The sequence below is a fragment of the Mercenaria mercenaria genome, chromosome 12, assembly GCF_021730395.1.
Source record: "Mercenaria mercenaria strain notata chromosome 12, MADL_Memer_1, whole genome shotgun sequence".
Taxonomy (NCBI): domain Eukaryota; kingdom Metazoa; phylum Mollusca; class Bivalvia; order Venerida; family Veneridae; genus Mercenaria; species Mercenaria mercenaria.
Genome location: NC_069372.1, coordinates 6,990,732 through 7,062,820, shown reverse-complemented (window position 1 = coordinate 7,062,820; position 72,089 = coordinate 6,990,732). Strand labels below are relative to the sequence as shown.

At 33.9% G+C, this 72,089-nt stretch overlaps 1 protein-coding gene across 1 annotated transcript; it reads left to right on the top strand.

The window, feature by feature from the left end:
* The first annotated feature begins 13,359 nt into the window (after positions 1-13,359).
* On the top strand, positions 13,360-70,587 carry LOC123534680 (sodium-dependent serotonin transporter-like). The gene is made up of 13 exons (XM_053519076.1): positions 13,360-14,156; positions 38,372-38,506; positions 39,257-39,515; positions 40,309-40,447; positions 43,032-43,166; positions 44,042-44,145; positions 45,579-45,703; positions 48,885-48,997; positions 53,206-53,334; positions 55,294-55,393; positions 62,100-62,209; positions 67,441-67,608; positions 69,224-70,587. The coding sequence occupies exons 1-13, from the start codon at positions 13,970-13,972 to the stop codon at positions 69,290-69,292; spliced, it is 1,773 nt and encodes a 590-aa protein (XP_053375051.1). The 5' UTR covers positions 13,360-13,969; the 3' UTR covers positions 69,293-70,587.
* The last annotated feature ends 1,502 nt before the right edge of the window (positions 70,588-72,089 follow it).

Below are 72,089 nucleotides of genomic sequence, written 5' to 3'. Positions count from 1 at the left end.
TTATAAATTTCCTAATGTTTTTTACATTCTACTAGTTGTTAGAATTTCATTCTACTAGATGTTAAGAGTTTATAAATCCATGAAGGACAAAACTAAATAACATCGTTTTTAGAAGCGATGTATACTGGGTTTAGACATATTTTAGAATCATGTGTGTCTAAATTTCCGAACATTTTTACGCTCTGCAAGTGAGGAAAAAAACAGTAAAATAACAAATACACTAAAGTAGTTTTTTTGTTACAATGTAAGGGACCTGCCATCTTTTAATATGGCCTTTTTCTATTGGACGAGTATTTTTGTTTTAAAAGAAACTAATTTATTGCACACATTTATAAAACGTATAAATGGCAACACACTGTAAGACAGTTTTTATGTCGACTGACGTCAAAATACACTCCTATGTAACGCAGTTGAACTCAAAATAGATTTAGTATAGGAGATCATACAATGTGTGAGCTTAATTCAGAATACATAGACTATAATATTTAACTTTACAGTTATGAATATCCATTCGGTTTGAGTGCTTTTAAGTAGAACATATTCTGTTACAGTCTTTCTTTATCATTTCAGGTTTGCTTTGAACATTTTATTTAGAAAAAAAAGAACGATGATAAATATATATACAAGATTTATATTCACCACGTTTTATTCCTTCATGACCAATGTGAATAATAGTAATGGTAATAATACAATTATTGATAAATGAAATATTACTGAAATGACAAGGATTTTCAGGTTTTTAATTAAATACAGGGGTTTGGATTGGTTTCTGAAATACAAGGGGAGAATAAAAAATGCCTTTACCTGCCCACATGCCATTTATCACATATAAGCTTTTATTTGATTGACATATGATAATTGTATGTATATTTTACAAGTTGAAATGTATCTTGATACATATATATGTTTAAGCAAAATATAGTATGTATTTCAGATGGTATGTAATAAATGTTAATATATTTTTATTTTTGTTCCTTATCTCATTGACCATGTTTATGCTAAAACATAATAAATGATTTATACTGTGTGTAATTAGAACTTTATGTATATTCTCATACCTTCCTTATCTGTTTTAGTTCAAAATTTATCGCCTTACGTTAACATGGTTACTATTTTCGTAGGCCTCGGATAATTATCAATTTTCAGGTGCTGATGTTTGTTTTGCAGAGAAACAACACTCCTGGACTGAGAGGACAACACTTACTTACAGATTTATTGTAAACAAGCTAAAATAATATTTAACTTGAAAAGGGACAAAACAGGTGAAGTGAAAAACAACACATACCTTTGCTTATACTCTGTAAACTATTAAACATCATATCAGCTAGATGTTTGATAGCCGTTTGCTAATGATATATTCTGATTTGGCAAACCCAATGCAAATTCGTAATGTTCTTCGGTGGTACATTTTTAATTTCATTTTTTTTTCAATATTAGAATACCCGAAGGTATCATTATGTTAGGAAAAGCGTACCAGGTTCTGTACACTTGGACTTGCCAAAATGAAACGAGTGAAATTGTCCAGCACAAATTGAAATGATCGTAAACGATATTCAGATGTAACGTAGTATCCATTTAAGGTTAACTACTTCTGTACATTCCCACAAATTATTTTTGTTTTATGTCTTTTATGTCTCATGAACAGGCTCAATCAACCGAGCCTGCTATTTTATATGCTTTGTTGCATTCTATGCTTCCAAAGGATCTATTTACAGATTTTATTAATAATTTGTTAAGTTATCCCATGACAGAAAATATTTAATGACCACTTTATGATTGATAGCAATTATTTGATTTTTTTGCTGAAAACAATTATGAAATGCACGTTAAGCAATCATTTTTTATGTTCTGATGAGATGAAATTCAAATGGTTTGAATTCACAGAACATTTCATTACAGGATGTAATTCACTATGTACTGTAGGCATAGGAAATAGAGGTCAATATAAATGCACCATTACTAATCCTACCTGTTCTGTATTATTACAAAAGTGCTTCTTTTGTGACATTTTGATACAAACAAAACTGTATTATCTGCACTATAAAATACCTACTGCTATTTCATTTTATTATCGGTTTGTTAAAAGTTATTTTTTTACCATAAATAAGCTGAGCAAATCACATGTAGCAGGTTTAAAGGGTATATCATACACATATGAATAAATCCTAAAGTTTTTGTTGTGCAAAAAGGTATGATATGGTGTCTTAAACCGTTTTCATTTTCCACTCGATTGTGTAATTGCAAGGGAAGTGAACTAATAGATATCTCTGCTTATAAGTACTGGCCTTAGGCAAGAGTTGCCATTCTTTGCTGGTCACAGCTTTAAATTAAATATAAAAACTTCTGTTATTGATATTAATATAACCATCATAAATTTCACGTTTGGTTATTTCAAGGACTTAGAAAGCAATTTCTAGACTTTATTTAATGTATTTCTATCGCTGAAAATTTATCTATCTCTATGTACTGTTAAAATTATGTCATTTGAAAAACTTAAAAATTACTTCGTAAAAAGTTGTCCCTTGGATGACAGTGTAAATTAAAATAGAAAAAGTGGAAACTCCACAGGTCGCTCAACACAACAAAAACGAAAATGTTGCAGGCTCAGTTTGATTGAGCCTGTTCATGGACGGTAGTTAAAATGCATGCTACCGTCCACGCCCTCTAGCCCAACCAATAATATGCTGTTAATGCTTTCTCAGTTTAGACTAGAGGGAGAAGTGGTGAGAGGTGTTGCATATTTCATTAGCTTCCATGAACCGAGTCTGCTATTTATTCTGTTACGTTGCGTTCTACGCTTCCAAAATAAATATCATCTTATAAACTTTATCGTCTATCACAACACCAGTTAGTAAGTGCATTGTAGCGACTGTATAGCGACTTTAAAAAAGGTGCTCAGTGCTTGGACTCGTTGTAGGTATATTTTCTGTGGCGGCTACGGCTTAACTAAAGTATTAACGCTAGCAAATGGTTCACTATAATAGCATAGATATTAAAACATAGATGAATTCCATTCTTTAAAAAGCTAGAGACGTGGATTTTGCATTAACATATGCATTGTTACCCTACTTTTGTAGACCTGATTTCAATAGAATATCGTTTGTGAGTTGCACAAAACCATGAATAATTGAGTGATTATTCATAGATAAGCAAAGCAGTGGATTTGTTGCATTTTCTTGTCAAAGTCCTTCATTTTGTTTGTTATTCATATGATCGAGCCTATCAGGTATTTCATTTCAAGTTAAGCAATGATTGAGTGTAAGCTTATTATTCTCTTTATAAAATGAAAACTCAAATATTACTAGTATTAACGAAAATAAATATTCTGCATTTCGAAGGAAGTATGCAAGCGTTATGTAAACCATAAAAAGAAAGACTACATTTTTATGACTTTTATTTTTATGTAGTTTATAAAATTCGGAAAATTAAACATAATGCTTATTTTAATAACATATTTGTAAAATGTGTTTAAAAAGTTTATCAAAAGAGGATACAATGCGAAAATCGTTACGCACAGTACTTGTTTGTGACTGACGCCTCTACAGTTCCTATTTGATGGTGCGATGACTGATAAAGTATTAGTCTCCGTGATGCTTTTCTCCGAAATCCTACAAAAACGGACGGAGGGAGTAAAATATTGTCTTGCAGCTTGCTTATTTGTGCTTTTTAAAGTTAGCTGTTTGTGCTCTGACTTCAGACATGTTGTTGAGTACATTGGTGTAATTATACCTTCGTTTGATCCTATTTATATGTTTTACATTATATGATCTTGTAGTTTGTCACTAATGTGAGAGGCTTTTTCAGCGGGGAGTTATTTTATTTACACTGTTCTGTCTAACTTGTTGAAAATACGGTAAGTGCAAGGCTGGCATGCCCTAAACGTATTTATACCCCAAATTTCCTTTATATAGGTTACTGACCACTCCAAGGCGGTGTCCCTATTTTCAACTTGTTTTTTTTTTGTCTGTTTCGTATTTAGTATATGTTGTCTTGTTTATTGTTGGTATTTCTTTCCTCACCCACCCACTCGCCCCTTCCAATAGCCCCCTTGTATTTGCACCGCTCTACTACTACCATGTGAAGTGCTGAATTATTTACTATGGCCTTTGAAGGAGGCATCATGTTAAACGTCTGGCCTGTTTCTCATTGCAACTTTTGATGGACTTTCTTTTAAATAAAAATTATAGACCCTTCCCATACAAAGTGAACTTTTGTTAAGCGTTAATGATTTCAAGATTAAATCCTTTAATCTTTTTCAATACCTTTCCATCAATTTTCAGATTTTAATAAAAATGTTTCTTTAATATTCAAACAAACCAAAAACAAAATTAAGTTTGTTGCTACAGATAAAACATTCTTTGAATTTAATGAAGAGTTGTATACTCGTTAAGCGTAATACAATTTTGATTTTGCATGGCAAAGAATATACTAAACATGATGTGTAGCATAAATGTATTCAGGTGTAGCATATTATGAAAACAATTTTGATTATTTTTGTACTATCCAACAACAGGGTTATACTGCGTATATTGTTCTTATCATTTCATATGCTTTCCCAGTATTTTAAAACTGTGATACCTTAATTAGTAATAAAATCTGTAAGAAGATCCTTTGGAAGCATACAAAATAGTAGCGGACTCGTTTTGACTGCATCTGTTCATGAGAGGTAGTGGAAAAAGCAACACCTCTCACGCTTCCTAGCACCTAGTGATATTACACGCCAGTTAAATTTTTCAATATTTTGATGTATACTGTGATGCATTTTACGAAAGAGTTTTGTAGAATAAAATAATGCAAGCAACAAATCAGTACTTCAGTATATTAATGCCATGTCCCTTAAATCCCATCCGTTTTGCAGTTTTTTACACAACGTATATAGTTAGAAGTTGGTCTTGTTATTTTTCTCATTACAAATTGCGTAATTATACAAAAGATTGATTTTGATAAATACTGGTATTACAAAAGGTATTATTGTATATAGAAAAATTATTATTATACACTCAAACTCTGCCAAACTACAAATGAATTCTCTGATACAACAATCTGATAAATAATAGACAGGAATTGCAACAATCGCTATGGTTTTTTGTTATTATGTAGGACTTTGCTGAGAAACGGAAACAAATCCAGCGATTTGCTTCCCTATGAATAATTATTCAGTTATTCATGCATTTATTCAAGATACAAAAGAATTCATCGTAGACTCTGATCTAGAAATATTGGTCAAATAATGTAAATGAAATCGTAAACTACTATTGCTTAGATGTTGAAATATAATCCGCAGATTTAGGCAACGTTTTAAAGTTTGGCTTCTTGTTAGGTCGTGGATGCAATAAAAATGTCACCGTACATTGTCAAAACTGCATCTCAAGATTAGCTACAATTACTGTTTTACTCAGCATCGTAGACCAGACAGTCTAAGTATCGGTCAATATTATATCTCTAGACTAGAGTTTAACTCTTCAATATGGACAAAGAAGTCAAGGTCCCGGTCTAGACCATATCTTCAGATTAGTCACAAAGCTCTGGTTTACTCCTTCACATTAACTAAGCAGCGGCAAATCATGTATTTTCGCGATATATAGTCGGATCCACATTTGGAAATTTGTGGTAAATACTGATAAAGGAAGAAACAAACCACAAGAAAACAATCGCTAACTTATTTGGAACAGATCACAATAGAAAATCATAACAAATTAGAAATTTGTAGATTTTTACTTGCTGCACACGTGGCCGGCGTATGCCTAATAGTTTGTTTTGCGTTTATTCTTAAGCCGGCGAGAATTATTTTCTTGCAACTCACATGACCGGCCTATCCCTGGTAGGGTGAAACGAATTGGTCTAAAGCGGCTTAGTGTTATGCTTTCAATACTGATGAGTACGTTTTACTAGGTGGCAGTCACGATTTGCGGCATTTTACCAAGGTTCAGTGTGTTTTCACAAGGGATTACTAGGTAGGGTAAAAAAACAAAAACGTAATAAAACCTAGCTTCTCGCAGTAATACAAATGTTAAACAAAGTGATACCAAGCAATAGCTACCTAAGAAAACTACAGAATCCCTTTAAAAATTAGATTAAGACGTCGCAAGACGTAGTTAAGACGTATCAAAACTGTCGATATAAGGATTTATCGACCTGGAAAAAAGTGATATCGACCGAGGGCGTAGCCTGAGGTTGATATCACTTTTTTCAAGTTAGATGTATCCTTATATTGATTGAACATAAAATGCAACAATTGTTTTTGGTCATTTGTTCCCGACATCATGTTTTAGTATGTTTCAAGTTCGTTTTCATACGCTTTGGTATATCGAAATCCCTGTCTGGAGAAATCATTGCAACGTGTATAGTCGTATCAAATACATGTACTTTTTATATGTATATGGTCGTTATACTACGTTTTTAAAACGTTGTAATATGTAACTCTTGATGCCTCACAGTGTGACTGGAGCTTCAGTCATACGAAATAAAACATTAGTATCGGGGTCTATTTTGTTAACCAAATTTGGACTGAAACGCAGATAGAATGTAACACCAACAAGATTCTGTTGAAGGCTACAGTAAGGAAGAGCGGTGTCGGTGGATGCAAATAACTGCTAATTAATACAATTGTGCTGAAACCTGAATTCTTTGTTTTTCTTAAACTGCTAATTACAGGATCACAATGTAATGTATACTCCGTCGCCTGTTGTGGGTATTACGTGTAGGTGTCCCACCCTTATATATAAATAGTTCGTCCGTCCTCATAGTTACGTCGTACTGTCATATTTACTTGTAAACTGTCATTCAAAACAGTATATCTGGAAATAAAAACGATCAATTTTATTATTCATAATATAATTCAGCGTTTAAGTTATTACAATTGCAGGTGCGTTTCAATAAATTTGTACATATGAATTTATTGCAAATGTTTTTGTCGCCCTTGATACCAACTTTAACATAACTTGACAAAAGCACAACAAAACCATTATATAAAAATAACCTTAGTAGTATTTTTAAAAAATCTTGAAAAAAGCATAGCTCCTAAACGTCGATAAACAGTAAAATTATTGTTAAAATCGTGTTTGTGTTAAATATTAAATAATATTAAAAATAGTAGTAATAATTTCATTGTCTATGCTTTGAACTCTTTTGCAATAATGAGATCACAATCTGCCAATCTGCCACTATTACTATATATATATATATATATATATATATATATATATATATATATATATATATATATATATTTCATCAATGTCGTCTGCGGTAATATACTTTACTTGTGTTTTCAGATGGTCCAAGACGTATTTACAATAAAATTTCTCAAGAACTTCATAATTAAATTTGTCAATCAATATATAAAGCATATGGCAATCGGTCTTGCATCATTTTGAAAAAAAATAAAATCATTTCTATGCAAAGACTTTTCCATCATCAGAATTCGTGATGGACCTTTATCGCTCACCTAAGTAAAAGGACATATGTCGCTCACCTGAGTAAAAGTAAGTGAATTCTGTGTAAGAAAGTAAATCATACACCATTGTTTTCTGAGTCAATGGTATAAACAAAATTGTCCTTATTGTACTTGTCTGTAATCGTGTTGGTATATGCGTTCTTTCAAGTTCAAACATTATTTTCTATCCAACAGACACTCTTATTTGCTGATTTTATGATTATAAGCCCGTAATCGAGAATCGATCCGCCTAATCATCAAAATTAAACCAGTCCTCTGGTGATTCCAAGTATTTCGAGTTTTTTCTTATTTATTTTTGTTGTAGGTGTTTCCTTGTTCTGTTTTAAGACATAAATATTCTGTTTTGAAGACAGTGGCAATATTCATTATCATTTTTTATGTATTTATTCTAGTTCCAGAATATTAAAGAAATTGCCACTCTACCAAAAATCAAATACTGCATGTATTTACTTTTGATCCCAGGCAGATCAAAGGACTAGAAATAAACTAAATGTGAAATAAAAATCTTTACAACCTGAGAAAGGAGTTAAACTTCAGCATGTTCACAATAATTCAGTATGATTACAAGCAACATGTAAAAAATGTTTATAGACACATACAAAATGGCATCACTTATTTTTGGGCACCCTGTGCACTAGGTACATATCGCCATCAATTCGTCAATGAGGTGTAAACATGTTTACATGTCAGTCAGAGGAACAAGGTAGCAGACTGTGGAAAAAGTGGGGATGGGTTGGGGGGGGGGGGGGGGGGGCGATTTGAGTGATGATGGGTGGGGGCGTTTTGAATATAACACAATCATATATCACTTATTGTCTATCTTCACTCCGCTACATTCCGTTACAGCATTACCTGATTTCATTAGAAGTCTAATAAGTGAATTTTAACCTTTACATATTGGTTTCGTGGTGATTGCAAAAGTTAAGCTGATAAGAAATAAAACTCCATGCGAGCTTTAAGTCCATCAAAAAACACATGTTGTGTTGGGTGTGACAGGGACTAAAGATGAAAAATCGATAATGAAGTAGTTTAAGTCGATTTACATATATCTCCGGACGTAATATACTGTTCGCCTTAACCTAGATTTATTTCGTGCGGCAGGTAGAGATCATGTTTTAAACATAAGTCAAAGAACAACAATTTATCCAGGCGACAAAAGATACAATAAATTTTCAAAACTTTCCAAACCTATCTTTAACTGATATATTGCATCTCTCTCAGGCAGGTTTCAACAAATATTAGTGTAGACCTTGTTTCATCGATGGCAAAGAAACTTTTCATAAGCACACAATCAATACATAAAATCTACGAAACAAAAGATAAGAGATGTAAAGCAATATAAAAATGTTTAATCTGTTCATTTGCACTCTAAACAAATAACTTTTTCGTGACATTTTATGACAGAAACTTGTCAGCAATAAGCGAGCCATTTAAATTCAGCGGATTTATTTATGGAATTAAAATGGCTCTTTTTCTCCGACAGATCAAAAGTCCCAGTATTAGTCATAAGATATTTACATGGAACCGCTTTAATTACTTTACTGGCTATAGAAACAAGTTATTCAAAGACAGTATTTAGAATACCATTGTTGTATAAGTATGTACAAGGCTACTCTTTAGCATACGTGTCATTTTGATTATCCGATCCACAAATAGGTAACTTTTCGATGCCTGGTGACCCCATGTTTTTGGTATCATTTGAAAGAGCTGTGTCTGCTGAACAAGAATTAGTAAGTAAGATGACCATAAGTATTATGCACTAATGACTATAAGTACCGCACAATATTATGGCGTTTCTATTTTTAGCACTAAGTAAATAAACAAAGAGTAGGCTAGCAGTCTCGTTTAAAACAAAAATTATGATTATAAGAATATTAAACAATAGCTGGCTTGTTGGCACAGGGGATGAATGGATGGAACTGTGGTCATTTTGTAATGATCATTTTGACGGTTCGAATCTTATATCAGTCCAAAGAGATTTTTTTTATATTATTTAGCAATTCATACTTTACGTAGATTTGTTCTAGATTTTACGGTTTCTTATTCATTGTTTTGTCCTCATTTTCGTTTTTTAAGATTGTCATAAAATTTATAAAACCATCCCGCTGTGCTTTAAAATGTCACAGGTGACCTTCGAAAACATTATAATTATCATTATCATATTATTTAAAGCGAAGTGTATTTAAACATAATTACATAGTATATTATAATGACATATTTCAGTTAACCAAATTTGCTAACTTGAGAGGTCTTCGTTGAATTATATTGAACAATAAGAAATTTTACACACTTTTCTTTAAAATTAAAAAAATATACGGGTCCGGGAATCGAACTCACGACGGAAAAGTACGAGACGGAACGCGTTACCGCTCGGCTAACGAGGATTTAGTGTTTATATTGGAAACGTTACGTATAGACTCAAACTTATGCTATTCTTTTGTTTGTCCACATTTCAAAACGCCATATTACTGTGCGATACCTATAGAGTCATGTTTTTGACTGCTAAATGATAAATCTTACACTGTAATAACTGGATTTCTGTTGAAGTATTGTTGAAGACTATAAAGTAAAACAATATTTTTGTAATGTAATTTATATTTTCCTTTTCAATGTAGGGATAATACACGTTTTTTGTGTATTAACGTCTGCAGAAGCCCGCGGGATTGTTTGTGACCAAGGGCTTCTGCAGACGTTAATACACAAAACAAACGTGTATTGTCGCTGTTCTTGCATAAAAAAATATTTCACGACGATTTATGTATTGTTTTCACATGTGATGACTTGACGATTCCGATACATTTTTATTTACCATTCCTGTTGTTATTGGAAACGGTAAACATGTTTTAAATATCCGTATCCAGGGCCCGGAAATAAACAACACTATCAAAAGCACATCCTGAAGGTTTTTAACCGATTTGTTTTATCTCTCATTATTACAAACATAAACTTACCAATAACTGTTCATATCATTTCACAATTTGGTGGACTCGATCATAATGTCAAGAATAATAATTTTACATTCGAGTTACATTGAGTACGGACACGCAGTTGGAGTACGGATGAGTACGAGCGTAGTGTCAAGTTTCCAAGCTGTTTATATAAATTCTTCGAGAAATTAGATAAGAACATACCGGCTGATACTTACCAAAATCATAAATATGATACCTAAAAACAAAGAATCGCACAGGTAAACACGCGACTTTTTAACATTCACGGTTGTCTACAAAATCTGAATTGACGCAGAGTTCTAAAAGAGGAGTAAACAAGGGAAGAAACGAGTACGAACAATGTTGGGGGCAGCGCATTTGGCGTTAGTTACTGATACAGTAAAACATTCTATGGTTTAGATGGCATCTTTAATGCTTCAAGAAGAGGTTTTTATGAATGAAACAAGACGCAGATACCAGATGTCAATCTGGGCAGAATTACATATACGTCCCTGGGAAAGCATTTCAAAAATAAAAATCGGGTATTAACAGCACATGAATTGCCTTGTTTGCACACGATTTTTCTCCTGTTAATACATGGGCGGATCCAGTGAAAAAAGTAGTTTTTATGCAAGAATAGACAATACAATACAGTTTCAAATGATACCAAAATTATATGAGCTTACCAGGCATCAATATTTGATATATTTTAATAGCACAGTTATATAGAACTTGCTTATTTATGGATCGGATTCCTTAATGCTGTTTGAATGCACTTTTTTTATGGAATAGATATAGATTTAAGCAGATGGGAGGTAATCATTAAATATCTTCATCATTTTTGGACTGATTTTTTCTGTCTGATAGGAGAGGGGTTTTAAAGGTTGGATTAGTTCAAATTATTTAATGTTTCGAGGTTACATCTTTCAAAAACGTTTTAATTATTATTATCATCATTATTTTATACGTTACTACACAAAGTACTTCTTTTCATCAAATAGTATTATCACTACGTACGATGTGAACATGATAATATACGTTTCTTCTATTCTAGAGTAAAAGTTCTTCTTTTTAAAATATATTTCATGGCTAAGAAAAACGGTGAATTTGTATTTCAGAATTCGATTATGTCCTAGAGATAAGTTTGTCCCAATGAGAAACTAAAAATTCTGATTTACCATAACAAATCTCCCTGACTTGTCTCTTTTTTCTCTTCATTTTACTCTTTCAACGTCAGCGTTATTAAGGCATCGATTGAAAACTGGCTATCCCCAGTAATGAGGCAATCAAAATGTATACAATGCATAAAATATGCCAGATACAATATCCCTTCAGATAGCAAGGATCAGGCCGTTACAGACGGGATAGAGCGGTGACAAACAATTTAATGAAAAACTCGAACATGATTGGCTGATTCCCAGATATTGATCCGCTCATATAAAACCATGGCTTTTCTTTAAATCGTTACTAAGCAATACCTATTAGAAACAATAATTTATTCTACGCTATTTTGCCCTGCGTATATTTTAATCTGTTTGACTTGCATTGCGGTAATATTGTTGTCTTGAAGTATGAATATAAAATTACTGTTTTCTTTTCTTTTTACTTTTTTTATTTATCCACACGATGTGTTACGCAGTTAAAAGAAATTAAACCAAACAGCGAAAATGACAAACGTTATAAAACCAGCTTAGTGTACAAAACAACTATTACACTTATATAACTAATGGCCAAAGGCAAGTAATTTGCTGATTTGCCAATAAAATTTGAACTTGAACTAATAACTATGAAATAAATATATGTATTTCATGAAATAAACTAAAGAAATTTCAATATAATACAATTTTATTTTATTAGATTTTTCAAATTTATGACTAAGTATTGTATGACAGCATTTTTGCGCGCGGAAATTGAAGAAAATATCAGGAATACCCGAGATTAAGTTAGGCAGTGCTTGACAACAAAGACGTATTGTGTAGAGGTATTTTGCATGGCACCCGGATCAGTTACTACGCCGGTTTTGGACGAGAAATCACAAGTGATTGAAAAGCCTAAAGACGAACATGAGCGCGAGACTTGGGGTACAAAGATAGAATTTCTCCTGTTGGCTGTCGGATTTGCTGTCGCCACCCTTATTGTCTTTGCCATGTTTCAAATATTACTGAATAAGATAGAGTTTTGATAAATAAATATGTCAACAACAAAATGTAAAATTTTGAAAATCTGCTATATGTGTATCAAGCGCTAACCATTAAAAGGATCGTCTAGGACTGGCCAGCCCGATGTCAGTGTAATGTGACTTTGTCGGGTACCATGTCTGATGACTACACGCGTGATATTCTGGCGAGGCAGCTTTACACTCACAAGTAGACACCGTTGTAACAAGACGGAATAATTATTGAAAAAGACGCCAAAGCCGACCATACACATAGAATTTCATAAAGCTTTCTACTTCACCTTAAATAGCTGACATGCTAACACTGCTCGAGTTAACATTAATTAGTATATATCGAACGACTTTTGATAAAATCGCCGTATCTCAATTATGCCAGGTCAAATAGGGACAAGATATTCTGCGAGGCAATTTATTTATAAATGTCTTCAAAAATCGGATTTAAGACTTGTAAGTTGTTCAGATAAAAGTCAATTAACGAAGAAAGAGAGGTGAAAGAAAATATAATAATTTTGTGATTTATTTCAGATTCTAGAGAATTGTTTTGATATTCATCATAAAGTCCATAATGAACAGGCAGTTTCATTTACAAAACATCTGAAATTATTGATGTTGCAATTCAATCAGAGTATCAATGACCTACCTGCTAAAATGTTTTAGCTAAAGGAAAGGTGCTAACGAAACAATATGTACTTCAGTATCTTTCCAATAGGGAACGTTACACAGTAGCTTGGCGTCCATTATTGACCAGGGAAACTTACAATACAAATGCTGGTTACATCAGAAGGAGCGCGTGTGTTTGTCTTACCGTTTGAACCATCTAGGGACACTGATATCGTAAACGCGGACGTACGACAAGAAAATGTATTGCCATTTTATTGGCAACAAAGTTGACGAAAAAGCACGACACGAATATAGGAATATTAAATAACATGTGCTTTAAATACGAATTTTGAAAACACGTGTTAAAATTTTGATTCACATGAAATACATGAAAAGGATACAGTTGTAACAAATTTTAATTTTTTTCTTAGAAAAGTGTTATACGTGTATTATGCAATAAACAACACAATTAAATGCAAATTTGCTTCGCAGACTTTACGTCTAAAGCATTTTATAATGTAGATTTAATATGTAAATTAGCGACGACGTATTTTAAGTGAATTATTATGCATTGTTTCTACATAGAAACTAAATAAGTAGAGACATCCGGATGGGACTAAAATATTCATAATTCTGAAGATTTTTACTTTTAAAAAAGATGTTTGAAGATAAATTAGATTTTTCAAATTTATGACTAAGTATTGTATGACAGCATTTTTGCGCGCGGAAATTGAAGAAAATATCAGGAATACTCGAGATTAATTTAGGCAGTGCTTGACAACAAAGACTTATTGTGTAGAGGTATTAAGTATGGCACCCGGATCAGTTACCACGCCGGTTTTGGACGAGAAATCACAAGTGATAGAAAAGCCTAAAGAAGAACATGAGCGTGAGACTTGGGATACAAAAATAGAATTTCTCTTGTCGGTTGTCGGATTTGCTGTCGATCTTGGCAATGTTTGGCGGTTCCCATACATCTGCTATAGGAATGGAGGAGGTGAGATATTACCAATTTTGCTAAATGCTTAATATGCATTTTAAATAATTCAAAGGGTGTTTACATACTTCTATGACTGCAAAATGGGCATTAGTGCTACAGAATAAAGAAATAACTAATAGTTTTGCTTTCACACATAGAAACAGTTGCTTTTATATATTTTAAAAAGGATTTATATGTACATAATTTAAAAAGAGAATTACACATATACACGCACGAAATTTTGACCTGGCTTTCCTACTTTAAAAACAAAAATGGTAGAAGAAATTATATTATCAAACAAACCTTAGACTTGTTTTTTGTCGTTAAGGGTTCTAGCCCATGCACATTTTTAATTTAAATACATATCGAAACTTTCTGCATCAGATATGTTGTCATTCAATTTAACGAATATTAAGAAAGTCATTTTTAGATGCAATAGAGCATTACTTTTAAAAGTGAATTCATAACTCGAGCTTCACACAAAGTACAAAAGTGTGAAAAGTAATTAGCTCTTTTTTAAGTTCACATGTAAAAGTCATTTTTATTCTCGTGTTCGAAAAAAAAAACATAACGCAAAAGGTTGTTAATGTATCTGTTTGAACTAGAGTGAGACAGGATCGTCCTTCGTGACTTTACATGTTGAAAGCAATGGTTTTAAATCTTAGAGATCAGTGTAGTTTGCCCGTAAAATAAATCTGCAGTTTCCGTGTGTGCACGTGTTCTTGTGTGCTATTTCGGCATACTCCGGTCTTTTATGTAGCTTAGAGGAAGCTGGCGTTCAACAAAAGACGAGAAAGCCGAAAACAGATACGGACGATAGGTAGTCGATCGAAACTTGCAAAAACATGTCCCGTCAATGAGATAAAGTGTCTTGTCACACTAAATTTGTTTGATATATAGTTATAAGTTCCGTTCAGATTTCAGGTTTTTTTTAGACTTGCCTACTGAAATATCTTACATTAGTCCTCTTCATATTATACCATTAGAATATGAGATATCAACCTCTTTATTATCAAAGGGAAAAGCACATATAATATCAAGATTTAGCAGGTATGTTCATGGTAAGTTTGTGAATATCCAACTATTTGTAGATAAGAAACTGTCTACGAAAATTTAAAGATTTTCATCTCAGTTTGATATATGTCATTGTTTCCAGTGTATCATCGATGTTTGTGAGTTTCTTGAAAAAAGACGGCGTGTTCTAAAATTCGAGCGTTTTATCTACGTCAGCTCCGTGGGATGTAGCAGGCGTACCATTAGCAAATATATTTAAATTAAATAAAAGATGGGGATGGGGTAAAAACGGGGAAGAGAGAAGGGGTAACTGAAAGGAATGCATAAGATGGAGCATGAAAGAGGGGGTTAAAGGGAAGTAACACCAACATTCAAAACAATGTACAAATGTACATAACATATAAAACGGACAAAAGTCAAGTTAGAACAAGACAGTAGAGAGTTTGAGATTTCGACCTTCGCCTTTCCCTTCAACGTCTCTTGCGAAGTTAACGTATGAAGTTGAAGTTCGATAAAAATTCCTTGAGATTTCAATCTTTAGAATGGACCTTACTTTATTTAATCCGCCTATTCAATTTATCCGTAATTGTGATCGTTTTTTAGTGCATTTTGATATAAATTGTCCAAAAAGGGCGGGGATTTTACAAGAGGTTTTAAAAATGAAAATTAAATAAAAACATTTCTATTAATATAATTACCGCATGGATATTAGTGCGATTACGATAAAAAAGTGAAACAATGTGAACAATGTAAAAACACGTTGGTGTTGCTCCAAACATTTAGATTTTATGTAAAATGATGACAGTATACAATTAATATTTTTCAAACAAAAACATGCAACACCAACTATTACAAATGCATTTCTCGAAATACTTTGAAATTAAGTTAAATATATGCGATAAAGCAAACACAAAAGTTTAAAATTACTTAAAAGACGCGTTTTACTTGTAAACACTCATAAACAATGTACCTGATGAAAATCTAACCTATGTTGATAACATACATATGTTATGGATACATTTAATAAGCGAATTAAAACAAATGTAAGATAGTCTCGTGATATTATACGTCTTGGCATCATGACGCTCTAAATGACTGTATAATGCCTGTATAATGCCAAACTCCCTGACAGCACAATATAATCTGGCTATGTCACCATGTGTCTAGCGAAACAATCAAGAAATGTTAGGCGGAAACGGAAATTGCCGCACAAAATAACATGTGGGCATATACATGTATTTGTTTGAATATACTATTTTTATAAGTAAAGCATGTGCAGATCCAGGAATTTCGGTTAGGGGGACACCAACTTTAAACAGGGGGTCACCCATTTCAGGGAGGAGGGGGGTCACACCGAGTTTCAAGACCGATTTTCTTTGTAAAATGTAAGAATCAAAGGGGGATTAACCCACAATGGCCCTCTGCCAGGCTCTGGGTCCGTGCATGTAAAGAATGGAGTTATCCCATACGTCTGACACAGGAAACTTCTCGCATCATGATCTTATAGATTTGAAATTGTCTGATACCTCAAAAGAATTTTCCGTCTTACTAGTACCGTTTTATGTTTATACTTAAACGCAACGGTCGTATAAAGTGTCAGACAAAAACGGATTGTTTTTATCTGGTAGTGAAAATAAATGTTCCACCAAATGATAATCGCGCGTTATTATTTATTTTTCAAGTAAAATGTCTGTCATGCCATGTACCTCTATCCAGATTTCAGTCTTTGATGCCGAGTATGTGGACATAGTAGTTAAAAAAAAGACTGAAGTTTCGACTTTCGTGATATCACATCTTCGGACGTTCAAAACTTCACTTCATACGACTAAAAGGCCAATCTAGTATAATCGATACCGCCTGGGGACAAAAATATGCCGTAGAAGTTAAAGTTTGAACAAAATCTCAATACTTCTCAAAATCAGTTGATAACTTCATACTTTCGGGTTCAATTCAATGTATTTATTAAAATTATTAGCAATACAAAACTGCATTATTCTTATACTTATTGATAGTGTTCCGCATCAAATTTAGTCTAATTATACATATGGATAATCGAATAACATAATAAGCAGTAATCCTGAAACAAAGCTTTTTATTTCACATAGTAATAAAGAGATGTCTTAGGCTTACTTGATATAACATGGAAAACTTTAGTAGCAACGTCTGATATAAATAAAATACACGCATATCGGTGGCGTTTTACCCAAAATATATATGAAAGACGTTGAAGGGGAAGGCGAAGGTTGAAATCTCAAACTCTCTATTGTAAAAGGATAAACAACGTCCCTCGCTTTGAAACAGTTTTCGCCATGCACATTGCTAGCCAATACAACACCATCTTCAAAGTAAGGGGCAATATACTAAACATATCGAGCAGTCATAATTATAAAGGTATTACATAATTCATGAAGTGGTATTTTTTATTTTATTTTAGTTCAGTCTCATTCATCTACAAAGTATACAAAATAAAAAAGAAGCATGAGCATGAAAGATATAATATACATGACCATTCATTAATACTTGTGCATTTTTATTTTTTTTGCACATCAAATTGCAAAAAAAAATCTAATCATTTTTACAGTTTAAAAACTATAAAAGGAGTGGAAAATAGTAATAATAAAATAATTAAAAAGCTACAAAACTGATTTACCTTTGTCAATTTCTGTAAATTACCATGTCTATTTAGTTTATCAAACTCTAAAATGAGATATATTGAGGCTAAAACAGTGTAAAAATGCCAACCATTTAAATAGATCAACGGCCATTTAATAAGCAAAGGTAAATTTATATATACATACACACATGTATATATACATATGTAATACAAATACATACACATATACATGTATATATGCACAAACATACACACCTATACATGCATATATATGCATTAAAATATACGCAATACTATACAGAGTATTTGATACATTATTTACATTGTACAATACCAGTGTTGTATTATAATGAAACATCTCAGCACTAACCTATTTTATGTTGTCTTATTTCAAGTATTAAATTCTGGTAAGTTTTAACATTAGTATGTTGATATTTATAAAAAAATAATTAAGTATAATAATGTTAAAATAGCCTAAATTGATCCAATCATACGAGAAGTGACTCAGTCCTATACTCATATCAACATTTATCCTAAAAGTGTGCTGACATACCCTAGGAATGTGCTAAGATATTTGACCAAACAGCCCTGATATGTCTGGATATCTATAATTGGTGAATGCTGTCAAATGTAAATAACGTGCAATTTAATTTTTAAATTGCTAAGAAAAAAGAAATAAATGAAAAAGCGATAACATATTTTATCATAATAATGGGATGTACAATCAAATGAAATACATGAGTTTGAGACACAACATTTATATAATACTAAAGAAAATTGTTTTAAACTACACAGCAGTCATAAAAAGTTTACATAAAATTTAATTTATGCCTGGATTTGCATTCTGGAAATCTACAATTTTTACTAGCTTTTTATATTTATTGATACCAGTTTTCTTACTTTAAACATAATTTCATTTTTAAAATAGTGGAAGAATGGATCTAAAACACACGTATTGTACTTTATGGTATAAAGGGGAAGTAATTACATGTACCAACAAAAAAAGAGAAACATTTAATTTAGTTTAGCCTGTTACCTTGACCTTTTAAAGAGGGGTCTACGTATACCACAAGACATGTTGTCTCGTACTGTGTAATGGTGAATATTTATAAGTTATTTGCTTTAAACAGTTACAGATAAGACAAAAAAAAAATGCTAAAATGTTTTTATCTCCAAGTGTGACCTTGACCTATAGCTAGAGGTTTGGATCTTAAATGCAACATATTTTTTTATGGTAAATGTTTGTGCCAAATTACTTGACTGACAATCCATGCAAAGTGAAGTGACCAGACAAAAATGACCTATTATCTTTGACCTATAATTGTGACCTTGATCTTTGAGGTAGAGGCATATGTCTTGCATACAACAAATCACTCTGGGAATCATTTATGCCATGAGATTTTGAAATCCCATGATGAATGATAGAGTTATGGGCCTGACATGAAACAGACCCTTTACTTTGGATTTCAAAGAGTGAGCTTGGGGTCTGGATTTTACGCATGACACATCACTACATTAGGGGCAACATATACTTCAAATTTCAAAATCCTTAGATGGATGGCAGAGTTATGGACCGAACATGAAGTGTGACGGACGGACTGACAGACGGAAGGACACAGCCCATTTCTATGTCCGCCTTTTTTTCCTTCGAAAAGGCGGGGAACAAATATGAACACAGCCTTGGAACGATCCGTAACCTATGTAAAGAGAACTTATGGTTTAAGCGCGTCTGGGGTATGCCAGCCACACACTTAACGTATTTTCAAGTAGTTAGACAAGATGGTTTATATAAAATAATTCCCCGTTGAAAGCTCCAATATCAGCCTGTATAAAGTAATACGTAACAATTCTAACCCTTACCCTGCTAAATTTCTATAATGAACTTGTCCATCTTTCAATTTGGACAGTACCATTAACTTTTACAAGGGGTTCTAACCAAAAAGATACTGACTGAATTGCGAACAGTGTAGACGAATGTGCAGGCTGATCATGATCTACACTGGTCGCAAAGGCAGAATAAATCGTGTCCAGCATGATAACGATAAGTTGTTAAATCAAAGGAATCAGTAGACCAATATACTCAATAACCTGTCTAAAGTCAGAGCACACAGATCACAACTTTTAAGGGCACGACTAGAAAAATTGTAAGACTGGAATCCACTTCTTCCATCCGTTTTTGTAGGATTTAGAAAAAAAAGCATCCTGGAATCTCACACTTGAGTAGTGGTCATCAAACATGCGCGGTGCTTGACGATCTTTGCATTTTATTTCCTTTTAATAAATGTTCTAACGTATGTTATAAATATTTGATCGCGTAAGCATTGTGTTTAAATTTCCATAATTTATAACTACATCTCCATACCAGGCGGAGTGTGTAAGACCAAGTTTAAGAAGTGTGTTAGAGTTTGTGTTATAATTCTTTCGTACGATATGTGGTAAAATTCAGTGAAAGCCTCCCGTAATATTAAACTTGTTTTTTGAGTCGGCTAAACGATGAAATCGTTTTGACGAGTCCTTGCTATCCAGCGATTCTCTAAGTCTAAATGGACCATATAACACAGTGAAGGGATGTAGTTCCATTAGATTTCTCAAACTTCAAACAGTTCACTGCATGAATGAAGTTAAGTTGTGTGAATTCCCTTTGCTATGACCAATATACGATGTAATCTGTCATATTTATGACTTGTAATTGTGCAATACTCGAATGTAACTCATTAAGCATAAATGTGCATTTTATGAATTGCGCAGGCTTACAAAGCTTGCGTAACATCCAGCGAAAGACAAAAAATAGTTCCACAGGGCTCCAGATAAGATGCGTATTAGCGTAAATTACGTATAGAAATAATGCAAATACGCATGTCTAATAATTTCTAAGCGTATAAAAACGTATATAAAATTACAGAAATGCACACAATGCTTTTTTAAAAACAAAATCTGAATCGTCTGGATGCGTTAGGTAACATAGCCGATCCCGATCAGCCTTAATTCTCACACATTGAACGTATACACGCATCGTATGATTTCTATAAACTTTGCGTGGGTTTCTACACAACACACACACATGAATTTTGCAGTCAGTAAACGGATAAATTATCGGAAGAAAAAGCTCTTACTGGTTTGTTTAGTTACTACAGATATTAAAAATGATTTTAATTCTTATTTTTCGAGAAATAAACAAATCGGCGAAACATTAAATTGTATTTTCTTGTAGTTTTTGAAATCGAAAGTAGATCGTCTATGTTTGGCTGGTTTCACGAAACGAAACAACTTTTTATGAAAAGATTTAAATAAGAGGTAATTTAAGTAAATTAACCGTAAACTTCAATGTCAGATACTGCCAATTGCTGCTAAATGTCTTCGTATCATCACAATTTGTAAAATATATTGTTGAAAATAGAAAAAAGTGTAATCGTATCCGGATATAATATTTTGGGTAAATATCGAGCTGTGTTATGAAACTTTAACATTCATGTAACATACATGATAGATATTATTGTAACAGAAATGATTCTAGAATTTATTTTTATTACACCTACATATAATCTATGTCAGACTGGTATTCTAGTCCTGAGGCATGATCTGAAAGTAAAAAGGTGAAGTGACAGTCATACTTTGGATATTGTAATACTAGAAAGAATCTAGATCGTAACCTTTCTGGAATTTTGACTGGTTTGGATAATTTGCTAATGATTCAGGTTCGCAAAAAAATGAAACCGTCACCCATTCTGCTTTTCATGATGACACATGGCTTGATTTTTGCAGTCAGTAAGCGAATAAATTATCCCGAGAAAGAGCTCTTACTGATTTGTTTAATTACTACTGATTTTAAAAATGATTTTATTTCTTATTTTTCAAGAAATAAACAAATCGGCGAAACATTAAATTGTATTTTCTTGTAGTTTTTGAAATCGAAAGTAGATCGTCTATGTTAGAGTGCTTTGACGAAACAAAACAATTTTTTTATGAAATGATTAAAATAACTTCACCGTAAACTTCAATGTCAGATACTGCCAATTGCTGCTAAACTGTCTTCATATCATCACAATTTGTAAAACATATTGTTGAAACTGGAGATTTTGGCGGTATAAAAGAAAGTGTAATCATATCCGGATATAATATTTTGGGTAAATATCGAGCTGTGTTATGAAATTTAAACATTAAAGTAACAGACATGATAGATATTATTGTAACAGAAATGATTCTAGACTTTATTTTTATAATACATACATAGAATCAATATCAGACTTATATTCTAGTACTGAGGCATGACCTGAAAGTAAAAATATGAAGTGACAGTCATTCATACTTTGAATATTGTAATACTAAAAAGAATCTAGAGGTAATATTTAGAAATTGAAACATAAAATTTTCAGTTAGAAATCGCACCAAAGGCTGTATCAAGGGTCTACATTTTCAAAATTTCCTTGTGGTGATACCCCAAACCCTAATTGCAGGAGGGGGTATCCTCCCACACCCTCCCCCCATATTGCCACTTTACAGTTTGATACATTTGCCCTTTTACCACCTGCCACAATGCCCATTTCAAAATCTGACTGCAGTTCAAAGCGGAAGGAACACCCCTCCCCAAACCCACCCTGCTACCGACCACGTAAAAATGGCTCAAACATTTTTTCAGCCCAGTCTGGGCCTGTCTGTCTACATGAATCAAAACGGATAATTGAAAGTACATAGACTTGGGGACTACTGACATGGTTTTGAAGGGTGTTAACAGGTCTGAAATAGAATAAATGATGGTTTTAACTAAAAAAGAACTGCATTTATTAATATTGGTTATCTTTTCCGAAATTGGTAGCTAGTCCGAGTAACTTCTCTTAGTTTCGAATGCGCAATTTTCCTGTCAGTGTAAACATTCATGACACTATATATTGACACTCAGCAACATTTACATATTTTTAAACGCAAAAGTAAGTATACTTTAAATTCACATCCCTTATAATATGATTGAACAATACCTAGCGTGTGACACGATTATTGCCAGGCCCCTTATCTGTAAAATATCTGAACAGTTTTTTCGTCCATCCGTTACAAATTGTATGTGGCAATCCGCGCTATAAAATTTCAATATATAAATTTTCATATTCAAATTTTATCATGTGCGAATATATACCAGCCGATAATTGCCTGTTTTGGTAATGCCGGAGGCAAATGTTTACTGGAAAAATATTTATAGTCATGGGCAGTATCTTATTGTCACCTGTCAAATTGTAGTTTGTACTTTCAACATTTTTATTTTTGCGAACCACTCTTCAATTATAGAGAAATATATTGGGTTTAAATACTTGTATAATGTCAATCAAAGTTTTACTAGGCATCGATTGAATGTCCATTTCATCTATTGTAACAAAATCTCTGTTCAGTTGGGGAAAAAAACTAAAACCAAACTGAAACTGGTAGACTATACTACCAGTACATCAATCATTAACCGACTCTCAGGCCCTTCAGGCCTTTGATTTTGTTGTTAAAAAACAACAGTTGGGGGACAATCACAGTATGTATCTGCTGACTGCTATGTCCTAAAGAATCACTGGGGACTGCCGTGATGTGTATCTGCATGCTGCTGAGGTCATTTCAACCCACTGAGGATGATGGTGTTATTTATCTGGTTTCTGCTCAATTCATTCTTGTAAGCCAATACATTTCATATGTAAGCGAAATGCGTGTCTTTAAATCAGCTGGATGCTTTCGTGATAGACATTTGCTTTTTATTGCGGTCTTCTCAAACTACAGTGAAATGCCATGATAGACACAGACGGCCTTGCAGTGACCGAAGGCAGATCCTGTAAGTCTGCTGATGGCCCTGCAAGCCATTACATATTTCAGCAACGGCAGACTTTTGAGAAATCTGCTTTCTGATGAGATCCTTGCAAGTCATTGCAGACTGTTGAGGTAGACGTCTGCTTTGTGATCAAAACGTGACGTTGAAAAGGCGTTACAGACGTCCGGTATAAGCGTTCTAAGCAATGGAAATGAATAAAACAGGTTATTCATTAAGGATCTCATTTTTAATTCACTCTTAGGACCCACTCAGCATACCTGAATTAAAAAGAGCCATGAAGATCCAAGTTTTCGCATACGCTCGGTCCATTGACAGTTAACCGTTACCATATTGGTATCTCTATGTGAGAAGAAATATCAGCATAATAAAAATAGATAATAAACGGCAAGTACTTACACTTTGAATTTGTTCTTCATATTAAGTTACACAAAACATATAAAACAGATAAAGAAATGAACGGGTAAAAATGTGCTCAGGCAATAGTTCTGACCATTGACTGGCAAGCCATGGAATAAGGATAGTATTTACAAAAGTTCATATATTTTCAAGTAGCAATGTGTAATGCAGACCAGTCAGCAGCATAAATTGAGCCGCGCCATGAGAAAACCAACATAGTGCGTTTGCGACCAGCATGGATCCAGACCAGCCTGTGCATCCGCTTAGTCTGGTCAGGATCAATGTTCGCTTTCAAAGCCTACTGCAATTAGAGAAACCGTTAGCGAACAGCATGGATGTGCGGATGCGCAGGCTGGTCTGGATCCATACTGGTCGCAAACGCACTATGTTGGTTTTCTCAGGGCGCGGCTCAATTATAGACTGGCGATTTATATTTGCATAAGGAGTCAAGTAATAGTACAGAATAATTGGGTGAGGGGTGTGATTAAAAAAACACCTTAAGTTTGTTAATTAAGATACTTAGATACTTAAGGGATCAGAATTTTGAAAGTTAACTTTTTCTTTTTTTAAATATGCTGAGAAACATATTTTTCAGATGATAATATAGCTAATAATTGACCAGCGATTTTGAAAAATAGTTATTACTAAATTCAAAATATTAAACCTAAGCAGTTATTTCAGAGAATATGTAAAGAAAAATTGCAAAATTTTGGACATATTTCAACTATTCCAACTTTAAATTAGAATTTGTTTTCTATTCCCTAGCAACTTTGTACAATGAAACAAAAGAGAGCTTTGGAAACCTAAGGATGTAGGTTTAATGATTAAGTTAATTAATAGCAATCAGTTTGGAATGCAATCGAAACCTTCATGTCAAAGATAGAACATCTTTTCTGATAATTTCCCTTCCTTTTTCCTGGTAAGTCAATACTTATAGGTTAGTAGATTTGTATCGAGAAATATGCACGAGTTCGAATTCTGCAGGGGAAATATTGCGCGACTTTCGGAGCGCAATATTATTTCACGAAAGAATTTCGATGCCGATCTAATAATCGTTTTATTACATATGCATTTATACTTAAAATTATAATATAAGTGATATAAGTTTGTTCTTAAGGTAGTTCTGCACGATCGGATCGAAATTTTTTCTACAATGTAGAATTTGGTTAACACTGATTTTTCAAAATACAGAATATACTTAGAAAATTCAGCAAATAAAAAAGATAGGGTCGTGTGCTTGATTCTTTGCTAAAGTGGTTTGAAAAATTGGACCTCACGCATTTTTTCATAATGGGAGTCTATGGAAAAATCACAACTTTCATAACGTTACGCCATTTACTTCCGGTTTAACAGAATACCTTTAGCCTGAGTAAAAATGAGAATTTTAAAACGCGACAAGATACATGAAACTGATGTCACAAATGACGCCACACACCCGATATGAAATAAGAACGTCAATATGGAAAATTCTAATATGCTTATTTCTGTTTAAACACGCTTACGCTAAAATTACGTCACTTTAAGTGTTTTGTTGCGACCAAGAAAGAGCGCTACTACTATTTTAGATTAAGGGCAAATTAGAATAAAAATAATGTATAGCTAATTTGTGTTTTACCTACATTTTTACACTCAAAATCAGTTATACGTCACCAGAATAGTTCATAATTATTCCGCGGACGTATGACCGCTTTCCGTGTATTAATAACGTTAAAACACATTTTTTTTCTATACATTTTTTCTTATTTCTAATATGCTTGTTTCTGTTAAAACACGCTTACGCTAAAATGACGTCACATTAACGTGCGATGTTTTGTTGCGACCAAGAAAGAGCGCTTCTATATTTTATCTACTGTTTTGGATTAAGGGCATATTAGAATCGAAATAATGTTAGCAAAATCGTATGTTACCTAAATTAATACACTCAAAATAGCTTATACGTCGCCAGAATAATTCACTCAGGCTACGCTGTCGTGAAATTATTCCTCGGGCGTATAAATTCTTTCCGTGTATTAAATGACGTTAAAACACGGGTTTTCTATACATTATTACTTAAGTATTGACGTTTTAGGTTCCATTGAGTATATAAATATGTATATAATAAAGCATACCATGTAGTAGTGTTCATTATCAGAAGTGCAAAGTGCTGATTCAGCTTTATTTATTAACTTTGAGCGTATTTAAATGCAAAAAAAATAAGAATCGTATTTAAATTCAGGGTTACCAAATTGACTTCGTTGGCCTTTTCGTTGGCCTTTACTGAGTGTTAACTTGTTTATATCGGCTTTTAAATAAAACAAGAAGTCTCTTAAAGGTCCATTACTAAGGGAAAGTGAGTTGGCATTTTTTTTCATAGCCAGTGCATAGACTTCTGCAAGACACTAAATAATGAAGATTGGCAGGTCAACATTTACAGAAGGTCTATGGAACTCAAAGAAATGTATGTGTATTATGTTGAAATTTCAATGAATCGACAGAATGACCCCCCAGGTCTTTTTAACTTTCTTCATACTTCATAGAAAAATAATTGTACATATACTGCGATTTATTTCGAATTTCTACATACCAACTTTCATTTTCCAATAAAATGAAATAGTTTCTGTGCTTTGTAAAAGAAATTAAAATGTTCACTTTCCTTAGTATTGGACCTTTAAAAAAAGATACACGGCCGCATTAGTCAATACACACTTACAGCTACGAAACGTGCATTTTACGTACGATCGGGTATTTTATAAGGCAAAACAAAATGTAGCCAGTTTTTAAAGTAAAATTTTCATGTCTTTTACGTAGAACGTATTATACAGAACACATATTTTACATCATAATTATTTTAATCATAATCTAGGAAACTTTGACAAAATTACTTAGACTAAAGGCAAAATGACCATTTTTGAAATCGTCAAGGGATACGAAATTACCAAAATGGAAGTTGACTAGGGACGAGTTGACTTAATTAAATCGTTTACGGAAGTTCACTCCGTAAAGTCGAACTCTGCCACTGGGTATTCAGGGTTTACGACGTTTTACAAGCTCTTGCAGCGGATTATACTGTCTAACAATACAGCAAAACCTTTAAGAAAATATTATCTATTCAATTTGGAAACTTGTGGAAGTTTCTCATGATGGATAAACATGAAACTGTCGTAGATATCTTCTTCAATCGGTATGGAATACGGCAGTTTTCTGTTCAATCGTCAAAATGTGCAAAGCACAAACTCGCAGATAGAAATGGTTCAAAAAGGGCATATACGGAAGCACGACTTTTCTTGCATGTCGGACAGAATTTTCTCAAGATTTTACCAGTGCTGGAAAAACTCATCTTACACTCCGGGGCCATCAGACCGACCTCATTAAGACCTAGGTATCACTCGTCTAATAGTTCAAGGACTACCATAGTGTCTGTTTACATACCACAGTTTCTATTCCCAAACTTTGTTTCCATTTGTTTAAGACTTGATTGAACATAGACAATTCGCAAATAAACAAATCTTAATTTTCATTCATGCATTGTTTACTGCTTGTACCAATTTGAACAAACTGGATTCTTAAAGTTGTAGAGCTACTTCTGCATTTTGCATTTCTGTATGCCAGAGGAACTTAATGCGACGTTTTCATGACGTTTGTTGAAAATGATTTTCTCTTAAACTGTCTTGAAAGTCATATTTTAAAACAGAATGCCTTTGTTGAGGCTATTAACATGTGAAGGTCTGCAGAAAAATCCCTTATGAAAGGCCGGTACGCTGTGTTAACTGCCAATTGCTAAATGACGAATATTTATTACTAAATGTTTTATGCCTAATGCTCGTTGTCAAATGATATAAGCTGATAGCTTTATGTATCTCTTTAACTATTGCATGTAACTTTTGTTTGATTACTTCAAAACATATAATGTTCTATCTGTCTGTCAAGTACATCATCTACCAAAAATAAGAGCACGCGACGGAAAATTTTGACACTAAAATGTATAGCCTTCTTTTGAACGGATTTCAAGAAAGACCTCAAATAATGTTGAATTAATGAAAATAAAGTGGTTTTTTTTTTTCGGATGAGCGCTACGCTTTCTTTCTTCTTTGAAAATTGTCTCCAGGTCGGATGCGTCTGATAATATGAGCTTGTATTCAAACATATTTTTATTGGTTAATTATTTCTACATAAATAGTAACGTACATAGTTCAAACAGTTAGCATTTATTCTTGGCATGTTTTCCCGTAAGCCGGACCCAGATTTTATTCAATGTTATACAGATAAATGACGCTTAAGTTCGAATTCGTACGCACTCTTTTCATAATTCAAAGTTGCGACGGTATAATATGTTTGCCTTTCTGTTTGTGAAATGCTATAACCTTTTAGTATCTGAAAATAATATCAAAAAGGGGCCATATTAGGTCTAGCTTGAAAATCATTTTCAATTTCTTCCTGATCTTCTTTTAGAAAATTAAAAATGCAACAATTTCATTCCTTTGTAAGGATCCAATAGCCTTTCGATGGTTGTTCCTACGCGTGACATATGTCCCTTGTTCATAAATTATTTGGATATGTTCCTTTTAGTCAAGTTTTCATGAATAATGATAAATCAGCCATTTTTTTTAATTTTTAAGTTTGTTAGTTTATTTTTGTTAAAAACTCTTAATTTAAAAAAAAATCATTTTTCTCAAAATATAACTAAGATTTCTTTGCTAATCAATAGCTTTTCCTCGACTCTTTTGCTTTTATTTTACTATTGCTTATGTAGGATTTTTTATTATTTTACCAGACGTCCTGCTTTTCTACAATATGAAATAAAGGAGGAAAGAATAACAAAGTCAAGTCAAGTCAAATATTTTATTGTCATAAACATACATATGTCCATTGCCAAATTACAGTATGGCGGTTTATACATTTATGTACAATATTGTAAGAACAGAAAAGTGTAGTATAAACAATTTTCGTGATATCATATCTCTATGACATAAATTTAACACATATAAACAGAAAATCAAATATAACAATTTTAATACAAAGAACAATTAACATTATTTCTATTTTTGACAATCCCTACACAATTATTTGCTCTACTAAACACCATCAAACAGAGCCGCTTTTTTAACCTCTTCACGTAAAATCTTCAGCAATAGTCTACAGTAATATAATTATATAATTATATTTCCGTTTATTTCATCTGGTATCAAGTTGATTTCATATGTTCTACCAAGACATGTAAAAATCAGCATGATCTTGCAAGTATATAATAGCAGTTTTCAGTCTCAAGTGCTTGAAATATATTTATGCTGGACATAACGTTTAGGCCGAGGAAACACAATCTATGGCGTACTGTTTAGATCAAAAGTCTGAAATCATAATACACGCTGATCATATACTAGATAGATACACACGGTGAATGATGATTTTTAACGCTAGCCGTAAATTTACGTATTAATTACCTCAACCTGTCTGATGCCTGATACGATTCTGTTAGCCCTAGTTTCTGCCTAAAGTAATGCACTCATTTACAATTCTGTATAACTTTGATCAGAGGTCAATACACAATACTATGTAGTGTACCAGACTTGGTAATTACCCTCTTGAACCGCTGGTAATCCATGAATTTACATTTCTATTGCTTGTTTACTTGTTCAATACATATCGGTAACCAACTTGAAATTATTTTTGGCTTTTACGAAACGATTAAATTTTATATTTGTCGAAACGGAACTAATTTAAGCCATGCCCGTTATTTGCAGGAGATAAGTGACCGGTTTGTATTCTTTACGCATAGCAAACATTAAATTGGCAATATAATTTGACATGTGAGAAAGAAGGTGTAAATTAACATCACATCGGCAGAGACATAGGTCATATTGTGACTTATAAGCTTTTGATGGTAAGGAAAGGTCCCAGATGCCCCTCTAGGCACAGATGGGCAGTTGGGTAGTACCAACGACCTTCCGCAAGCCAGTTGGAATGCTTCTTCAAATGAAAGAAGTCTTTGCTTTGCCATTTGCGATTTTTGGATCCATAGCAGTGAAGGGCAAGTGATTCGAGACACCAAAATACGAACGACCTTGACGCTATAGCAGGGTCACAAAAAAAAATATATTAATTATTATTTCAATTTTTTTCATGTGAACGTATAGCAAACAAGCAAATATACTCCTTTAAATAATTGATATAAGTTTAAATTTGTAATAGGAAAGTGTTATATCTGTGACTTTTATCATACAGCTAAAATATATTACATATAAATAAGAAATTAATAAAATTCATAGAAGCCATTGTGGTAGATGTTATTATAACATATCATTCCTACAAAATTAAAACAGAGCTCGTTATTCGTTCTAAACCCTGTTAACTTTTGTCACAGTCGACGTACATATATTAATTTAGTGTGTTATCAATCTTTGATTTACCGACTTTCTCCATATGAATCACAAATAAACAAAATATTTTTGCAAACAAATGTCTTGATTTTTTGTCTATGTATTTGTACTGATAATGGGTCGGGAGATTAAGCTTTCCTTATATTAGTTTGACTAAATACATTCTCAAGAGTGACATATTGTTTGCATATTTCTTTGCAGTACGTTTGCACATTAAGATTGGAGACTTTGATGAAATGAATTTCAAAATAACCTATATACACATAGGAGAAAATCAATCAACGGTTATTTTGCGATAACTCAAGCGCGTGCAAAGTAGTGACGTCATCTTCTATGTAATGATCCAGGTGCGTAACACGAAGTGTAGTTCATGTCGTAAACAGTAGTTACCATTTTTTTCTAACACTTTTGATACTTGTGTGTCGTGTCAGAATCGAAATAACAAGTTTCCAAGTGTGATTTATCGTAGAATAACCCGTGTTTTTCGTTCTTGTGCGAAACAGTATTTAAGCCAGCTGAGCTATGTTCCAGTTTGGTATAGGACTATAATTTATCACAGCAGCATAAAAGGGTCGTTTTGAATCTGGGCTTCATAGATACAAAATAAACTCCGATTACATTTTCATGTAACTTAGTGTGTTATCAATATTCATTATTTTAATTAAATATCCAGTGTTTCTATTAAACAGATTCAAAAATTATATAAATTGCAAACGTGTATTTTACTTTTAACGATGCTAACTGGTGTGGTGTGAACGATAAGTAACTTTGAAACATGAAACATAGAACTATGAACAAATAGCGAATAAACAAAATAACTTTCGTAAATAATTGAACTTAGTATTGTTTCAATAAGTTCTAAAGTTTTCATTTTTATTTATAAAGGGTCAAAAAGAGTACGCTTTGTTTTCATTCACTATTAGTAAGAAACAAAATTTACAGATCAACAATAGCTTATCACTGTTGATCACAACTGCTGAATATTTATTAACAGTCCAGGATAAAAGCTAAAGTCTTTCTGTTTTGTTGAAGAATGGAGTACATGAGGCACAGACGGGTAATTTGTCCGTTGCGTAATGGAGAGGTTAGAGCTTTTTGAAATAATAATTTGTCCGTTGCGTAATGGAGATGTTAGAGCTTTTTGAAATAAGGCAATCTGAAGACTTCTATTTATGACTTATATTATATATTAAAAAAGAAATTAATGAAATTCATAAAAGCAATTGTGGTATTATAACATCATTCCTACAAAATTAAAACAGAGCTCGTTTAACTTTTTTCACAGTCGATGTACATATAATTTAGTGTGTTATCAATCTTTGAAGGTTTTTAAAAACAGAATGATTTACCCACTTTACTATATTCACGACAGCAGTTTAACGCTCTACATGAATCACAAATAAACAAAATATTTTTGCAAATAAACGCCATGATTTTTTGTCTCATCAATTTGTAGTGTATTTGTATTGATAATGGGTCGGGAGATTAAGCTTTCTTTTCATTAGTTTGACTAAATACAGTCTCAAGAGTGACATATTGTTTGCATATTTCATTGCAGTACGTTTACACATTAGGAATGAGGAACTTTATGAAATAATATTTCAAAATCAGACATCAGTTACGCAACATTTGTATTTGTTGTGTACTCGTAAGTTAAAAGAATTGAACCGTTATGCAATTTGCCGTTTCGATTATATGTTATGAGATTTTGGCATATCCCGGATGGCTTCATACACGCCCAAAGACGGGTTAACCGCTATGATGTTTGGTTTTCACGAGAGAAAGACATTTTAATATTACACGTAAAACTAACAAACAAAATGTTTTTGGCAATGGCTTCAAAAACTACTTTCCATCTTGAAAGTTTTTGTATATAATTAACCGGCCCAAATTTTCAAGAGGTGTTTCTACCACCGGTACTCACATTCCTTTACGTACATGTTTTGTCAATTTTGTCTACCTCTCTTACATTTTAAGATATCCTTAAATGTTGTGAAAATTTAAATCTTCTACACATCCATACATACATTGATTTGTAGTTTTGTTTCGGGTAGGCATTTTCTTGACACTTCAATTATTCTAGATGAAAATACACTGAATAAAATATAATCAAAATGTACATGTTTATGGATATTTGAAGCAACCCGCCTGCTATAACTTGCCACTACAGTTTCTATTTGTTGCGGGCTACTTTGCCATGTGTAACTCTGCCTGTGTTTGCTGTGCTCTGTAATTCCAGGAAATCTGATTGTTTATATCCGCATCTGTTACCGAACCAGGACTTGAAACTGTGCATGTATATCGTTATCACTAGCAAATAACTCGAGAAAAAAATTTTATATGCTAATTCTTGTTATGGGTCCATTGCTGTCTCTTATCTGCAGGTAAGGCAAATTTCTAAAAACTTGATAATAGATAAACTCCTACGGTATAAGGATAGGTGCAAAGTATATTCATAGAAAATCCACATCAAGTGAAATTTAGAGACAAATTAAGGAATACGAGCTGTTAAATTTGGAATCAAGCGGAACATGGACAAGGCTCGGAGAATAACATTGTCCAACCGTTCAAAGAGCATTATGTAAAAATAATGTTTTGTAGTTTATTCAAAATAAATTTCACGTGCAAGTATTCAAACACTTACATAAGTATTAAACAGAATTTTTTCAAACAAAAGGAAGCAAGCACTTGAGAACGGAGCTAAATTTTACAACATGAACTGTTGCTTCAACTTTTTCTAAAGTCATTACAAACAGGATTTTTTTAATAAACAGTAAAGAATCTGTGCGCATGTTGATTAACTCCCTTTCAAAGAAAATCATAATTTCAAATATTAATACATCAATGTAAAAAGTGCACCAACAAAAAATGATCAAAATAAAAACAACCTCGCAGCTCAGTTTCCATAATAACTGATGCTAAGATGCGAAAACTGTTGTTTTAAATAATTCAAATATTGCATTTATACATTGCTCAGGCAAAAAAAAATGAAAATAGTATGGTGTATAATGAAATCCGTTATAATATGTTTTTGTAAAAGAAAGAAAACTGAAAGCATCACGTGTTGTACAGAATGAGCTGAAAGTAGGATTATAATTTGTGTTCGTCTAATACTACATCAGTCGAGTACTCTTGCAGTTGCTGTCGTTATAATGTTTTCTTGTTTCTATGGATCTTCTCTTACTTTGAACTTGGTCCCGAAGAGTATTTCTTAAATTCTGAAATACGTGTTTATCGTAAGTTTTAATTTCAGATTCCAGTCAATTGGTGTCAATAACTTTGTATATATTAGATTTTCTTCCTTCTTACAGTCTCATCCACATGCATACAAAAATAAACTCTATAAAAATATACATAAAAACAAAATGTACATGGCCACTATACAATTTACGGTGCCCCTAAAGTGACATGTTACACACTTTTTTTCCAGTTAGGTAATGTGAGACTTTTTTTTATTTCGTTTAAACGAAATGATTTCGTTTTAACGAAATCATTTCGTTTAAACGAAATAAGTTATTTCGTTTAAACGAAATCATTTCGTTAAAACGAAATCATTTCGTTTAAATGAAATAAAAAAAGTCTCACATTACCTAATTGGAAAAAAGTGTGTAACATGTCACTTTAGGGGCACCGTAACAATAAGAATGACAAGCGAATATTATCGCACACGTAATTACATTCCTACACATACATTTATATCATATTATTGTCAGTTCAAAAGGATACGGAGATATTCAAAAGCACAGAAGCCTGAAATTCTATCCATAAGCTACCACAAGTCTATATACAAAAACAGACCCCTTCCATGTTTTTTATATGGAGGGGGGGTCTTCTTTGTATATAAACTTATGGTGGCTTATGGATAGAATTTCAGGCTCCTGTGTTCAATAGACAAGCCAATTCCTATAGATAAGCTATTTCATTTATATGTAGAATACGACAATTCAAAAGGAATTAAGAAACTAGACTACAGTCTACAGCTAACTAATTATATATTTATCAAATATCTGGAAAGAACTTTTCAGCGCGACATTTATGTTGTTTTAATGGATCTATTTATTTTTCACCTTGAACATTTCAGCTTGGGACGTTCCAGTACACCATCTTTCATAGTTTCGGGTTTTGTGAATATATCGTTTGGATATGGTGCCTGCTTTTAACCTTTACCCTGCCGAATTTCTAAAATGGACTGGTCCATCATTCAATATGGGCAACAACATTTATTATTCAAAGGGGTATTTACTGATAATTTACTGACAATAGCGAACAGTGCAGACCATAATAATCTGTCTGCACTGGTCGCAAAGGCAAAACTAATTGCCGCCAGCGAGCTTAATGTTAAATTTTGACTTTATAGTTTCTGTGATATGCAGGCTCCATACTCTAAATTGTAGCTTCTTAGATTTAGTATATTATTCTAACTAACATTTAGGGCTAGTCCATTCTTTTAATTGATGATTACGTGCCACTTTTCACAGAATTGTACTCTAGTGTCTCTTTGAATGTTCCATATACACTGTCATATGAGCATATCTGCGGACTATATATGAATCAATTGTCTTACCCAAAGCTCTCTACGGCAGTCAGGTATGGAATACTTTGATAGAATCACATATCACAATGCTGGAAAGGGCCCACGCGCAGTGCGTCAAATTCATACAAGGACTACAGAAATATGCTCGCACTGATATAGCTTTGAGCTGTCTTGGTATTTTACCTATAACAATTCTTATAGACAAATGCAAACTTTTACTTTTCGGTCAGTTATGCTTACTTGATTCTCAAGTATAACATTAAAAAAGTATTTAGCCACATACTAATATCGTACATGAATAACCCAAGAAAAAGTAAAGGGTTCATGCCTGACATATATAGAGTCTTAGGGAAATATGGCTTATGTAATGTGTTGTCTAATTATGTAAATTATGACTGTTTTCCTAATAATAATAGATGGAAAACAATTGTTAAAAAGGCAGTTAAAATGTACAATGAATTCGAATGGAAATCAAGAATATGTAGTGACAATGTACTATACAGTTTTTTAACAATACACTACAGGTATATTCCTTGTAATCTATGGAAATTCTGTCAAATTTACAGAAACTACCACTATGAATGTGTCAGCGCAATGAAATTAATGTGCATTTTTTTTCACAAAGATTTATGACGGAGTGCACACAGTGTCGTATTGTAACGAACAATAGTTCTCTACACTTAGTTATGTTCTGTCCAATCAATGGCACTCGTAGGTCATATCTTTGGTCAAAATTATCCAATGACTTAGGCATTGAAACGTTTGACCAGTTTTGTAGTGCAGCCCCCGAGCAACAAATGTTAGAAATGTTTAAGGGCTTTACAGCCTTTGACTTGACTGATAAACAAGAGTGAAATGTATGAAATCATGTCTTAATTACATGCACAAAATTTCGCAGTGTTAATCAAACACTACCATCAAATGGCTTGTGGCCTCTATTCTATTATGTCTGGATATAATTACAACTAGCGGGTAATAGTTTTTATTAATGATATGTACAATATTGTAAATAGACTACTATTATTGGATTTCGAACATGGGACCGTGGCGTATACGTTCTCCTCTGTTTTTACCGTAGTAGTTCCATACGTTAAAGGGCAATCACGGCAGCTCAATGACCGAAATCGAATTATAGCTATAAATTTAAGTTATCAACCATGTTTAAATGTTGATTTCATTGTACAGTATGATTTACAATTTTTCATTTAACACATCTCTTCTGCTTTTATTTGTTAACTAAATGCTTATATTTGGTTTCGATAAGCTTTTAAAACTTAACAAATGCGCAGATTTTACGACTCGTGTGATGCAATTATCATTCCTCACATATGTATACCTGTTTCTGTTACACATATATGTAGATATAATATACATATGTGTTTGCATCTCATTTATAATTGTAATTGATAATCGATATTCATCTTAATATGCAATTGTGATTTGTACATTGAAGTTATATTGAACCTATTGTTTTGTAATTATGCTTTGTAAATTGAAATGTTATATTATAATATGTACTCTTCAATCTTTGGAGCCAATAAAGATATCTATCTATCTATCTATCTATCTATCTATTAAACAGATTCAAAAATTATATAAATTGCAAACGTATATTTTACTTTTAACGATGCTACCTGGTGTGACGTGAACTGTTGCTTCAACTTTTTCTAAAGTCATTACAAACATAATAAACAGTAAAGAATCTGTGCGCATGTTGATTATCTCTCTTTCAAAGAAAATCATAATTTCAAATATTAATACATCAATGTAAAAAAATGCACCAACAAAAAATGATCAAAATAAAAACAACCTCGCAGCTCAGTTTCCATAATAACTGATGCTAAGATGCGAAAACTGTTGTTTTAAATAATTCAAATATTGCATTTATACATTGCTCAGGCAAAAAAATGAGAATGGTATGGTGTATAATGAAATCCGTTATAATATGTTCTTGTAAAAGAAAGAAAACTGAAAACATCACTTGTTGTACAGAATGAGCTAAAAGTAGGATTATAATTTGTGTTCGTCTAATACTACATCAGTCGAGTACTCTTGCAGTTGCTGTCGTTATGATGTTTTCTTGTTTCCATGGATCTTCTCTTACTTTGAACTTGGTCCCGAAGAGTATTTCTTAAATTCTGAAATACGTGTTTATCGTAAGTTTTAATTTCAGATTCCAGTCAATTGGTATCAATAACTTTGTATATTTTAGATTTTCTTCCTTCTTACAGTCTCATCCACATGCATACAAAAATAAACTCTATAAAAATATACATAGAACAAAATGTACATGGCCACTATACAATTAGAATGACAAGCGAATATTATCGCACACGTAATTACATTCCTACACATACATTTTGTATATCACATTATTGTCACTTCAAAAGGATGCGGAGATATTCAATAGCACAGAAGCCTGAAATTTTATCCATAAGCCACCACAAGTCTATATACAAAAACAGACCCCTTCCATGTTTTTTTATATGGAGGGGTGTCTTTTTTGTATATAGACTTGTGGTGGCTTATGGATAGAATTTCAGGCTCCTGGGTTCAATAGACAAGCCAATTCCTATAGATAAGCTATTTCATTTATATGTAGAATACGACAATTCAAAAGGAATTAAGAAACTAGACTACAGTTTATATTTGCATAAAGAGCTAACTAATTATATATTTATCAAATATCTTGAAAGAACTTTTCAGCGCGACATTTGTGTTGTTTTAATGGATCTTTTTATTTTTCACCTTGAACATTTCAGCTTGGGAAGTTCCAGTACACCATCTTTCATAGTTTCGGGTTTTGTGAATGTATCGTTTGGATATGGTGCCTGCTTTTAACCTTTACCCTGCTGAATTTCTAAAATGGACTGGTCCATCATTCAATATGGGCAATACCATTTATTATTCAAAGGGGTATTTACTGAAAATTTACTGACAATAGCGAACAGTGCAGACCATAATAATCTGTCTGCACGGATGTGCAGACTGATCTTGGTCTGCACTGGTCGCAAAGGCAAAACCAATTGCCACCAGCGGGCTAAAGGTTAAATTTTGACTTTATAGTTTCTGTGATATGCAGGCTCCATACTCTAAATTGTAGCTTCTTAGATTTAGTATATTATTTTAACTAACATTTAGGGCTAGTCCATTCTTTTAATTGATGATTACGTGTCACTTTTCACAGAATTATACCCTAGTGTCTCTTTGAATGTTCCATATACACTGTCATATGAGCATGTCTGCCTGCGGATATCTCTCAATTTTATTTTGGTACTTGTATTGTAACATATGTTAATGTTAAGTTCTACTCAACTCGGGGCTAGAGGGCGTGGACGGTAGCATGCATTTCCACTACCTTTCATGAACATGCTCAATCAAACCGAGACTGCAACATTTTCATTTTTGTCGCGTCGCGAGACCTATGGGCTCTTTTTTCTGTTTTATATATTACGTAAAAAGGTATCTGGCGGTATTTCAATCGACACTGTCTTTTTATACCGTATATATATTTCAACATTTCAGGCGCGTTCCTTATTCCTTACCTGGTTATGTTGGTATTTAGTGGCTTTCCCTTGTTCTACATGGAACTGGCGCTAGGACAGTATCAAAGATGCGGATGTATTACTGTGTGGAAGAGAATATGTCCCGTATTTAAAGGTTTGTTCTTTCAAATCAAGCTTTAGAACATGAAGGAAGGGAAAGGACAGTTCGGAAAGTTGACCAAACAAATTATTATAGAAACGCTAGTCGGTGTGTTGGCCCCTGTTTTGCGATATATTTAAGACATTTACAGTATTATTGTTACTCATATAAATTTTATTGGAAATTACGTTCATTACATACTCTTGCAAGCTTGAATAGAATATAATACATCTTGACTGTTTTTTCCACTGACTAAAAGGAATAATTATATTTATTGATTGGAAGAAATGTCACATATTTTCGTGATTTCTTTTATCGTCAAATAATGGTGTTTTATACTATGATTTTACTTCTTAAAAAAAAAAAAACGTTTACGGGTAATCATTAAATCGTGAACCTTTGTCGTGAAAAATAACTGTACCCGGTTTTAAATGTAAACTAGTTCTCACTTGCTACGAAGTCGGTGATTTTAGAGAATATGGTTTGATCAGACTTTCGACCCGTGATGATAATTGGCATATTCCGTTCGATTATGTATTATCCTTATGCAATATCGGCAATCGCAGGTTATTATTAAAATGCGCGACCAAATGATTATGCACGGAAATTGCCGATTGTCATTACTGGTCAAGCATCTTAATACAAGCTGTAACTTCACTACGTTCATAAATTATATATGACTTTCGGGTTTTTAATGTTGAGTGGACTGGAAACTTTATTAGTACATTTTTTTATACAATTTTTAACATTTTCTTTTTTTAACAGGTATTGGACTTGGAATCTGTATAATTGCCACATACGTTTCTTGGTACTACAATACGATAATCAGCTGGGCCCTATTTTATTTCTTTTCATCGATGAGGGCGGAAGTGCCGTGGAAAACGTGCAACAATACGTGGAACACCGACATGTGTCTGGATAGTGAAGCAAGACGCGCCTTTTATGCAAGGAATAGGAATATGTCTGATGAAGAATTAAAGGAACTAAAAAAGAACTACACGACCCCCAACGAAGAATTCTTTGAGTAAGATATGATTTGTCATAGTTGTATGAATCACCCGGTCGATTCCCTCGCACTGATTGATATGTGAATAATGAATGTCTATTAAAGGTGTAACAATACAATGAAAGAATAATTATCCAGAGTATGTTTTCTTATGGTAGAAAAGTTTTCATACACGTACAGTGGAGATTACGGATACTATATCAATAAGTATATATATAAATGCCTAAATCTTTCTCGTAGAGATGACATATTGTATAAGATGATAATATAATCGTCATAATCCCTAAAGATGTACATGTATCCAATAGACATATCCTGATTAATCACGGCATCAAAGAATAATGAATATATGAAAAATGATCTGATTTCTAATTTGAGGAATTTTGAGGTTCTATCAATGCCTGAAAATAACCTAAATTTAGTGTTATGTAAGCGTTCATTTGACAGGATTGCCATTCAGATTGATAAACGTGCATTTGAAATTATTTTGTTATCATTTATTTCAAATCATCGAAATATTGGGAGTTATTTATTTATCCAAAATCAAAACATTTTAGCGGTTTAGACCAATTTGCGTGATATTATTTGATTTTAATCAGTGAACGATCAGCCTTCTTTTATACTAATCAATTAGCGTTTCCCCTTAACTGAGACAATGATAAGAGCCAATGATTACCGAAATCTTTTTTAAACTGTTTAATCTGTTTAATCAAGCATACTGAATAGGGAAAATATACTATTTCTGGTAATGTACCTATAAAATAATACTCTTATACGTATTGCTCAGTTTTATGTTGTCTTCTTTTTTCAGGAAAGAGGTTCTAGGTCTTACTGACGAGTACAATATAGATCATTTAGGTCCAGTTAGATGGCAGCTAGCATTATGTTTAATGGGCGTTTTTACCATCGTGTATTTCGCAATGTGGAAAGGAGTGAAAAGCTCTGGAAAGGTACCCATTGCTATTTAACAAATGTCTGCCCGGTCATTCTTCAATTTCTGGGTATACTTAACCAGCTGTACGTAGCGTAACTGTTCATAGACGTTGAACGTTTAAATAGACACGTTATAGCACGTTCTAGACAAAGTTCTAAGACCTCTGTATTTGCCCTGCTTGCAAAATATTTGCGTTTGATGATCAGATAGATGCTTCATGAATGGAAAATGCGTATGTACTTAAAATATTAGTATGCTATGCTGATCGATAAATTGTGTGAAAAGTCGTCTGCTAATCTTTGCAGCAGACGGCGACATTACTATTTGGAATTGTGTTTTAAACTTTAGGTTCTAGAATAGTCTTTTAATAGTTGTCAAAGTTATTCAATTAATTAGAGTATGAACAGAAACTCCCGAGTAGTTAAAAGAAATATGACCTTGGTGTGTTTAGATTTCCTTTCTGGGGGTTGTTTATTTATCTATCCCACTTTTGCTATTCAGGAGTCTGTTTACCTTAGATTTGCAAAGCTGGGGGTTATTTACGTGAATTTTCTGTTCAACTCTTCGAAAAGTATTATTCCTTATTGCTTCTCAATGCAACATACACTTTGAAGACAAAAGAGATGACACCGGGACTTCCTTAAAAACATTGCTTCACCTGGCAGAAATATCTTATTTACACTGTCCTGAAACTTGAAATAAGTGGGGGAGGGTTGGGGGGCAGTGCGCGCAATTAACCGGTTTAAGCTCCCCAACTGACTGTTCCAAGGCGATGTCCCACAGTGTACCTTTATATATTTTTGTCCTCGTCGTCTGTCTGTTTTGCCTTGAGCAACTATGTTTCTTATGCGTGCATCGTTTACACTTACAAACATACGTTGCTATGGCGCTTTGCAGGCTGTGTTTTGGGAACATGGCTATTTCCATTGGTGCATTATCCTTTGCTTCAGTCCCTACCATTGTTTTTCAGGTCTTTAGTAACATTTTGTTAATACATTTGTATTTGTTACAACGGACAACGCCAGAGTAGCCACCTTTTTTCTGCATTATCATTCCTTAGGCTTATGAGTGGAGTTCATCCATTTTCAATCACAATTAATTTAGACTCGGCACCTGAGCAGATCATCAGACTGTTTATTTCTCAAATATATATTCCTTTGTACCCCTTAACTATTCACAATGGCATTGTTAATTCACAATATACAAATGTAAATGTCGACGAATTTTACATATATTAAATTAGATAAAAATGTCAGTTTCATTAAAGTTATCAATTGAAGCTCAACTAATTTATCCACGATTATCATGGATAATATTATTTATTTATTTACTTATTTATTTAATTCCTAAACATGTACCTTTTTCGATAAGTTTGAGAAAACTACCAGTCTATGGTCTATTTTAAGAAAGCTAATGTTAAGATTATTGCAGAAATTTTAGTATTTAGAAAGCTATTTCAAAGGAAATAACCAATGTCATAACATTTTGAATAAATCCATAGAGTTTTCTCTAAATATTGGCACAGCGACTGAAGAAAAACTCGCGGGGGAAAAAACGTTCGGAGTAAGTTTAGTTTGTCCCAGCGTCCACAGTCCGTTTGGTTTTCAATCCGTTAACTTCTGTCTGTAAACGCATTTGGTTATCTACAACTACTGACTATATTTCCCCCGCTGATCCACATGTTTATAGCTATTCTTCACTAAAATGCAGATAATAACAATGCAGATGTAGTTCGAAACTTCATCATCTAATTGGTTTTTGGTTACCTCATCTTTGAAATTTACCAATAGCAATGTTGTTTTCAAAGACGGGCTGGTGACACGGAGCAATGTACTGTTTGGTATATCCAGTTTTGAAACTATAAGTAGTTTGACACAAATAAACCCAGACGTTTTTATCTTATTAAGAAAAAATTTCTGTTCCTTCTCTTTCAATTTTATGTCAGTAATGATAACTTGTTCTTGGAGCAATTCCAACATATTTTGTTAAACTATAGGATATAGATAGGTACTGAATTTCAAATTAGTTACCACAGGGAAACAGCACGAACCTTTAGCCTGCTTGCGGCAAGTGATTTTGCAATTGCGACCAGTGCAGACAAAGATCAGCCTACAAGTCCGTGACGGCTGTAAGGTCTGCACTGTTAACTTTTCAATCTGTACATTTTCAGTGAACACCCCTTCAAATAAAAACCCTTTAAATGATAAATGGTACTGCCCAACTTGAATGATAGACGACCAGTCGATTTTAGAAATTTAAACTTAAATGGAACTTAAATTACTGAAAACACTGCACATGTATTTGTAAACGTTGTGCCAATTTAAAAGTTCAAAATCTAGAGTTTTTCCTCCCAATTTCAAATCTTTTACAATGATACTTATTGATAGATAAATTGTTTTATGCAAGTCTCCACGGGGACATGAAGACAGGCATATTTAATTCCGGTTAAGGGTACGGAGAGTACGGCATTTACTGGCTCCAATCGCAAACAAAGAAAATTGTTTAAACAAATATTTTATTCGAAATTTGAACCTGTTCACTTCTGTGGGCGTGTGTTGGCTTGGTCAAGCACTGCATAAATCTTTTACACATGTTTTCAGGCGGTATGGATAACAGCAACTATGCCCTACGTTGTTCTGATAATATTACTTGGTGTTGGAATATCATTAGACGGCGCAGGAGACGGTATCAAATATTTCATCACTCCAACTTTCGCAAGACTAGGTGATTATAAAGTAAGTATTATATTTCTATTGGGACTAACTTTAAATTTAATGGAAATTTCACCAACTGCAGATGTAACTTAAACTAGAAATTATTATTGAAATACATTTCAGCAAAAAACGTTATATAGCAGGATTTTGTAGCACTAAATATAAAGAAAAAGGGAAGAATGTTGTTTATTTCTTGATACATGATAAAATAGTAAGGTCTGTAAGTAAGCTGGCGGCACTGAAACTAAACTGTTGTAAAGACAGAAGTGGAGCTGATATTGCCTTATGGATCAGACTCCGAAGACTGAATCATGCATTATATGTGATATTATGTACAGTCCCTAGATTGCATTATTCATTATTTATGATAATATATGCAGTCCGTAGATTGCATTATTCATTATTTGTGATAATATATGCAGTCCGTAGAAAGCATCATGCATTATGTATGATAATATATGCAGTCCGTAGACAGCATCATGCATTATGTATGATAATATATGCAATCCATAGACATGCATTACTTGTGATATTATGTACAGTCCTTTGGATTATATCATACATTATTTATGATAATATATGTAGTTCGAAGACTGCATCATGCATTATTCGTGATATTATATAAAAGTCCGAATACTGCATCATGCATTATTTGTGACGTTATGTAAAGTCCGGAAAGGGATCATGCATTATTGTCGATGAACATACTGTCAACTCATTATGATTAAATAATATCACTCTGATTTTTAACAAAAATATAATTCATTTGAAAATAATAAAGTTAACGGCTTAGGCCACATACCAGAATGACAGGCAATATTTCAAATATTTTGCTGAATGGGTGACGCCAAACACCATCTAATACAAATAATTTACATGTGATGTTACTTTTACAGGTGTGGGTAGACGCAGCCGCACAGATATTCTTCTCTCTCGGGCCTGGATTTGGCGTGCTTCTTGCCCTATCAAGCTACAATAAGTTCTCGAACAACTGTTTCAGGTAATATTTCAAAACCTTATGATAAAGTTCAATATCCACTAAACATGGGAGTTTTGTTTGTTTTACGTCACACCGTCACAATTATAGGTCATATGACAAGTTGAGAAAGACCCCAGTTGCCCGTCCGTGATAAATTAATGCGCGGAAGCTGAATGGCTTCTTCACATGAAGAATGCAACGCCACAAGTGAGGCTCGAACCCACATCGTTGAGGGGCAAGTAAAGCAAAGTCAGCGAACCTAACCACTAGGCCATTGAGGCCCCTAAATTTTGAGGGCCAAACAATATATATTGTAACAACAGTCTAGATGTGATTAAACAACGCTGTGTCTATAAACATTGTCGAAAATGCTGTGAAAACTGCCAATATTTAATCAGACTGGAAACGATACGTCTATTTATTATACCCATACAAATTCTGTCTGAAAATGGCTAAGAACGCAGGAAATTTTAATTGAAGTGGTCATATGGCGAGTTAAGAAAACCCCAAGGTTCCCGCCCGTGATCCTAATGTATAAACTGTCAATATTCAATCAGATCTATATATTTCCGTGTGCGGTTTTAAATAGTGAAAACTTTTTAATCATAGTTTATTATCCTTTTGGAGATAACTTTACGGTACTTATAATTTGAAACTGTTTCGATTTTAAAAGTGTCTCACGTCTTAAAATAATAACTTATTTTGGCATATATGCAGTTTTAAATGGTATATCAAAGACATTAGGTAAAAGCAATATTCTTTACATGAAGTACAATGCTTTTTAAAAGAAAACGTAAAATTATAGTTGGTCAAATAAGATTATATAAATAAGTAGGACCATGTCAATTGCACTCATACCAAGGATAACACAAAAAAGGGGAAGCCTCTAATGTCCATTGTGGTCCTATTGTAATAAGTGATTGACATAGATAAGCATGAAATTATAGATAAGAATACTAGATGGTCCACATGACACCAAACAAGTAGAGTTTCACCTGAGTTTTGAAAGTATTCAGCCTGGGTATGTTCTGAGACATGTAGGATGACTGTTCGAAAGGCTGCATCCACCATAAGAAAAGGACTTCTTGCCAAAGAATCCAACATTTTGGGACAGCAAAAGATCCGTCATCATTAAATCGTGTGTTGTAAGAATGTAAAGAGCCTTGAGGAATAAAGTGTTCTCTCATATATTCAGGTGCTTAGACCATTCTTGATTTTAAAAACATGACAAAGGGATATTTGCTGCACTCATTCATCAACTGGTAACCAGTTTAATGTCAAGTGTTCAGCATCAATATGTCTTCTTTGTTCAAGATTAAGAAAAAATCTTAACATATTATTTTGGGTAACCTGAAGTTAACATTTCAGTTGTTTTGAATATAAGCAAAGATAAAACTATTGTGAATATTATCCACTTTACGACTTATGTCAAAATTTTATCATTTCCACAACAGGGATGCACTTATAACCAGTGGAATAAATTGTGGAACCAGCTTTCTCGCTGGTTTTGCTGTATTCTCTGTCCTTGGTCATATGGCTTACGTGCAAGACACGGATATTGAAAACGTTGCACGGGAAGGTAGGTTCAAACATGGATCATGTAACAAACTTCTATTTTATAAGTGTAGAAAATATACATTGCTGCTTTTATTAAGGAAACCTTAATGAAAAAAAGGTGTAAATTAATTACATATAGTGCCTTAAGTATATGTTCGTTTGTTTTTGTTCTTTAAACTGAAACATATCTCTAATATTTCCAAAATGGCAAGCAGTTTTATAACCTGTCATTAAATGGAATGATTTTACCGATGGTTTGTTCGAAGTAAGTAACCATTTTAATGATAATTATACCTTTATTATTGTAATAATTATTATCATTAAATTCACAATCATCATCATTATCATCAGCACCATCATCATTATCATCAACATCTTCTTCATTATAATGGCTTTTTACTTCAAATAATACAGAAATTATAATGATAATAATAATGTCCCTCTATATATAGGAAGATATATTGATTTCGTCCGTCAGTCTGTTTGTCACAAAATTTTGACTAATTCTCTGAAACTACTGGTGGACTTCCAACCAAACTTTGAAGGAATGCTAAATGCCTTGGCTAGTTTTTCACATCGTTTGTTTTTTTGTATTGAGGTGGATTATCTTTAAGATATTGCCACTTTGGTTGATAATGTTTAGAGTAATCGTCATATTTATTTTAAATTAGTTTGCATTTCTTTATATGTTGAATCTTTAAAGGAAGATGATGATATAATAGGGATAAAACTACCATTAATTAACTACAACTTTAAAGTTAGTGCGAATAAAATCATCAATATGAATAGAAGAATAAGAAACCAAGGAACAGTAGGAAAATCTATAAGATTAAGGAAACTTATATTTTTTATAAGTTATCAAGTATAAATCCTTAATAAGATTTTTGACAGACTACAAAATGGAACCTATTTTTTATGTTCAGTAATGAGTTTTTTTGAGATTTGTCCCCTTTTCAGAGTCCCGCGACCGCACCCTTTAGTCAGGCCGTATTGTTAACGTAAATGTAACTTTCATAATTCCTTTATAACTATTTTAGCGAGACGAATTTGCAAAATATGTTATCTAAATATTGTGCTTGTGACCTGATGAACGCATTGGGCCGAAAAATTGTCTCAAATATTTTTCAAGAGCTGTTATCAATAATTTAGTGTCATTTTAGATTAGGTAATTGTTTTGTGGCCTTTCTATCCAATAAACAAACATTGTTTAATATGATATATTAGTTAGTTTAATTCAAAAATATTAGAATTACAGTTGGTTAACCTTATCCAGATATTAAGTAATTTGTGAATAAATATAAGTAACTGTAGGAAAATCTGATTTGAAGGCTACTTACTTCTTTTTGTATAGGTAGTCTAGTCTAGATCTTTTTTAAGATAAGGTTGTCAGTATTTCCCTGTTGAATGAAAAATTACAAAAAGAATGAGTTGTCAAAGTCAAGGTGACAACCTACATTATACCTTAATATATAAATCTCCATGAGGAGCCACCATGTGGGTCCACTGCTCTTTAATGTTTGTTGATTAGTGATGATTGCATGCAATATCTTTACTATTTTGGTCATTTCCCATTCTGTTTTCAAAAAAAAATTGTATCACCAAATGTCTTTATGGTATGGCTGAAGAAGCGGGATGTTGAAACATTGGCTTTATCTAAAAATTGATACAATATTGATAATGAGGGGGTTTGTAACTCATGGTCTTCCATTGAATAGCAAGGAAGTTTAATGTACTTGATAACGGATGTTTTCTCTACTTACCTGAGAAATATCACAATGGATCAAGTTATCCATTGGCAAAGTAAACATATATACAATGCCTTTATTTCAATGCTATATGGATCGCAAGGGAAACAAATAAAATCAGGGCTTACATGAAAGCCCGGGTTTCTTTGCTTGTATCTTATGAATTGTGTTGTATCCATTGTAGTTCTCCAGTTATGTAAGAAGAGATTTTCGCTGGGTTTAAGAATTTCATGTGGGTCGAAATAGTCTTGATGACAGTAACCGCCCAGTCAGGACTGTTGTTGCACCAACAACAAAAAACAATTGCTAGCCTTAGTGGTATAGTAGAAGAAGATGGTCGTTATACTATTTCCTGAATAGCTCACACTACAGGATTTTCCAAAAAGACCGTCAATCATGTTCTGACTGACAGTTTGAAATTAAACAAGGTTTGTGTAAGTCCCCCCCCCCCCACCCCCGACCCCTCCCCCATTTGTTGAAATCAGACGTAAAGTACAAGCGTTTAGACTGCCTAAAAACTGCTGAAAAGTACAAATTGTAATCCCAAGAACATTTATGAGCTGCTCATTGGGGTTGATACTTGGGTTTGATATTTTGAGCCCAAACGACGCATAAAGATTAACAAACAGTAAGTGAGCAGAAGTCAAGCAAGGCCGGTCTTTGCAAGAAAGACAAATATTACTAAGGTTTTACGTGTCACTTTCTTCAAATCCAGTGGCCCGTAGTACAAATTCCTGGCAAAGAGGGTAAAACCATCACAGTCAAGTTCTAAAAAAAATAAAATACTCACAACTGTCAATCGAAATACACGCCAAAGAAAATATCTGAAAGGCGACAACTCATTCCTGACAATGCGTCCGCCCACAAAAGTTTTTCTTAGAACAAGAAAAGGGCTGAGCACCTACCTTTTTCTCCTGTAAATTTTTCCTTATTCTCTTGCTAATGTTAACGCTTGCAGATTAACGCTGGACCACTAGAAGTGCCCTTAGTTCTGCAATTTTTCAGTGTCTTGGTTGTATACTAAGGGGAGACTACTTTGCAATATACCAAGACCCTTAAAGTGTGTTTCTGTGCAGGGAGAATACTTTGAAGAGATGGCGTGAAAATTGATAATTTAGACATACAAAGACCAAAGACAAAATTTACTGAATCACCATCGTATCTAATGTATTCAATGTAAAGATATGCTGTCAGGCAAATCACAAGAAAATCAACATCTACTTTTATTCAATAATAATATTTCATAACATCACTGAAATAGTGTCAATGTCTTTAACTTTTGCAATAAAACTCTTTTTATGACCTTATTGATTTAATCGAAGACCTTGTTCATGGTGCTATAAGTTTTGAAACTCTTTCACAACTCTGTTTGTTTGTTTGTTTTGTGTTCTTTTTATGGAAATGAGGTAATAGTTACTATCAGTAAACAAGCACAATACAGATATTTTTTTGTTTCAGATGTTGGTTTAATATTTATCGTGTACCCGGAAGCGATATCAAATCTGAAAGGGTCAAGTGTGTGGGCAGTGATTTTCTTCTTCATGCTAATCACTCTTGGTTTGGACACAACGGTATGACTAAAATGAACCTTCCATATTTACATAATGAACATTTTATATTACAGCTCACCGTGAAAAAAAAATATCCGCGAAACTTTTATTATACCCAGAGGTCTGCTTCGACAACACAGCGGCAGTAGCGTTGAATGCACACACTGTGTGAACGAATATATGATATCAGGTATCTGTGAAAGTTCCGTTCACAGCTGAATGACACTCCATACAGGCTTCTCTAATAAGAAAACTTAGAGCATGGCAATAACTTTGAAGATATTAAGATATTCATATAATTTAAGCAAAATTATATAGATGTGATTAAGCGAATGTAAGTATCTCGGGAACTATTTGTTAAAGTTTATAAAGCATCATACACGTTTTTTTCACTTTATAATCATGATATAGATTTCTTAAATCTGGCCGTCATTTTTGTGAATTATACCCCTTTTTGTACATATACATGTTTTTGTTGTTTTATTTTTTAATGATAATGTTCAAGCTTGAAATATGAATAAGACTTCATCAATTTCTGTAAAAATATTGTTTCAGTCGTATGACGTAGTGCGTTACATTTGTTATCATTTCTACCAAATTATACCGTTCTCGATTAATAGGAAGTCAGTGATTCATTAAGTATAAATAACAACTAAATAAATTGTCAAACGTGTCTTTGCTATCATAATTAAGAGAGTATGGCCGGTTTCAAAACTCTTCCTGTCATTTTGTGGAATTGCCAGCCTCAAATCCCCGCACTGGCCGTCAATAACATATATAAGTAAGATCGAAAAGAAAAGAATCATGAAGACTTAGCCTTCCGTAATCCCGGACTGAAGTCTACAACATAGATATCCTTTATGTAGCATTGAGGAGAAAACAATCATCGAGTCCTAACACTCCGTAGTCATTGAATTAACTGTATGCAACAAAACTATCCTATATCTAGGATTAAGGAGGAGGGAATCATCACATCCTAGCTCTCAGTTGTCCACGGACTGACCTTCTGCAACATTGTTATCCTTTATGTAGGACTGAGAAGGATGTAGTCAGCTAGTCAGCTCTCAGTAGTATCCGGACTGACCGTCTGCAACATAGTTATCCAGCATGTAGTATTGAGAAGGATGGAGTAATCGATTCAGTTCTAAGTAGTACCCGGACTGACCGTCTGCAGCATAGTTATCCATTATGTAGGATTGTGAAGGATTGAGTCATCGAATCAGCTCTCAGTAGTCCGCGGACTGACCGTCTGCTTCATAGTTATTCATCGTATAGGATTGTGTAAAGGATGGAGTCATCGAATCAGCTCTCGGCAGTCCGTGGACTGATTGTCGGCAACATAGTCATCCATTATGTAGGACTGAGAAGAAAAGAGTCACCGAGTCAGTTCTAAGTAGTCCCTAGGAATGTCTGCAACATAGTTATCCATTATGTAGTATTGAGAAGGAAAGAGTCATCGACTCAGCTCTCAGTAGTCCCTAAGAATGTCTGCAACATAGTTATCCATTATGTAGTATTGAGAAGGAAAGAGTAATCGACTCAGCTCTCAGTTGTCCCTGGGAATGTCTGCAACATAGTTATCCATTATGTAGGATTGAGAAGGAAAGAGAAATCGAGTCAGCTCTCAGTTGTCCCTGGAAATGTCTGCAACATAGTTATCCATTGTGTAGGATTGAGAAGAATGGAGTCATCGATTCAGCTGTCGGTAGTCCGCGGACTGACCGTCTACAACATATTTATCCATTATGTAGTATTGAGAAGGATGGAGTCATCGAGTCAGCTTTCAGTAGTCCGCGGACTGACCGTCTCTAACGTAGTTATTCATTATGTAGTATTAAGAAGGAAAGAGTCATCGAGGCCTAGCTGAAATGGACTGGAAGGCTTTGCAAATGCCAGCTTTTGTACTATTTATGAATAATTTTATTGTTTTTTACAAGTAGCATATATGTTACAAATATTTTAAGAGGCGATCGAAGGACAGAACTGTCAACGTTCGTAAGGCAACCAGTTTAGTTGTTGCTTTACTGATAGCCCAGTGGTTTGGAAATCGTTGCAGATGGGATCATTATGGCTTTTTACATTTTTCATTGTTTTTTCTTATATTTTGTTCGCTGGTTTGAAAAGTATTTCAATAAGATTGTTTATGTTTACTTATGTCTTTCATTGATTTATTTTATTTTTACCTGTTTTGGGCCAGAAGGTTTAAGATTAGGATTTATTATGTTTACTTTGTCTTTGATTGTTTTGTTCTTTTTTCTTTTTTTTTTTTTTTTTTTTTTTTTGCTAGTTTGGAAAATTTTAGAATATGATTGGTTATGTTTACATATGTCTATTTTTCGCTGGTTATGAAGGTTTTATAATAAGATTGGTTATTTTTCGGCGACGCCGTCTAAATTCGTTTTCGTTACCTATGCCACGTGACTTCAGTTTGCAAATCAAAGTACTTGATAACGCATTATAGATAATTTATCAAAATGGAAGATTTATGCAACACTCTGCCTGATTGGACGAGAGTGTCAATTTCTTTCACTCTGTTTATTGTGCTACGCTGAGTGAAATGTAGACAAAGCGTTTATCCTAAACGACGCTGTTCACAGTTTTAAAGCTAACTTTGGCTTAGTATATTTAGCAAGAATATTGATATATCTCAAAATGATAAGTAAGTTTAATAAATATGATAAAAACCTGTTCAAATACCAACATATATCAAATTAAAGAAAGAGCTGAATACGGGCTGCGTATCAAATGAATAAGGGTGTGATAAGAGTCTTTTATGTAGAGAAGTGCTTTTTAAAAGATTTTCCTTGTTACAATTATCGTCTGTATATGAAAAGGTTTCTTGCTTTTGTGACTTATTCAGATTGCATATTAAAATGAGTATTTGTTTGCTTTGATATATTTGTTATAAATTATTTAACTGATTTATTATATATTAATATTTTTCTTTAGTATGGTATGCAAATATTGAACTCAGTTGAAATCTGTTTTATTATATATATGCTATATAATGACTGAATCTCATTACTCTGAAATGAAGGTACGCTGCATAAGTTTATCTATGTGATATGACTACGGTCAAACTTTGCTTATGAAACAGAAATATTGAAATAATTACAATTGTATGTTTTGCTTGACCTTCACTTTTTTATAGGTGTGACGTCATTGTCCAAAGATTCATGAATAGCGAATATGCATTTGTTAAAGCGGGATCAGTTGGCCTATTTTAGAAATAAATAAAAATAATAAATTAAAAAAATCCTTTAATTGATTTTTTCTCATGTATTCTAATCAAACTTGATTTGTAACATCTTTATTAGGCCCGCAGCCAACTTTGTTCAGCTGGGACATTTAACCCCTTTTAGGGGCTGCTGGAGCTAAAACTATAAATGCCTTGATACAGCGTCTCATGAACAGCTTGGTGGATCTTTGTCATACTTAGTCTGGAGCATCATTATAAGGTCCTCTTCCAAATTTATTTATATAGGAACTTGGGCCCTATTAGGGACCACTATAGCTAAAAGTAGATATGCCTTTCTTCGCATTAACCACTAAAATGTAATGGATTTTTATCAAACTCGATGTGTAACAATATCGTAAGGTCTCCTGCTATTTTGTTACAAATGGGGATAGGGACCAATTTAGCTAAAAATATAAACATGTTTAATGACCTCTTCTCATGAACCGCTTCATGAATCTTCATCAAACTACTGCTGTAATTATTCGTCTAATGATAAACGAAACAAAATTGCAACCCTACGAAACCTTTGCAAAAAATTAAAAGAGAACCATTTAAATTGTTAAAGTGCGGTATTTAGTTTTGCAATTTGAAAAATGTTAGATGAAAAATTCATAAACTTCTTTCCTTATTTCAATTCGCCGACCATCATTTTTAATGATATTTCTTGTTACTTATGTCTTTCATTATTTGGTTCTATTTTTCGCTAGTTTGGAAGGGTTTAGAATAGGACTGGTTATATTTACTTAATAATGTCTTTCACTGTTTTGTTCTATGTTTCGCTGGTTTGGAAGGTTTTAGAATAGGATTGGTAATGTTTACTTATGTCTTTAATTGTTTAGTTCTATTTTTCGTTGGTTTGAAAACTATTACAATAGGATTGGTTAAGTTTACTTATGTCTTTCATTGTTCTTTTTTATTTTGTTCGCTGACTTTGAAGATATTGCAATAGGATTTGTAATGCTTCTTTATATCTTTCATTTTACATTAACAGTTCGGTGGTTTGGAAGCTATTGCAACAGGGATACTAGACGAGTGGCCTTTCCTCAGAAAGCGACGTGAGCTTTTTATACTTGGACTTATGTCGTACTGCTTTCTAGGCAGTCTTGCAACAACCACATATGTAAGTGTTCTTCCTTTCTATGCTATTTATAGCCAGTCAGATACGCTCTTATTTCTGGGATGGAAGTTATGAATATATGAGCCGTGCCATGGGAAAATCAACATAGTGACTTTGCGACCAGCATGGATCCAGACCAGCCTGCGCATCCGCGCAGTCTGGTCAGGGTCCATGCTGTTCGCTAACGGTTTCTCTAATTACAATAGGCTTTGAAAGCGAACAGCATGGATCCTGACCAGACTGCGCGGATGCGCAGGCTGGTCTGGATCCATGCTGGTCGCAAACCCACTGTGTTGGTTTTCTCATGGCGCGGCTCATCTTAGGTTTAGTTTAAAGTAAAATGTATGCGTGAATCTAATAGTGGCGAATGTCTGTTGTTCGGGTATTTTTTGGAAATTTTTCTTATACCGTCGAATTTTTGCATTTGGTATTTATCTGACAGCAGCAAATGTGTTCATTCTGTATTTATCTGACAGGGGCGAATGACTGCATTTGATATTTATCTGACAGCGGCGAATGCCCGCATTAGGTATTTATCTGATTGACGCGAATGCCTGCGTTAGGTATTTATCTGACAGCCGCGAATGCCTGCGTCAGGTATTTATCTGACAGCCGCTTGTGGAGTGCCTGCGTTAGGCATTTATCTGACAGCCGCGTGTGGAGTACCTGCGTTAGGTATTTATCTGACAGCCGCGTGTGGAGTGCCTGCGTTAGGCATTTATCTGACAGCCGCGTGTGGAGTGCCTGTGTAAGCTACTTATCTGACAGCCGCGTGTGGAGTACCTGCGTTAGGTATTTATCTGACAGCCGCGTGTGGAGTACCTGCGTTAGGCATTTATCTGACAGCCGCATGTGGAGTACCTGCGTTAGGCATTTATCTGACAGCCGCGTGTGGAGTGCCTGCGTTAGGCATTTATCTGACAGCCGCGTGTGGAGTGCCTGCGTTAGGCATTTATCTGACAGCCGCGTGTGGAGTACCCGCGTTAGGCATTTATCTGACAGCCGCGTGTGGAGTACCTGCGTTAGGCATTTATCTGACAGCCGCGTGTGGAGTGCCTGTGTTAGGCATTTATCTGACAGCCGCGAATGCTTGATTTTTGTATTTATCTGACAGTGACGATTGCCTGTATTCTGTATTCGTTTGTCAGCGGTGGATACTTGCATAAGGTATTTATCTGACATCGGCGAATATCTGCATTTGGTATTTATTACAATACAAATTCGGAATTGAATCCCTGTAATCAATTAGCATAGCAAACACAAACAGAACCCGCTCACAAAACCGACCACAACAAAATCGGCCACAACAAAACCGGCCACCTGCGAAATGACTCTAAAGCTGACGGTGCGCCTCAAAAACCAAATGACAGTCCAGTGTAGAGTAATGATTTTGTGTTTTTCCCTAAGAGCCTCGTGCCTTTTTTCTTCGTTTTTGAACAACATTAAATTTGAATTTCGATTTCCAACTGCTCTTGTTGTATATTTGGTTAACATTGACAGAAAAAATGTTACCATGTTGTGCCAGTGTAAGTTGTACCCCGTAATTAGACTTAGCAAAATTTGATGAATTGACTTGTTTTTGACATTCCAGAAAAAGTTATTAATATAGTTTAAACATAAAATTAATCTTAAGCAGTCATGTTTCTTTCATGGTCAAGTGCAAGTTGTGATGTGGCAGTTTACCACCTAGGGATATTATCGCCGTGGGGATTCTTATATAAATACAAATTAAATATACTTTCCTTTATTTTCTTTATTTTTAAAAGATATGCTGTACTAGGAAACGTATAAGAAACTTAGAATCAACCAGATTTGAGAAATGTGATCAGCTTATATAGAATATAAGATTACTAACTATTGAGAGTGTCAGAAAAATTCATTCATACCAAAACGTATTATTTTGAAAGTACAAATTACAGACTTTTATTTTCAGATATATTTAAAAAATACTGATCTTTTCAGGGTGGAATTTACTTGGTACAATTACTTGACACATACGGTGCTCCAATCAGCATCTTGTTTATAGTGTGCTTGGAATCCATCGCTGTTACCTGGATTTACGGTATATATACATCATTTATTCCTAATCTAATATAACGGGGCCTCCATGGCCAACTGATTGAAAGTTAGGTCCATGTTTCGGAGAAGAAGGTTCGAACATCACCAAATTATAGAAAGAAAGAATCGTTTTCCATGAAAATTAAACAGCATATAAAACATTTATATTATTCCACAAAACCATTGTCAACTTACTCATATACATTTTTGTATATGTATTAAATTTCGGAAAGGGACTGCATGAAGGGGCCACACTTCTGGACAGTTCAACGCCTTTAAAAACAAACCATTTTTAAAAATCTGTTACATGTCTTCGTTTTGATGCATTTGCAACAATGTACGAGTGCTTAAACTTTACATAACAAGGTTAAACATCATTTTTGACAATTGTTTACTTTTATTTCTTTACAAATGACATTGTTTTTTAAAGGGGGACAACTCTTTTAGAATATTTTAAGTATCCAATTCTTCGGGACAGAACGGTAAACATGTATTGGACAAATGGGTTGTTTATAAAAATGTTGTTTGTTTACTAAAAACTTTCTGTGGTTTTGTGATATACTGCTAAACCTTAAAGTCGCTGATTTCAAATCACTTCCCCCTCACCGATGTGGATTCGAGCCTCACTTCCGGCGTTGAATTCTTCATGTCAGGAAGCCATCAAGCTGGTTTACGGGAGGTCGTTGGTTCTACCTAGGTACCCGCCCGTAATGAAATAATAATCCTGAGTCGCCACATGACCTATAATTGACAAAAAACAAACCTTATATAATATGAAACACGGGAACACTTCCAGATTGTTTTGTGCTTTCATTCGTAGATGATATTTGTTCGTTTCATTGTACGATTGAATTCATATTTCACCGATTGAACATCAGATGCAATATTTCCACGAGTGGCATAGCCAGAAGAGAAAATTTTAAATCTGGTGTACAAGGGTGAAAGATATTTCTATCTAATATATAAAGGAGTATATTTTCTTTCTGTTTCACGTCTTTTCAATTTTTTTACCAAAGCTTACCAATTTTACCGGACAACGTCGCGCGCATTGGACAATACCACACGCACAATGTCAAAACGTTAATATTAGATAAAAAGTTAAATTATTCTTTGAGATTTTTATAATTCTTTTACATTCTGATACGGTAGAGCGCACAGTTTTATGTTTTTGTAAATATCTTAAGACGATAGAGCGCACAATTTGGTGTTCTTGTAAATATCTAAACACTTCTATATCTTTATTGATGGATATTTTGAAGACACTATCCTGTTAGTATACATGTACATGTAATTCATATTCATTCGTGTTCAACTGTATATAGTCCCGTAACTGTAAAAATTATAAAATGAAAACCCCACTGTTTGAAATAGTGAAAGTTCTAAATATAATCCACCATTATTTTTCAATAAACAACCAAAACAGTTTCAATAACTTCAGACAGTATCAAATTAAAAATATAAGTTAGAAATAAATCGCTAAAACGTAAGTCACGCAAATGAAATGTGGTGTAAAATAAATAAAAACAAAATTCCGATCTTCACAGTTTCATACGCATACGATCCGATTTTAATCTTAATACACACTTCTGCATTTTTTCAATGTTTACTCAGAAGTATACCCTTTTTATTATATTATAGATTATTAGATTTGTATCAAGAAATATACACGAGTTTTACACGACTGTACGAGCGCAATATTATTTCGCGAAACAGCGACTGCATATTTCTCGATGTGCAGAAAATAATCGTTGTATTTGATAATTGAAATTATCGTCGTAAATGATTATTTCAATGCGACGGCACACATGGAAATGGCGTCATACAACCGATATCAAAATTTAATGTCAGTATGAAAAACTATTTACGTTTCATGTTCCACTAACTGAACAAAGTTTAGAAATGAAAATGCACAACTTTATCATTAATATACACGCGTCCAAATACATCTAATGTTGTTCAAGACAATGTAAATAATAAAAGATATACACCCAGACTGGCATGATTCTTTGTCAAGCGTTTACTGATGACTTCCGTGCGGATATTTTTATCGGCCTACGTGTTTTATCAGTGTGCCCATACCACGTGACTTTGACGTCATTTTTTGGTTACATGACAGGCTAAATTGACAACAACATCGTCGAAAGTTCGAATTGTAAGTTTTCTATTTCCTGATCAGATATAAGGCAAAAAGTGAATACTACACAAACATAATAAATGGTTTTATAAACAGATTAGCAGGTTTGGACTGAAAACGGGAAAACTGTTTTCTTTAGAAACATTTAGCATGGTTAGACGGTAGGCAAGTGTCCTTTTAGGCAGGAAAACGGATAATTATGGATACCAAGGGTATATTGCCTATAACCGATTCACATGGACTTAATTGCGGTTCTGCTGGAGATGATATGACTGAATTAATGGCAAATATAATACGTCGAGCCCTTTTTACATTATCGTCAAATGAGTCACACTTCTAGCAAACAGTCATCAAAGATTTACAAAAAAGAGACCACTCTACTTCTTCTCAAAACCACATCAGTCTTCAAAGACTGGTAAACATTTAGAAATTCATGTCCCGAAGTATTCTTGCAAGTTAACTTCTGACTTTGTCTTTGGAAAATATTGAATTCACAAACGAGCACACAAAGAAACTAACCAGGTCACTATCACAGTCAAAACGTATCAGACCACTCAGGAAGCAAAGTACGAAAATGCAGATTCGGTTTGATCCTATATGTTCATGTGCAATTACGAAAAATGCAGAACTTCTCACGCCCCACAGCACCCGCTTCAACGATTTTCATTTTTTTTAAGTGTTGAAATCGATGACCATGTAGGACCAGAAAGTTTAAAACTTAAGGTACATTGTAGTTCTGCACGAGGGTAATGGGGAAAAGTAATTTATCCGGATAATATACAATAATAAAGTCTGGACTCGGAAACGAAAACCATTTTATGAATAAACGGCAAACCGGAAATAAATTTACTTAAACGTCAATAGTTATATAATATTTTCCCGTAGACTCCCATTGTAAAATTCTGTGTGAGGTCCATTTTTTTTTCAATTTTTTAAATTAGTCTAGCAAAAGGTAGAACACATGGTCCTATCATTTTTATCTGCCGATTTTTGCTTAGTATATATTCATCTTTACAAGTAATATTCAACTGCATTTTGGAGTGCACAGTTGTTGTATATGTATATTCTGCACAGTATGAGAATACGGAGCGTTCTAGAATTGTTATTTGCATTTTTAGAATTCAAGTAATGCCCAGTAATTCTATTATTGGTGGTCTAGTGGATAAGGTGTCGGCCGCTCAATCCAGGGGTCGTGGGTTCGAGCCCCATTGGGGTCACGACCATGACTTCTCACATGACACCAGTACTGGTTTTTCCAGGAAGCGGACTCGAGAGTGGTTCCAATAAGCTTGAAGCTTTCATCACAATCGAGCTAAAACAAATTAGTATAAACTAATTCTATTATTGTACCGTACAAATCTCGAACTGCGCACGGGATGTTTAAGTTGTATCTTTTAATGTTTTGAAAAAGATTAAAGGCAGAAGTCGTGATTACAGAACAGATTAATAGACTGGAGAATACAAAATGATTACATTGAAACTATTATATTACAACATATTAATAATATTTTTGATAAATTCAATATGGCCATTACAGTATTGATCCGCGCATTTTAAGGTTCCAACATGCCAGCTATTACTGGGATTCTTAAATTGTCTAGGGCACTTCTAGATTGGACCATATTCTCATTTTAAGCATTATATTTATAACAAGTTTCCATTAGTCTTCCTGCGTTGACGTTTAAAACCGCAAATCGATGATGACTTTTATGGGTGTTGATTTTATTGGCACAAAACATGAAAAACGTATGATTTTATCAAGTTTATTTGTACTTGATATATTTAATGAAAGAATAAAAAGAACAGTTATGGCATTTTTGACGGAAATAGGAATTATACAGGTGTCCAGAAAGTTCATTCCGATTTTTCCGAGAACCAGACAATTACGGTGACCTTTTTAAAATGTATAATCTTTTTAAGCAGAATAAAACATTTGAAGATTGTGTGCTGCTTTATACACTAAGATAAAAAAAAGGTATTTACTGTCTTAACTTGATGTTATATTTTGTAAGTTTTGTAATATAAAATAAAGCATTTGACTTCTGTAGGCATTACTTTTCGGATCTATGACAGATGTGAAGTATTTTCACAATTACATACTTTGTACAACAGAATGTAAAGTAAGTATTGAAGTCCAGCAGGATATGCAACACCAAAGCCGCGAAGCACGACGATACAAAAAGATCGTAGCATGAAATACATGAAAAAAATGTTATTTCGACAGAATTTCAGAACAACAGGTTTTTCTGAATTGCCAATTTTAGTTTAATCGAGTTCCTTCAAATCACTGCCAATCCTGTGTGTCGTTCGTTTCTCCCGATGTTTTCCCTCCTCAAACCCGACGCATCATTGGCTATGTCGTTTCCATCAGTTTCAATCTTGGCCTCTTTGACTTTGCCTTCACAGAAAGATGCCTTGGGTCGTCAAGTTCGTGATCCCTAAACACAGTAGCAAGTCGCCTAATATATTCTCAATTTATCATTAGGGGACTATTTCACGCGCAATGATAGCATTCATCACATAGCTGAATTTACGGGGATATTGCACACTAGTAGCGGTATGTACCGCTCTAAATATGCATGCATATACATGTAAAACAACATGACTACTGTTTTAGTCTTTTTAACAGTTTTTGTTTTGTTTTTGAAGGACCACACTGCAAGGATTTAATGAAATGATTAAAGATTATTGTACTGTGACGTCTTTATTATCTAATACATGTATTACTGTGAGGAGCCATGGTCTAGGGTAAATAAAAGCACCGTAATATGGATCCAGAAGTCTTGCGTACGAATCCCGCCAGAGGCGAACTTCATACCACTGCCTCTCCTATTCCTAAATAGGCATTAATACTGAGAAGATACCCAGGAGGTAGCTGTCGAGCGTGATCAAGCTGTTAGAAACTTGTTTCACATTCGATGTATATTTAAAAATGTATCTTAAATTAAATTGACGGAATTCGACTCAAAAGACATTTTTTTCAAGCGGGCTTGATGTCTTAGCATATTTTGCGTTTTCCAAACTATTCAATTAATTCAGACATATTATTTCCTCCTAAGGTCTCCAGCAGAACCACAATTAAGTTCCTGTGAATAGGTAATACGCAGAACACCCTTGGTGTCCATATTTATCAGTTTTCTTTTCTGTCAAAAATGACGCTTGCTTACCGTCCTACTTTGCTAAATCTTTCAAAAGAAAACAGTTTTCCCGTTTTCAAGCCAAAAATTCTCATCTGTTTATGAAATCATTTATATGTTTGCGTAGAATTTTAACTATTTGCCTTAGCTTGTGCTTTATTTGGCCATATTTGATCAAGAAATAAAGAACTTACATTGCTTTGCAGTTTCGAATCCACGAAGATGTTGTCAATTTAACTTGCCGTGTTAATGAAAAATGACGTCAAAGTCACGTGGTATGAGCACACTTTTAACGTTGAATGGAGTTAAAAGCTGTTGAATCGTTTGATACGAAATATCGTGTATCCAGTACGGAAATAATGGACAGACATGTGATACAAATGCGAATCGCTGGAGGAGAAAAATGAGTACTGGATAAGATAAAACACGCAAAAGGAATTTTTATTTTAAAACTGTGCAGTTTTCAATCCCTTGTATCTTAATTATTTGTAAATATTTGTTTGGGGAATTTCGTTTTGGTTATTGAGTACATCAGAATTACAATCGATTTTTTAAAATTTACAGTTTCATGAGCAATGCCCTACAGCAAAAGAGATTTGTGACTTTGTGTTAAAATAATCTTGCACTAAGCGATGTTGTTTGTCAAAACTGAATTAGTTTAGAATAAAATACAGTAAAATATTATTTCTCACGTGGTGATATTGAAAGCAAACTATGCCCAACAGCTATTGAGCCACAGCTTTTCTTACATCTGCACAGTTACAAAATTCATTCATTGTAGATTTAAATATTTCAATTATCAATTTGTCGATATTCCTGGTGTGATCAAAGCACAGGAATGTATTGAATAATGGATTCGCCTATCATGTCATGTTCATATGTATCGCCGTATTGGGCAGAATAATGGTAAATAACCTAATAATATGTGACATAATAATTAAGAAATAATAAGTTCCCAAGCGTGGTTTATCGTAGAATAACCCTTGTTTTGAGTTCTTATTGTAGGAATTTATCACGAAGGCCGTAGGCCTGAGTGATATATTGTTTCGCATCAGAACGAAAAACTCGGGTTATTCTATTTCTAACACGACATAATTGAAACAACAGTGTTAGAAAAATGGTAACTACTTTTTACGACATAAACTGCACTTCGAGCTACACACCTGGATGTGGCTGTTGAAATTTCCTCCCAAGAAAACTGTAAACGATTTACAAACGTCACGCGACTTTCATTCATAAAAAGAATTGCAGGCGGGAGTTTGGCGGTATATGGAACAGCCAAAACAACCCTTTGCACGCGCATGGGTTATCCCAAAAAACTTTGGGTTGAATTTCTTCTATGTGTATTTGCCGGTCGTGTTAGAGTATGTGACAAACTTAACAGTAGCACTCTGGAAGTGAATGTGTTTTGTTTATTAAAGATTGCACATTTTTTCTAGGGGCCACACGCTTCAGTCATGACATAGAAGCAATGCTCGGACCAAAATCTAGTTCATACTGGACATTCTGGAAGACATGTTGGATGTTCATAGCTCCAGCCATATTATTGGTAAGTATTTATTGCCCTGGTGGGTTAAGACTCATAACGACGTCATCAAAGATCATTAAAGCGGCGCTTAATCTGTAGCAAAGTTCCATCAGGAAATGACTATCAAAATAGAAAATATGCATAATTACATGGTAAGAAAATCGAAACACATAAAAAAACTTACAGTTAGAGCAATAAAGGAAGTGGAGATGTAATCATATACAATGGACTCGTTTATATTTTGTGCAATATTGATTAATACTCAAACATTTGGTAAATACATAATAAAACAATTATCAAAAATAGAGTTTAACAAGAAATAGATATATTTTGTCGCCATAAAAATTTGGCAGCCACTTAATAAACAAACGCATTATATGAGCTAAAGGACATTATTTCAAGCACGGTCAGGTACAGTAGAACCTCAAGACACGTGTATTGATTTTGCCCGTAACAGAATCCGATCTCTTCGGCACTTGAGACTTCAGAAGTGAATGGCGAGTTATTCAGATTTAAAGACTATGACTGCTTAAACCTGGTAGGTACTCAGTCTTAACTGAATTATTGATATGCCGAATGTTCATTCTGAATGTCCTGAGCACAGTAATTATTAACTCGCCGCTACAATTACATACTCAGTTAAAACTTGTACACATTCAGTATTAAATCGCCACTACAAGTTCATATTCAATTAAAACGGGTGCACAGTCATTATTAAATCGCCGCTACAAGTTCATATTCAATTAAAACGGGTGCACAGTCATTATTAAATCGCCGCTACAAGTTCATATTCAATTAAAACTGGTACACAGTGATTATTAATTCGCCGCTACAAGTTCATATTCAACTAAAACTGGTACACGGTCATCATAAACCCGCCGCTACAAGTACATATTCAATTAAAACTGGTACACGGTCATCATTAACCCGCCGCTACAAGTTCATATTCAATTAAAACTGGTACACGGTCATCATTAACCCGCCGCTACAAGTTCATATTCAATTAAAACGGGTGCACAGTCATTATTTAATGGCCGCTACAAGTACATGTTCAATTAAAACTGGTACACGGTCATCATTAACCCGCCGCTACAAGTACATGTTCAATTAAAACTGGTACACGGTCATTATCAAATCGCCACTACAAGTACATATTCAATTAAAACTGGTACACGATCATCATTAACCCGCCACTACAAGTTCATATTCAATTAAAACTGGTACACGGTCATCATTAACCCGCCGCTACAAGTTCATATTCAATTAAAACGGGTGCACAGTCATTATAAATGGCCGCTATAAATTCATATTCAATTAAAACTGGTACACGGTCATCATTAACCCGCCGCTACAAGTTCATATTCAATTAAAACTGGTACACGGTCATCATTAATCCGCCGCTACAAGTACATGTTCAATTAAAACTGGTACACGGTCATTATCAAATCGCCACTACAAGTACATATTCAATTAAAACTGGTACACGGTCATCATAAACCCGCCACTACAAGTTCATATTCAATTAAAACTGGTACACGGTCATCATAAACCCGCCGCTACAAGTTCATATTCAATTAAAACTGGTACACGGTCATCATTAACCCGCCGCTACAAGTTCATATTCAATTAAAACTGGTACACGGTCATCATAAACCCGCCGCTACAAGTTCATATTCAATTAAAACGGGTGCACAGTCATTATTAAATGGCCGCTACAAGTACATATTCAATTAAAACTGGTACACGGTCATCATTAACCCGCCGCTACAAGTACATATTCAATTAAAACGGGTGCACAGTCATTATTAAATGGCCGCTACAAGTACATATTCAATTAAAACTGGTACACAGTCATTATTAAATCGCCGCTACAAGTTCACATTCAATTAAAACTGGTACACAGTCAGTATTAAATCGCCGCTACAAGTACATACTCAATTAAAACGGGTGCACAGTCAGTATTAAATCGCCACTACAAGTTCATATTCAATTAAAACGGGTGCACAGTCAGTATTAAATCGACACTACAAGTACATATTCAATTAAAACTGGTACACGGTCATCATAAACCCGCCGCTACAAGTACATACTCAATTAAAAATTGTACACAGTCAGTATTAAATCGCCGCTACAAGTTCATATTCAATTAAAACGGGTGCACAGTCAGTATTAAATCGCCGCTACAAGTTCATATTCAATTAAAACGGGTACACAGTCAGTATTAAATGGCCGCTACAAGTTCATATTCAATTAAAACGGGTGCACAGTCAGTATTAAATGGCCGCTACAAGTTCATATTCAATTAAAACTGGTACACGGTCATCATTAACCCGCCGCTACAAGTACATATTCAATTAAAACTGGTACACAGTCATTATCAAATCGCTGCTACAAGTACATATTCAATTAAAACTGGTACACGGTCATTATCAATCCGCCGCTACAAGTACATATTCAATTAAAACTATTAAATCACCGCTACAAGTTCATATTCAATTAAAACTGGTACACAGTCACTATTAAATGGCCGCTACATGCACATACTCAAATAAAACTGGTACAAAGTCACTATTAAATGACCGCTACATGCACATACTCAAATATAGAGACCGTACCATAGCTCTTCGCATACTTTGATTTTTCAAACTAAAGTGATTTTTAAAAGTGCACCGGTTACGATAAAAATGTAAACAACGGACTCTGTCTATGAAACTTTGAAATGAATGAATGACAGTCGATCTTAGTCATAATACTGATTGACAGTGAATGCTAATGACTCCATGTGCTGCAGAAAGGTATTTAGTTTGTAACTGTAATTTCCCATTAATTGAAATTCTCTCAAAACTGGTAAAATAATTACTTATATTTGGACAAATCTTATCGTCTTTGCCGTTCGGCAGCTGCAAAAAGGGCAAATATAAAATATTCAGTGTAAGTAATATTTCACTGGTACTGCCAGTTAGTAAGTTCATACTCTGAACAACACGTCAGAGAAATTTGGGCAGATTTGACCAATTATGACGTTGGCAGCATTAGATTATATTTTTTCTTTACAAAAAAAAAGGCCGTTAGGTAACAAAGCGAATACGCCGATAATCCGGAGTTCACCGATTATTGTTCCAGTTCACGCAATGTAATCCAGCAATTAAACTGCATAGCTATTAGCTACTGCTGTTATAGGGAAGTGGTAGAGTGTCTGCCTTTGGTGTGAGAGGTCCTGGGTTCGAGTCCCAGTTAGAGCTTAACTATTAAGATTCTGCTGAAGCATAGTTTTTCAGTTAATAGACTGTTCCAGATGTTCTAAATTTTTAGCATACAGTATCATGGATCAGTATTTAGCAATCCAGATCAAAGTTGAATGTTAAATCAAATGCACCCAATTAGAAAATATTGACAATATTATGTCCCTTTGATGTTTATGCTCTCCATGTTCAAGAAGAGTTACATGTCCTTGATCACGAAATTTTCGTTATCATGAAAATATTAAATGCTCATAACTCCGCACTTCTGGTTAAAATATTGTCTATATTTCTGTTTTTGAGAAATATATGGACATTTGTCTTCATTTCAAAGCTTTTTAACTTCAAACCTATGATTTGAAAAACTTAGGTACTATCTCTATCAAATAAAACTGGTACACAGTAATTATTAAATCGCCATCACAAGTACATATTCAATTAAAACTGGTAAGTTTTCAACGCCAGAAGTTTACTGTGCATTGCTTGTAATGTTTTGATATAAATCAGCAGGAGTATGAAGGTAATGCATACATTGTCTGTATCCTTTTCATGCCATAGCTGTGTCTTATACTATCAATTGTCTACTTGAAAATATAATTTCATAAAATAGTTTTTTACAATTTTCTGGCATGGTATTCCCAGTATATTAAAGGGACCATACTCCAGATTTAGGCAAAAAATGATATTTCTTTGATTTCTTGACATCTAAACTGGACTTTTATTTTTGTTACAAACTGGAGTTCAGTGCTTTTAAACCGTTAATATTCACCTCGTATACATTCTCGAAACAGCATTGGTCTAACTGTAATATGACTGACCAAGATTCTGCCCTGAAAGCGTTACGGCCAAACGAATATAAAACGTTCTTGGAAAACAATGGGTTTGATTGCCAAAATTTCAGTTACACTTAAGGCGACTAACGGCAAGCTTTTCAAACTGAGTCCTGAACTTGCGGCAGTTTTCCACTCGACTTGTTACTTAAGATTCAGTAAACTTTACACAACAACGGTCTTGCATTTCGTCCAAGGGTTGTTAAATGTTATCATTTGAAAACAGTGAGAAAGATATGTTGGAAATGGCCAAGTTTCAGGAACGCCGCCTCCTAGAAAAGCTTACATCAGTGTATGTATGAAAAGATGTGTCGTCTATGTATACATAAATAATAATGTATACGATATAAAAATTTCACACAACCTTTCTATCTACAATAATTGTATTAAAACAGGCAAAACATTTACTATCAAGAAGCATATTGACATAGTTAGACTAGAAAGAGTCTACTCATCGGTGTAAAAAAACTACCTAATAACTTTTGAAACTGAAAGGCAAAGTATTATCAAACAACTTATGGAAAAATTGTCTTAAGGACGTATGCTAGAATTTGGTGCGAAAATTTTCCCAATAACAGAATTTCTTCAAACTTTGGATATTGAAGGACAATCATCTAAGAAACAAAAAAATGCAATCAAAATCATAGGTCACCGGTATCAAAAAAGAGTTATCTGCCCTTGAAAACGGCATTTCCCCCAAAAATGACGTTTTCAAGGGCAGATAACTCTTTTTCGAATCCGGTGACCTATGATTTTTATTGCATTTTTTTGTTTCTTAGATGATTGTCCTTCAATATCAAAAGTTTAAAGAAATTCTGTTATTGGGAAAATTTTCGCCCATCTCATATACAAGGAATTCTAGCGTACGCCTTTAAGAAATCAAATGGATGTATAGATAGAAGATAAAAAGTATAAGGAGTCCATTCAATTTACTTTAAGCCGATATCTGCTTTATTTCTTCTAATAATAGTCTATTTATAGATTTATTTGGAAAAAGTTCTGATTATTTCATTGTGTTCCGGAGCTCTACATCGGACCATATTATGAAGGTAATAGTCAGTTTGGATCAAAAGGAGGTAATAGGTCTTCGTCAGATGCTCAGTCGCTGCTTATCCTTAGAAAAAGTGTAATAAGGTGTTCGGAGATTTTGTTTTTGTCAGGTTTGTCTGTTTATATTTTCCAGTCGCTGTTCATCATGACGTTAGTAATAGCACCAGTCCCACAATATAGCAATTATGAGTACCCGGAATGGTCCATTGCAGTAGGCTGGCTGATGGTTGTTTCATCATTGATATGTATACCCGCGTATGCTATATACAAGTTTTTGATAACACCAGGATCTGTTGTCGAGGTAAATACAGCTGAAACTCGGTAACTCGAGTTCCAAGGGATCGAGCGTTTTACTTCGAGTAATCGAAATTGACATGAGCCGTGCCATGAGAAAACCAACATAGTGGCTTTGCGACCAGCATGGATCCTGACCAGACTGCGCGGATGCGCAGGCTGGTCTGGATCCATGCTGGTCGCAAAGCCACTATGTTGGTTTTCTCATGGCGCGGCTCACATAAAATAATATTTGTGCACGCTTTTTTTTTTCGTTACGGGGTTTGAAAATGTCTTCGAGATAGCCGGAAATTTGACATAAGCGAGTTCGGGATATCGAGTTTCAGCTGTTTATCTTATCGTTTTTATCCTTATTATTAACAGTGGTGATGATATAAATACTTATGCTGTACATTTAAAGACCCTAAACTGATTTCTTACGCATGTGAACTATTTTTCGGAACATTTCTAAAATTTTCGATTTTTATCTGATTGCATTCTCACCTATCAGTGTTCCTCAACATTTGAGAGACCTTTTAAATGCCACAATAATCTTATTCTTAGTGTTTAAAACAATGTCGAGGACCTCTGGAATGACAAAGTGCTTCTTATTCTGACTGTTTAAAACAGAAAACGTTTAAATCTCTTTAACGCAAATATAAGAGAAGAGATTGGCATTTTATAGTCCTGACATATAGCGTCAAAATTATTTAGAAAAATTTTGTTTACCACAGAAACGAATCTTACAATTAGAATTAATGAATATTTGGAATGATCTTTTTTCTTATAGCTTTTTTGGTGCGTTCTAAGGTATTTTCGGTGTAATATAAAATAAAACAAGGTGATATACATGGTAAAACTTCGTGAAATGTCCATATTTTTCATTGTATGACAGTTACACTGAGAAAACATATTTTTTGTATTACGATAGATAACTGCACTGGCCAGCAATATTTATAGAAAACTGATCCCCTTTGTCTAGTGAATTAGTAAATTAGCATTTCCTGTCTAGTCTGTTTGAATAAAAGTTACTTACACTAAATTTAAAGTCGGTCATTTTGGAATGGCCGCTATCTTGGACAGATGCAATATAATATGAGCCAACTTCACTGTTTTAAACTTTTTAAAACTGAGTTGCGGTTCATAGTGAACTGATAGATATTACATACCTTTTTTGATTTCATTGATATTTGAATTTGCTATTTAATGTATATTGTTCTAAACATGGATGGAATTTCAGAAATGTATTACTTGTAATATGAAAGAGGTTGCAAAACATATGAGCCGCGCCATGGGAAGACCAACATAGTGGCTTTGCGACCAGCATGGATCCAGACCAGCCTGCGCATCCGCGCACCCTGGTCAGGATCCATGCTGTTCGCTAACAGTTTCTCTTATACAATAGGCTTTGAAAGCGAACAGCATGTATCCTGACCAGACCGCGCGGATGCGCAGGCTGGTCTGGATCCATGCTGGTCGCAAAGCAACTATGTTGGTTTTCCCATGGCACGGCTCATATCTTGTAATTGTCCTTATCTGCTATATTTTCCTCCAATATACGCAGCACAGAGTAAACAAAAAGGGTAACCACTGAATGATCTTTTGAGCAACCCAGTTTTGACCCATTTACTTTTCTTTTTCAGAGAACAAGAGCGATAATAATACCAGAGGAATCTCCGCAGCATATTGAAGAGTTGCGGGTCTTTGTATGAGGGCACAACTTACCTCACTGATTTAGGAATTTAAGATTTTAAAGCAGTTTGAATAAAATTTATTTCCTTGTTATTCTATCATGTATTTAGGAAGATTTGTGTAGGATTACAACTCGCTTTGAATAAAATTTCATTTCATTCCGATCTTAATAATGTATTTAGGTATTTAGAATTGTAAAGCGCTTTGAATGAATATTATTTTTTTGTGCTCTTGAACATGTGTTTCGGAATTGAGAATTTTAAAGTACTTTAAATGAATAATTATTATGTCTCCCACATGTAGTTGGGGAGACATATTGATTTATTGCTGTCCATCCGTCCGTTCGTCCGTATCCACGCAACTCCTCTGACATCACCAGGTCTATTTACGCCAAACTTCTCAGAGATGGTCATTGTCAAGCATATTTGTGCTTTTCGTCAGCATTTTCTGGTTTAATGATTTTTAGTGGAGTTATGGTACTTGATTCATCAAATCGTGCGATGTTTGGGCCATTTTTCTTATATTATATTGGGCAGATTTCCACCAAACCTTACAAGAGTAATAAGTGCAAAACCTAATTGTGCGAATTGTCGACATTTTCCGGTTTATTGAATTTCAGCAGATTTATGGCCCTTGACTCATCAAATTTTATGATGTTTTAGCAACTCTCTTATATCGTTTTTGGCGGATTTCAACCAAATCTTACTACAGTGATCAGTACCAAACCTCATTGTACATATTATTGGTATGCTCCGGTTCAGCGATTTTCAGTGGAGTTATGGCCCTTGATTTGATGTATTTTTACCTTGTCCCGGCAGCTGCTTTGATATCACTAGAAACCTTCACAAAAGTGGCATGTACCAGTTCCGTGTTTTTCCAGCAGGCGTATTGTCCTTGTTCCGTCAAATCACATGATGTTTAGCTACTTCCCTTATATAATAGGGCAGATTTTTCAGAAAAGTTAAAAATTGTGTCAGCTGGTAATTTAGCTAAGGTAATTTGTAATTACTTTGTTCATGGTAAATAGCATTCGCTTAGCAATTTGTAATAGAAGAAGCCGCACTCTTACAAAGGTATAAAGCATCATTTGGTAATTTAGCAATGCTTATGCAAAAAGAAGATTTATCATTCAACAGTATTAATCATAGTTTAAAAGTATACTAGTCTCAAAGTTTATGTAATTATAAATCAACAGATTTATGTGTAATAACAGCACGATGCATTAGGTTTAAAGTAGTGCACGTTTGTTGTATATAGCTTTTTACAGTTATGTGTAATTCCACAGTCAGCGCCAAATATTATCATCCTTAATGTCGTACCAAAAATGAGCTGTGCCATGAGAAAACCAACATAGTGGGTTTGCGACCAGCATGGATCCATACCAGCCTGCGGTCAGGATCCATGCTGTTCGCTAACAGTTTCTCCAATTCCAATAGGCTTTAAAAGCGAACAGCATGGAGCCTGACCAGACAGCGCGGATGCACAGGCTGGTCTGGATCCATGCTGGTCGCAAACCCATTATGTTGGTTTTCTCATGGCACGGCTCATTTTTGGTAATGGCTAATACGAAATGGCTTTTTTCACTAATTCACCTTAATGACGCCAAAACTTTGGTAAAGAAATGTCATTTAAGTTAAAAATTCAAGGTTCCTTTGTAATGACTCCGAGCACTGGCAAAAATAATAGCCAGATATTCTTTATTTCCTCCATTTAGAAGAGCACATATTTGTGCTAACTGCATTCTAACAGTACCAAAATATAAAAGTTGGAAAACCACAGGTCGCCCAACAAGACATAAACGAAACGTCTTGAAGTTTTCTTTAAATGTAATCTAAAAATCTCTTTCAATGTTTGTATATCTCGTTTAAATGTAATTTAATTATGACCTATTACCCAATGTGTGCAGTTAGAAACTGACGTTGAAGAAGACCCAGGACAGTGTGCTAGGCTTGTGCTTTTATTTATATAATCTTTGAAATGGTAAAACAAGCATGGTCTACAGACATATAAAGGGTCACTAAAGGGAATTTAAGGTCTTGCCACAGTCGTGTTTGAACAAGACTAATAATTGGGGGCAAAGGTTTTATTTCGTTTTAGTCACCAGTGAAACGTATTAAATATTGTTTTAAATGATTGTTGCAACTTAAAAACATTATGTTTGCAGTGGAAATGACATAACCCTCCGCCGTTGCATAGAGAGATATTATAGTTCTGTGACAAGCAGGAACACTGTATAAAATGTAGAAAAACTTTTCGGTAATGGGGCTACAGTTTGGTTTTACCCTTGGTCAAAATTGATGATGATGGATAAGATTTGTTCAGTTTATTTCCTTTACTGACCTATATCCTTTTGACGTCATATCTTTTTGACGTCATAAGGACTAACATCAGTGTTGGTTTTTCTATTACACCCGAAATATGCCGGAAGAGGTACTCCAGCGAATAAAATGTCACAAGACATTGTTAACAGGGAATGTGTAACTTCGGTTTCAAATTGACATTGACGATAAGATGAGCCAAACCATTATGGATATTTATGAATTGTGTTTATTACGCATAACAAAAAGATTTTTATATCTGATATAACTATTTTATGTAGCCCACCTTCCAACTAATGGTATTGCCATATTCATTAATATCGTCCGGATGATTTTCATGAAAGTCATATAGGAAGAACAAAATCTATAAGAAGATCCTTGGAAGCATAGAATACAACCCCAAGCAAAATAATAGCAGCCTCGGTTTGATTGATGATGTTCATATAAGGAAACATGAAATTATAATAGGGAAATATGATATTCATGCAGGGAATCATGA

What these genes read in the sequence shown, in the direction of transcription:
- LOC123534680 (XM_053519076.1), top strand. Translation starts at nt 13,970, where the DNA reads ATGGCACCCGGATCAGTTACCACGCCGGTTTTGGACGAGAAATCACAA. An exon ending in CGCTGTTACCTGGATTTACG is followed by an intron (nt 55,394 to 62,099) that starts GTATATATACAT and finishes CATTTTTTCTAG; the next exon opens with GGGCCACACGCTTCAGTCAT. An exon ending in TAGCTCCAGCCATATTATTG is followed by an intron (nt 62,210 to 67,440) that starts GTAAGTATTTAT and finishes TATATTTTCCAG; the next exon opens with TCGCTGTTCATCATGACGTT.